This window comes from Meriones unguiculatus, chromosome 11 (assembly GCF_030254825.1).
Source record: "Meriones unguiculatus strain TT.TT164.6M chromosome 11, Bangor_MerUng_6.1, whole genome shotgun sequence".
Lineage (NCBI taxonomy): Eukaryota > Metazoa > Chordata > Mammalia > Rodentia > Muridae > Meriones > Meriones unguiculatus.
Window position 1 is genome coordinate 4816566 of NC_083359.1, and position 70667 is coordinate 4887232.

A 70667-nucleotide genomic window follows, 5' to 3' on the forward strand; every position below is an offset into this window, starting at 1 on the left:
ACGTTTTAATGATCCTATGGTTTTCCACTTTTGAATGCACCACTGTTCATCAGCTGTAGTTAGGAACCGAGGTAGTGTGGCACTTCATACTAATTTTCATTATTTAATAAAAAAATGTGGAAGTGAGTAAATGTTTCTACTCACTCCAGTCGTTTCTATAGACGAAGAACAGCAGATTCTGTACTGTGAAATCACCATCCAGAATTTCCATGGTTTCTTTACGAGTTCTAGGAAAGAGTCATCATTAATAAATAACATTCTTTTTAGTCTTATGAACCTGTGGAAAAATCCCACTGCTTTAACTTTCATTATTGATCACTAGTAACGTTATGCTTTTCATCTATCATTTACCTGTTATTCTTCTTTGGGGAACAATGTATTTATGTTCTTTGCCTGGCTTTTTCTAAGTTATCCATATGTAATTTCTTTAGGGACCCACAAACATTTCTTATCCTTTAGTGTTATTAATTATTTATGTTTTTGATCAAGCCTAGAGATAACTTACTTTATGCTTTTTGCCTTTGCTGTCATGCTGCAAGTGCATTTTGGGGTTTTATGGTTGTAAAAAAAAAAAAAAAAGGCTCACCCAGCTCTGGAGAAAGACCAAGAAGGGAAGAACTGAGAGCACTGTGTAGCCTGGACCTAAAGCTGGGTGCTTGAGAACTTCAGAGCATTCACCCCCAAAGTCAGGATGATAGCACAGAAGAAAAATATTAGGCTGTCTATGCATTTCCATTTTTATAGACAGAAAGAGTAAACACATATAAGACCATGCAAAAGTATGTACATCCCATTGACAAAATAATAACCTGATACCACGTTATAGTTCGCATTTGGAATGTCCACCAAAGTTTTCTTAGCTTTTCTACAGACCCTGAGGGATCCACATGGCCCTTCCTCTACACTACAGTGATGCACCGACCCTGCAATGGCAGGACAGCCTCAAGACCACCACAGGAGCCAGCAGCGAGCAGAAGCAGAGGGCAAGGCTGCCTCTCTCTCTCCACCTAGGCTCTTCGCATCATCCTTGCATGGAAAATGGATAATGGGCTGCCAACTGGAGGCCCAGCCAGGAATACTTCAGATGGCTGGGCTATAAGAGTAATGTCTCCAGCTCACTCCGTAAAAAGGGACTTGATGGGGCCCAAGGATCGTTGGAGTGGTATCACTGCTGACACTGAGCAGCTGCTCTCTTCAGCAGCCAGCAAGGAACATGTCTGCTGTTTCTTTTCCCATGTTCTTCCCTGAACTCCCACAGGCCGCTGAGCAAATTCACTGCCTCTTAGCGCCACGCCAGCTCTACTTGCTGTCCTGCTGCATAAGGCAGATCGGAACAGTCTCTGGAGCCACTGATTTTTCTGTGCCACGAAATAGGAATGGTCAGATCCTGTCTGACCCTTCTCTGCCTTCTGCATACTCTTTGTCCCTCTCACCCAGGGCAGCTTGCTCTTGCATTAGTTAATGCCATTCTGCTATGCTGGAGGAAGCTGCTGATGGAGTTGAAGCCTTACTCGTGTCCCAGACATGCTTTCTTTCAAGGCCATTGACAGGAACTCTTCTTCTGGTGTTTTGAAGGTGTAGATTGTAGACAGTAGCAGCATAAAACCTTAACCTTTCAGGCAGGTAAACCAGCACATAGCTCAAACCACACAATACTTCCATCACTCCTGAGGAGGCGTTGTCTGCTTCAAGCACTACCAACCACCCGAAGCCCTGCTGGAGCTGAGCACTACCCTGGTCGTGCTCCCAGATGACTGTCCTAATGCAATCCCAGTTTGACAAATGAAAACCCTGACAAGTAGGTTGTTGCTTTTGCTCGAGGCCATCCTGGACACTACTGTACTTGGATCTTCCTCGACTTCAGTGCAATGTACACAGTTCTTCCATATCCTATGGAGTGTCATGGCTCCTGGGAATCTAAGGATAGTTCATGACATTGAATGGCTATTGGATCTTAAATGTCTCTAAAGGTCCATGTAATAAAAATGTTCTGTCACCGGCCAGTGTCACTGGGAGATGGTGCCCTTTGAAGGATGTATTAGTTTGCTTCTTCACTGTTGTGACCAAAAACAACTTGGGGAGGAAAGTGTTTGTTTGTTTGTTTGTCTTACAGGTTTCAGTCATCATGGGGGAAACCAAGGCAAGAACCGGAGGCAGGAACTGAAGCAAAGACCATGGAGGAATGCCGCTTACTGGTTTGCTCAGCTGGTTCTTTTAATACAGCCCAGGGACGTCACCACAGTGGGCCAGGCCCTTCTACATCCATCAGCAATCAGATACATGCATAGGCAAAGCTGATGGCGACAACTCTTCAAATGAGGCTGCCTTTCTGCCCAGGTGTGTCAAGCTGATAAGGGAACTAAGACAAAGGGGACACTGAAACCTTGCCCTCTGCCTCTCAGCTGCCCGGTCATGAAGTGAACCATGCACAACCTGTCACGATGTTCAGACTCTCCATACTCCCAAGCAATGGAGTCAATGGACTTTAAACCCCTAAAGTCTTACATCACCAGACCAAATTTTCTTTTTCTAAGTTCCCCCACCCCTAGGTTATTCTGTCATGCCAGGAAACTAACATAAGCGATTCCCCTACGGCCCCCAAACCTCAAGAAGTGTTTCTGGCATGGCAATATGGGCATGTTGTTTGGTCTCTTTTAGAGATACACACTGGGACCCTGCTATGGTTGAGCAGGTGAAGTGTATGCATAGAGTCCCGCTGCTGCTAAGAACGTAAGGTTGTTGATGGAAGCTCGAAGTTCACTATTCTACTCTTTGACTATGTCATAAAATTTCCACAACATAAAGAGGGAAACGTGCAAGCTGTCAATTTAACGGCGACATGCGTGTTCTAATGATAACAGCGCACAGGGAAGATTGCGTCATTTTTATGTACCTTTTGAGGGTGTTATTCATGTCCTCAGACTTCCAAGTCACCAGAGCAGTGGTTTCAGAGGATCCCTTGAGATTTATCAGGTCAGGCTCTTGGTGACCCTTCTAGTGCCCCAACCCCTCACCAACCCCTTTCCAGCACTTACAGCAGAACCGAAGTCCCTTACTTAAACCCAGGCCCTACAGTCTGTGGCAACCTGCTGGTCCCTGGTGTCATTCCTGTAGGTCTGCATAGCTCACTGCTCTGTCACAGTGGTTTCCACACGGTAAGCAAGCCCTGGTGCTGGTGCCAGAGGCTTGCTATGGCTTCTTCCAAGAAGGTTCTCCTAGATACAACGCTCACTCCATTTACCCAGTAGTTACTACATGAAGGAGACCTGTCTTAAATGTATTTGTGATAGAAAATAAAAACATCACACATTAGGTTATTAACAATAGTTTTTTCAGATCTCAAACCATCGCTCCTGTCACACACCTCCATCTTACCCACCCCTCTTCACTCTCACCTTCTTCAAGTTTCTTCACAGCACTAATCACGGTGACAGTACTCAGGATGTTGACCTATCTCTAAAAATTACTTCCCTGAGACTTTGTTCACTCCTATGTAAGTGTACAGGTAGGAATGCCAGCTTCTGAGCAAAACTTGTCTCCAGGTTAAGTACCCTGGAGATGGAGGAGGAAACCTGCTCATTAGGACCTCTGCTCTGAGTCCTAACTTCCTACAGGTTTAAGGACACCAGTATTACTGCTTTAGGGAGGGCCCAACCTGATAGCTTCATTTAAACTTAATGACCTCCAGCCAGGCGTTTCTCTACAATACGGTCTCATTGTGAAGGGACTGATTCTGGGACATATACATTGTGAACCAGATTTGGCCTATAGCAGGTATAGGGTTTTCTTTCACAGTCACGTAAGTACCTGTATTAGGTTTAATGTATGTGTGAAGAAGTTAAAAACCAGAAATAAGCCTGCATCATACGCATATAAAGCTACTGGTATTTGGAAAGAATGCTTTCCAGCAAGGCTTATGTGTAGCGTCTCTGGATTTACTGGAAAGGTTCAAGTTGAAAAATGATAGCCAAACCCAGGTATCACGGAGCTTAATTCAGACGCCAAGCCTTTACTCAACAGGCAGTCCCTTTCTTCTTCACTTGTTTTGCAAACAAGGTTTCATCAGGTAGCTTGGCTGGCCCCAAACTCAGACAACGACCTGCCTCTGCATTCTCGGTGCTGGGACTAATGGCGTGTGCCACCATGCTCAGCCAAACTGCATTTCTTGGAATAGCTGCTGACAACTCCTCTAAAGGCTGGTCGTGCTTGTTGTCTCTCCATCAAACAGCTGATCCATGTGTGGACTCAGATCTCAGCCACCTGGCCTGGAAACCCAGGTCTCTGCATCCCACCCAGACTCCAGAGAGGCCAGCTCCCAGCCTGGGAGTTTTCACTTTAACAAAAACTTATTTACCCATTCATTTCCTCTGCCCCACATGGTGTGCTAAGCACCCACTCTTCACAGAAGCAAAGCCATGCTCGTCCAAGTTGCTAAACTGATTGCATCTTTATTTTATATACTGTGTAATCTGGTACATAAAAAACCAACCAAAACAAAAAAACCACATCACAGTCCTGATTAATATCCTTATTTCCATTTGGTCAATCACTGAAAACCAGCCAAATCATTTAGCTATTAAAAAAAAAAAAAAAGCTGGAACTGAACCAATAGTTATACGCAAACAGTAAGTTTTCTCTTTCAATTGTCAGTGCAGTACCCAATGAGGAAATGAAATGCAAACCTGCCAGTGACCTGACAGTAGAAGATGGGAAGGACCATCTTCTACTTTCAAATATAAAGATAACTTGAATGCCTATCCCGACTATGAGCAAACAAACACACAAGTGGAAAAGGCAAGAGCATTATGAAGATGACACTCTTTTCTGTAGAGTCTGGCCCACAATGAGCAAGGTCCTAGACACTAGTGAGGCAGCAAGGCGAGTGCCGTCCCTAAGGATGTGTGCTCCTGTGCCTCTCTCTGAGGGTTCTGGAGACCTGTTCTCCACTGGCTCTGCGTACCCCGGCCCTTTGGACTCATGGCAGCTTTGAGGCAGACTGGGTGGCTGAGCCCCAGGCAAACATCTCATGTAGAATCTTGTTCTCAGGGTTTGAAGGCCATGCTGTACGCGGCATTACACAGAGGTTCCTCTTGGAGACAAAGCCCAGCAAAACAATCCCACAGCTGGTGATGACACTCCGGCTACCTCTTTTTCATGTGTGACCTCATGTGTGCAGCAATGGCACCGGCTATTTCTGCCTTCTTCTTGTTTTGGCCAAAATAATCGAGAAATTCTCCATCTGGTCCAACCAAGTACATTATTATTGTATGATCCACCTGTAAAGTGGAAGGAGGGGAAGAGGCATGTGAGAATGAAGATCCAATCTTATTTTACTGAGTAGAAAAATACTGCAGAAGAGCAGTTAACACCAGGACTTAAATAAGCACCATAGCATTGCTCACAGAAGCACTATCTACAGAACCAGCCTGTGCCAGCTGCAGCACACACAGCCATGCTCTAGAATGGCTGCTGCTGAGGGTCAGCTTGGGATTCCTTCAGTACCATTCTTCATATACTCACCCGTACAGGCTCTGAGAAGAGCTCACCTTCTACTGGTCTTCATAAGTATCCTGTGCTGTGGAAGAGCCATGCTATTTTGAAATAGCTTCCACTTCCACTGGGAGTCTCTCATCTGACCCTTTCTCCACTCATATGGAGCTGTCACATGGGAGTTGAAGCAATGGTTAGAACTACTTCCCTCAGTGAGTGCCCGGGTGTCTCTCCTCATGTCTGAGGAAGAACTGGCTCTCACTCATTACTACTTAACCTCGGGAGAAGCCAGAAAACCAACCACTAGTTGAAGCATGTAATGCACACCCTAATAGTGATTTAATCCAAATACTTAATGATTCAAACAAAAACTAGAAGATGTTTTTCTTCCCTGGAAAATATGCATTTGCTGTTCTGCACTGGCTCTCTGAAGTAAACTGCTAACTCCCCACCAGGCACAAATGCTACTCTCTAGGAGCTTCTTCAATCCATCAACTCCCCGACTATGCTCTTAAAATGTCTTAGTTCTAACCTAAGTTCAGACTAGTCATCACTCTTTTTGGATATTAATTTCTGTAATATTTTAGTAGCAGATCTGGCATCCTAAGTCCTTGGAATTTGCTGCAGGCTTGTTTGGCAAGACAGGAAGAAACATAGGAATGCCCTCACACATACCAAACTGGAAACGCCCCTCAATATACCCCAACCCACATTATAAGGCTGTGAGGCTATTACCTTTTTATACACACACATTCGTAAGGAGCTAGCAAATGGAAAGAGCCACTCGCCTGCCATCAGGAAAGAATGCTATCGAGAGCCCAGACAGCTGGGACTTCATGTGGAGAATTTACTGTAGGAGCCAGGCAGGGCTTGGAATTTCTCCTCACACTTGACAGGAGATTCAGAATTATAACTGGCTTTCCTCTCAAGCCTTTCTCTGTATCTTGTATTCCTCATTCCTTCACGGCTTCCTTTTTTAAGAGAATTTTCTGACAATTTCACATATGCACATAATAATTTCATATACACACATAATATAGGACCCCCTTTCCTTTTCCTCTATTTTTTCCTCCTTAAGAATAGAACTGAAGTATGTTGGACTTACTTCAGAGGGTTCTTAATATAAATTACCGACTAAGATACAGTGAAAGAAAATCTCTACACTTGTCAAACTTGTTCATGTTTACGCTTCAATATTCACATGGTATTGTTAGGACAAATCAACACCTGTTCTAAGCGAGAATTCTTCAAATTCTAGTGGTTTGTAGTATAGAAAAACACACTAGCAATTCCACATCCTTTCTTCCTTAGTGTGTGTGGTGTTTGTGCATACATAGGTGTGAGTTTGCATACCCAGGCATGCACAGAGGGCAGAAGACAATGCTGGGTGTCCTCCTTTGTCATTCTGTCTGAGTTCCTTGAGACAAGGTCTCTCATAAACCTGGAGCTAGGCTAGAAGCCCCAGGAAACCTCCTGTTAGCACCCCCAATAGTGCAGTTTCAGGAAGGATCTGAACTCAGAGATTGTGCAACAGGCACTGTTACCCACTGAGCCACACCAAACCGCTCACTTGTCATTTCAACCTGAGGCCAGAATCGTCTATAAACCACAAACGGGCTGGATAAGGGAAATGATATACGCTACTCAATGCCTGACCGAACATTACCACTTAGCATGTGTCCAGTTTCAAAGAACACATCCTTTTCTTATCACATTGCCACTCTTTCCAATTCAGCTGCAGAGGTGGCAACTCATGTTCCTTAAATACACATCTTTACTGCCTACAAAGACACCACATGCACACTAATCTTCCATTCGGGATGCCTAGAGGCTCTTGGTTCTTCTCACAGGGAACCACTGTCAATAGTCCCAACTGTATTCTCAGAGAAATTCTCTGTACCCAGCACCACCTACCACTGTCACAACTGATACTTCATGACAGTCCCTTGTCAGGCAGCACAGAAGCCACTGTTCTAGTCAAGACACATGAAGTAACTCTCCAAAATGTCTGCTTGGGTTTCAGTCCTTGGTCTTTACCAATAATGCCGTAAGAGTCCTGTAAGCTAATTTCTAAGTAGCACCAGTGCTGGTAAAAGCGGTTACTTTATATTCCTCCACTGTCCTTCAGAGACTTCTCAGCTTCATTACCATTAACAATGCATGGGCACACCTGTTGTTTCAAGTTCACATTCCTATTTTTCCTATTCTGACAACAATATTTTCAAACTCTCCAATCACAGCTAAGCTAACAGGTTAAAATAAAAGGCATTGTTAGTAAATGACCCACATTTCTTTTATTATGAATTTGACAGTCTTTGTTTAGATTTAAAAGCCGTTTGTGTTCTCCCCAAACTATTTTCTAGCTAACTTTTCTATATAACAATGTGGTATTATGTGTATAATAACATGCATGATTAGCTTTGTGCTAAATCCTGTTTGGATGTTCAATTTATATCTGTTGTCTACAGAGCCTACTTTTACTCGTTATCACTACTGTCTAAGATTATGAAAATATCATTCACCTCAAGATGAATCTTTAACACTGCCCTCTTGTTAGTCCTTAAATCTTAACCAACATTTCCATCTACTAACAGCCTCAAGACATAAGGAGTCGCTAACAGACAACGCTAAGAAGCTGGAGAGTGTCTCCCCCTGCTGCCTGACTTAGCAATTGCACAGCAGTGAAGTCTCAGACCAGTACATGGGAAAGCGGAGCCTACCACACCTCCTAGAAGCCTCCACGAGATGTATACAGCTGCACTTAATCTTTAAGACAAAAATTTCAACTACCTTTTGCATTACCTGCATCACAAGTACAGAGTTCAAGGCCTAAAATGTGCTTGGTCTGCTGATGTCCCACTGGCTCCAGGTTGTGCACCGCTGGAGACCCACACATAAAAAGGAAAGGGCAATTCTTACTACACCGAGGGCAACCAATTGAAGTAGACTATGCAATTAAGGCTGAAATTAGAAAATTGTCAAAGGGGAGTTGACAGTATTGTGAGACCACATGCCCTAACAACTTGCCCCCATTCCTGCAGGAAATGACAGGAAAATATTTGTCACTTGAATAGATTTTTTAACTTATTTTTATTTTCGAGACAAGGGTCTCACTATGTGCCCCTAGCTGGCCTGAAACTTGTTATGTATACCAGACTGACCCTGAACTCAGTGTGTACTACCTATGCTTGGCTTAACTAAAATGTTTCAAATAAAACGGGCCATTTGGTTTATTTGCAAAATTTCTTTTTGACTTCAGAACAGGACTATTCTAAAATTTAACAAAACGTGTTTATGGCTGGACAATTGGCCCCTCCTACCCCCTTTGGCACTCTCAGGTAAACCCCAAACCAGACACCATAACTGTGTTAAAGGGGAAAGTCTGAAAGCTATGCTCCTGTGGGGCCTCCTCTTTTGGTACTTGTACACGTTTCCGTTTCTTCTCATACGGCAGGTGCAGCAAAACAAACCCACAGCGGAGCCTGACTACTTTCTTCAACCTTACAGCTTCAGGAAAAATAGTCCTTTTTCTCTTGTCCCTTTCTTCCATGAATCCCAAATTTCCCCAATGCTGAGGCATCAGGTCTGGAAAATATGGTACCAAGTTGGGCGTAATTGAAGCTTTGTGATCAAAGGCCTGTTTTTATTTTGATGATAAATAGGCTACAAGGCCACACAGAGGCTATAAGCTGAAAAGGGTTAGAGAAGGACAAGGGATGGCCTAGTGTCCCAGTGTCTGCTGTAAAAGCACAGGTGTTGTAATCACCAGCATCCAGGTAAAAGCCAAGAATGGCTGCACGTGCCTGTATGTGCACTAAAGGGGAGCAGAGACATGCAGCTCCTGGGAGCTCACTTACCAGTCATTCTAGCCAACACATACACAAACATGCAGGAGAAAGAAAAAGATAGGAACCACAGCAGGAAGTGGAGACAAACACTTTGCATATTGCTTTAGAGACAGGCCACAGGGACAGAGTAAATCAGTGACTCAAAGTCCTAGTCACCCCCAACCTGACCAACCAGTTTTGTAGCCAAAAGGAAATCTTTTGATTAATCATTTCACTTAACATTATAGAAAACTGAGTATGACAACTAAAAAAAATATATCTATATTACTACTGCACAGTGGTTCTCAGCCTTCCTAATGCTGCAATCCTCTTAAACAGTTCCTCATGTGTGGTGACCCCCAAACATAAAATTGTTTTCCTTGCTACTTCATAACTGGAATTCTGCTAGTTATGAATCATAATGTAAATATCTGTCTTTTCCAGTGGTCTTAAGTGACCCCGGTGAAAGGTCAGTTGACCCCGCCAAGGGGTAGCAACCACAGGCTGAGAACTGCTGCTGTATCACCATGTCCACTCCGAATGTGCTAAGGGAAAAGCACCTGGTTTAAGAAGAAACGTCAGCCCCGTACACACCATAAAACCACCAATCAGAAATGGGCCCAGCTGCCCAGCTCCCCAGACAATGCTGACTAACCAGTAAATAGATCCTTAATGGAAGAACCACAGGGTAAACTGGGCAGACTGCACATCTCTCATTAATGAACCCTGCAATGAACTGAACTACAAAAGTACGCAGCCAGTAAATCTCGCAGACAGTGCTATTTGAAGATTCTTGTTTTTTTCTCTTGCTTTTCAATGAAATAAATGATTCCCAGAGGCTTACAACTGCTTCTAAAAAGGAGCACTTTTCTTCCCTTCATCAATACAAGGAGAACCAACATGATGCTGATGAACTAAAACTGAAGTAGCATGGACTCCATGTGGCGCCTAAGCATTGCCTTTGCAATTGTATGTAACTAGGGAAGGAAGTCAGATGGAGTATGAGAAGATAGAATATAAAGTAGCAAGAAGTAGTCACCTTTCAAATATATGTGCCTACCACATTTTTAAACTATCCGAAATTCTCGAGGAATTTACAATCACCTTAGTTTCCTTCTTATTAAGAGACTTTAAAACAAAAATGTGTTTGAGTGCTTAACTACATGTATGTATATGTACCAGGTGTGTGCAAGTCCCTGTAGAGTCCAGAAGAGGATATCAGATCCCCTGGAACCAGAGTTACAGTTGACTGTGAGGTACAATGTGCGTGCTGGGAATTGAACATAGGTTCTCCGGAAGGGCAGCCTGTGCTCTTAACCACTGAGCCATCTCTCCAGCCTTTCAGGTTTTCCTTTATCTCAGAATTCATTCAGGCATGTAAAGTGTGTGAGAGCCTGAGACCCGGGGCCAGGCCAGGCATTAAAAGCTGAGCATTTACTTACTATGTAGTCTTCATCTTCATCCTTAGGGCCAGGGCTGTAATACACCCTGTACGCTCTGGCCACTCCATCAATCTCTTCTTTTGTGCCAGTCAGACCAACCAATTTTGGAGAAAATTCTAAATATAAAAAAAGAAAGACAAAATGAAAGACAGAGAGACACAATAGTCTTTACTTAAAATTAAACCAAAACAACAGAAAAATATATACAAAGAAAACCCTAATGTCACCATAAAGCAGCTTTGGTGCCATTTTGTTCCTGAGTCTCCAAACACTTCTGTACAATTTAAAGAAAAAAAATAAATAAATAAACTCAGAGAACAAATCAAAGTACTCCCATGACATTTGTTAGATCTTTTGGTGACTATTATAAGGATCTGGAGGAAATATATTCCAGTTATTTTAGATGATTTAGTTACAAACAGATGCAGGGTTTTCACTGCATTCTATGGAAAGAAAGTTAGCTGAAGGGGCTGGTACAGTGGCCCAGCAGAGTGAGAGGCTTGAGAGGACTCAGTGTAATATGGGTCTCCACCCTCCCCTTTCCTCCAGGTGCAGGATCTGCAGGGAACAGGAGGTGGAAAGACTGCAGAGGGAACTGATGATTCCAAGCAACAGTGTCTCCAAAGACAACAGGAGTGACGCACAGATTAACTCAGAGACCACCACAGCATGCCCAGGAGCCGTTCAAACCAGACAAAATCTGAGCAACGAGAAGGGAAAGTGCATGCAAAGCACCACATGTAGCCAAGAAGCTATCAGCAGTTGACAGAAAAGGCAAAGTCCGTTTTCTCTAGTGAAGTGCTAATGGGAGCACCAACCACGCTCCAGAGCAGGCCCCATGCCCAGGAGCAGTTGCAGCCAACACAAAATGTACTCCATTTTCCTTGTGAGCTTTTATTTCATTGTTTTAACTTTTTTTTTTTTAATTTTGGTCTTCTTAGTATTTTGATTTTTGTTTTTTTTTTTTTTTTTTTAAATAATTTTGCTTAGCTCTTGAGGTGGGAGGAAGAACATGTTGGATGGGTAGGGAAGACTTCTGAGGAGTTAGTGGCAGGTACATGATTAAAACACATCGTATGGAATTTTTTGTTTTCTGAGATTTTTGAGATAGGGTCTCTCTATGTAGCCCTGGCTGTCCCAGAATTGTGTAGATCAGCTTGCACTCAAAATAATAGCTCCCCAGTGTTGAATTAAAGGTGTGCACCACCACACCTGGTAGAAAAAAAAAATTTAACAACAGCAACAACAACAAAGTTGGCTCAAAGGATACTTGTAAGAAAGCTCACAGTATGGTAAAACAAAACTCATGGCTATAGGTAAATCAGTCATAGAATGTATGTACTATTATGTTTATTAGAACTTATATAATCTTGGAAGTCTCTTAAAATGGTTGAATGAAGCAGGGAATAGTGGCAACATTTAATCCCAGAACTCTGGAGGCAGAGGCAGGTGGGTGTCTGTGAGTTCAAGGTAGCCTAGTCTACAGTGAGTTCAAGGCCAGCCAAGGATACAGTTAAACCCAGCCTCAATAAATAAGTAAATAAACAAACAAAAAAACCTATGAAGACTGAGGTTGAAATTTGCTCCAAAACTCATCTTCAATCTACCATTGTACACACTCCTGAAATATGTTTCTCCATTCTAACGAAAAGAACAATGAGATACAGAATGAGAAGCAATGCACCCTTGCTCCCCACTTAACTTAGGTATAATACATGAAGCTCAAGTTCTAATCCTTTCTGTTTTAAAAGGAAAGAGCAGAGCACCAAGAATGGGACGCCTGCTTCTCCTGTGTCAACAAAAGTGAACCTATAACTCTGAGTTTCATCGTTGTATTTGCCTGCAAAACCACTGCTCATACCACCCATCTATTTTAGAAAGCACTGTTAAGTCTCAGATGGTTTGATACTGAAAACTGTTAAGAAGTTTGTGCAAATTATCAGTAAAACACACCTTTTACATAAGTCGCGATGGCTTCTTTTGTGTCCCTTTCTGGGTCAATGGTGATGAAAAGTGGAGTTATATTTGGCAGGGATGGAATACTATCTGAAAGAAAATTTCCAATTAGTCAATAACCACCATAAGAGAAAAAAACAGAGACCCAGCAATACTTGGAGAAGATGGGTTCTATAGCAAAGAGTCAGGACAACACAGAGGACAGATTAAATTATCTGGAGGAGATACTATCTGTTGGAGCCAGACAGATATCCCATGAAACACCTCTGTTGGTATACAAATGCTGTTACTCCAGATGATTTCTCATAGTCAGCTTATTTCCTAACACAATCCAGTCTCTGTAGTCTCCTTACTATACCGAAAGAATAAGGTATGCTATCAATAAAGACTGAATACACTAAACCAACTTAAAGAGGTATGCTTCCTAACAATAATCTACCACTCCAGATTCCTTATCTAACCATCAATGTCACTGGGCAAACCCAAAGAGAATGCTTCAGTAAAAGGAGACAGAAGCATGATGACATTTTTAAGTGACCTAACACTTGGCACCCTGGAATCAAAGCAGTAAGATGAACATGGAAACTCTTTTAGACCAAATAGTTAAAGCACCCTGTCTAACAAATTACAGGAATGTAAAAAACAGTACTGTTAAATAAGTAGTATAGTTAGTGATTGCCTTCTTACCTATTTCATCCACGACTTCAATCATTTTTTCTAGTTCTTCTGGACAGATATCAGGGCAATGAGTGAAGCCAAAATATATCAATACCCATTGACCCAGGTAGTCCTTGTCAGTTTTGGGCTCTCCATCATGAGTTATGAGGGAAAATGGTCCCCCTAGTAAAGGCTTTCCAATGCTGCGATGCCGTTGCTTCTCCAGCTCTTAAAGAGATTCCCCAAACAAAACAAGTCATGGAAACCAGAGTCACTGAAATATCTGATATAGCATCAGCATAGTTAATAGCAACAGTACATGGTGGGTGAGGGTGGGGTATAAACTAACAGGCCAGCCTGACCTAGAGGACTCCTCACTTGGACCCTTCTCAGGTAACAGAAGGCTGTGTCAAAGAGACAATTAAAACAAACAAAACAACCATCACAAGCTCCCATGAGATACTCTGAGTATTAAAAGAAAGAAACTAGATCAAACTCACTGAATATATAGCAAATGCTATATCTACAGTGAAGAAAGTGAATAAATTCAGAGTGATGAGAAGGCCACACACAATGTATACGAGAGAAGGCTGGTGATGTCTTAGAACAGCCAACATCATCAATAATGGGACAAAGAGAAATCTTGATGCACAGAGCCAAATGCGATGGCTGTGTGGTATCATTTCTGTGACAAGCCTGTCAAAGGCTACAGGGCCTGCACAAAATCATGAGGAAACATCAGGATAGTACAGACTGAGCAACAATTTACAAAAAACTGCCCTGTGATTTCCAAAGTTGTCAACGTCATCAAAGCCAGGTGAAGCCTGAGAAACTTATAATCTGCAGAAACTAAAGATAACCAGGAACAAGGAATGGTTCTGAACTGGATAACTTTTATTGCAAAAGCAATACAGATCAAACCTCAAGGCTGAATCTGAGACTGTCTTAGAATAATGGTTCCACAAAGTGTTAATTTTCTGAATTTTGATGACTCTGATTATGTTAAAGGAACTACACAATGCATGGGGCACCATGTCAGCAAATAACCAAATAATTTTGGAACACTTTAGGTTTACCTCATAAATCTAAAACAAATTTAGCTAAAACAAATTTTTTATTATTACAGGTAAAATTTCACACTAAAGTCAAAAGCAGCTTACATTTAGAGTCATTTGTCAATTGCCTTCCTAACTTTTCAACATTCAAAAACTCATTTCCATGGGTACCTGAACAAACCGAATGCCTGTTAAAATATGAAAAAAGAAGCTGGAAAGATGACTCAGCAGTTAAGAGCATTTGTTCTTGCATAATACCTAGGTTCAATTCCCAATGATGGCAGCTCACAACCACCTACAATTCCATTTTCAGGGGCTCTAATGCGCTTTTCTGACTTCCACATGCACAAGGCACTCACATGGCTCACATGCAAGCCACAGGCAACCCAAACACATAAAATAAATACCTCTAAATAAACATGAAAATTGTATCAATTAAAATATTCTGTCCTGGCAAAAGGTGATCTCTATCATATGAATATAGAATTTATATTGCTAAAATTCTAATGCCTGTGCATTCTCATTCCCATATTTTAATATTTCTCTTTATATAATGGCATCAAGAGACTCTAAATAACTGATTTAAACAACAGTTATCTTAATCTTCTGAAATAAATCTTAAAGTCCTTAGAACAGTCACTAAAATATTTTTTTTAAGTGCCTTCAACTTTTAAGATGGTTTTTACAGCAATTCCTGGCTTTCCCTCATCACAGCCAGCCTGTTCTTACCCACTGCTGCCACCCCAACTGGTCTGCAGTACCAACTCACATTGCTCTCCACGCCTGATCCCTAGGAAGTCTTCTCAGATTCCATGGTTAAGTCTTCCTTAGGCCCTCACAAACCCCCTGCACTGACCTCTGGCCTGGAAAAACATCACCTGTGAAATCCTTGGATTCTATGTCTGTCTCCTGTCAACTGCACTTCAACAGTTAGACACCTTGGTTACCTTTGTACCCACCCTCTGGACTTCAAACTGTCTACATTCAAGCTATTTACAGTTATTAAACAGTGGCATTTTGGATTCCATCCCTAAAAAGTCGGACAGTGATGGAAAATGTACAAAACCCAAGTAAATGCCATAGTTCTCATTAATTATACCAATTTTAACTTCTTAGTTGTGCCATGACCACAAAAGATGTCAGCACTAGGAGAGGAGCTCGATGAATGGTACATGCAGAGTTTCCTTTACTATCTTCACATCTATTCTGTAAATCTAAAATTATTTTGGAATGAAACATCTAAAAACAGGGTGGGCCAAATGCCCAGCAGACAAAGTGCTTGCTATAAAAGCCTGATTACTTAAGCTCAATCCTAGGAACCTACCATGTAAGGAAAAATACAGTAGAACCAACCCCGAAAAGTTGTCCTCTGGCCTCCACCAGGGCATGCACACACCTACACACACATACACACAATAAAAGGAAACTTAAAAACAAAAAAGATGGCCCAAAAGGATAACCACTTACTTTCCATCTTTTCTTTCTTGTAGTACTTCATTCCAGCCCACAAAGATCCTCCAATAGCAAAAGTCAGAGCTAAAGACTTCCAAGAAACAGGCTACTGGGACAGAGATTAAAACAACAAAACAAGTAAGGTGCAAATGTTTAACCGCGCTGTATTTATTGCCTAAGTTTTCATAGCAAGTATTCACACAAACTACTGTTTCATATATCAAATGTTTCAGGTTACTTTGAGATAAATCCTGAAATTTTCTGTGAACACAGTTCTATCTATTACAAAAGCACTGGTTTCCAAGGGAAAGTTACCTGTTAAAGTTATTTTACAAACCAATTAAGGGCTGGGGATGGAGCTCCATTAATTGGGAGAGTGCTTGTTTGCCATGTACCAAGCCTCTGGGTTCCATGCCAACTACTGTATAAAATCGCCTGTGGTGATGGACACCTGTGATCTTAGCACGCTGGGAAGGCAGGAGGATCAAGCTCAAAGTCATTCTTGGCTATATATTAAGTTCTAGGCCAACCTGAGATATAAAAGACCTGGTCTCAACAAACACAATGTTTATGTTAATACTGAGGATAAAAATAAATAAATCTGGGGAGGTTACCCAACTGGCTTCCAAAATAACAGCAAGGCACAAAAGAAGCCTAAAAGTGGGGCTTCCTGAAAACTACCACTGAGTTCTTTCTTTGTATTCTTTAAGACGTAAAAGGTTTGCTACCTATGCCTAGTATTTCGCCTGCTCGCCAAATCCATATTCCTTACTAACACTAGCAAGGTGGAGGCTCTCATTTTGAGACAGAACTAGACCGAGAGGAAATTAAAAAAAAAAAAAAAAAAAGGAAGAAGCATGGGAAGAAAGGAAGAGGGGGAAATATCCAAACCCAACAGAGGTCCATATTTTTGTTTCAATTTTAACTTGTACACTGAATCATTGAAGGATTCAGCGAGACTGTAACAGTGCTCTGAATTCTGAAATTGTGATAAAGTTGAGAACTTATTTTTTTTTTTTTCCTGGAACAAAATTTCGGGTTGTGACCGCGCGAAGTGTGTGTGTGGCGGGGTAGATTATCAAGTTCCGTCAAGGCTGGTCCTACGGGCCAACCAGGAAACAGTCCTCTCAAGGTTGGGACTATGGCTCATCAGGAAGCAAGAAAGTAATTCCATGGCCTTTCAGCGTACGCCAGGGAGTTGCTGAGGCTGTGACCCAGCGGGATGCGGAGATGAGCGCCGAGTCCCGAAGGCTCCGTGCGGACACTCACCCCGGGCTTGGTGCGGTGCGAGCCGGTTTGGCCACCCTTGGGCTCCGGCCCGGTGGCCCCCGGCGGTGGCGGCGCGGCGCTGAAGGCTCGGCACCCCAGGCGACAGCGCGTCTCCCTCGGCCTCTCCGCCGGACTCCAGAGCCCATGGCCGCGAGGGAACACACGCCAGAGCTGGCGACCCTGCGACCGCAAGAACGCACAGCGCATCCGCACCAGCGCCGCCATGAGTTTAGGGGACCGCGCCTCCTTCGGCCCTCCCCTCCACTTCCGCCAGAGCTTCCGCTTCCGCCGGAGGCCGGGCGAGGCCGCTCTTTCCCCTGGGCTCGGTGGTGATGCGCTTTCCACTCAGGTTGTCAAGGAATCCCGGGTCGGGCAGCGGCTAGCGGTAGGAGATGGGTGGCGAGGGCCGTGGGCAGCGGGCGCTGGGAGAGGGTGCCTCGGGATCCCGGGCTGGACACCGCAGGGCAGGACGATGGGGCTGGGTGGCCCTGGGTCTTCTTGCGGGGTTCGCTTCTCCCAGCTGCAGGAGACTGGGGATCCCCTCCTCCTGCCCAGTCCAAAAACCTGCCAGGTAGTGCAGCGAGGTCTCGGACCCCAAAGTAGAAGTCGTCCATGACTTTTGAAATAATCCATGACTTAGAAAAAAAAATAGTAATAAGACTGAGTATCTAGGGTGGCAAGAAGACTTAAGACGAACGTGCCCGCGCTTCCAACTATGGTACAAGCTTCCTGATAGCAAGGAACTGCAAAAGTGTGTGCTGCGTCATACCCATCCTTCCTTTAGTCTCCAGTGGGTCATTTCTTTAAAAGCTCTCTCTCTCTCTGCCCCGCCCCGTCTCTTTATCTCTCTCTCCTCTCTCTCACACACAACTGATTTTAGAGTTTGTTCAACATCTGCTTAATTGACTGCAGCCACATACTTCGTTTTTCTTTCTTCGAGAAATTTTAACTTGTTTTGTGGTCATTTGCTTTATTATTATTTGCTGTTAACGTGCTAGGCAAATGGTCCCCAGCTTGTTACCGGCTCTTGTTTATGTCTGGGTGTCAGCAACCTTTGTCCCTCTCTCCCAACCCCAACTCTGTGGTGGTTTGTAAAACAACATCCTCCGTCCTTTAACTAAAGCACTTTTTTTTTTTTTCAACCCCAAGGGGATCCCAGCGTTGCTTCAGTGATTGTTACATTGGAGCATGATACTGTTTTTCTCCGTGTTTGGCTCATCTGACCTATTGTGTGGCTCCCTACCACAGTAAGTAATCTTGTAATTTAATTGTTGCTTCTCAGGTTGATCTGGAATGTTAAGAAATTTGTTTTCAAAGCTAGCAGAAGTCTTTAAAAAAAAAAAAAAACATTAAATACAGCATTGTTGAAGTTTATCAAAAGATTTTAACACAAATTTAAGAACATGGATTAATAGAAAGAGAGGTGCTTAGGAAGAGGGTATACACGGAAAAGTATATGTGTGTGTATATATAATTTGGGTGGCTTCTGGAGGTACATCTCAAAAACTGTCAAACAACTTTTCCTTTTAATCTCTTCTTTTTCTGGGAAATGAGATTACTGTCTGGCTCCTGTTAGGGAAAGGGGCACTGGGTAGGATTACACAAGGGCCTTAGGACATGTTTAGTTCAAATGAGGTTTATAGCAAGTAAGATTTTTGTTTGTAAAATCTCCAGAAAACTGTAGCTTTACATGTAGGAAAGGATCAGGACCACGCTCCATGGTGTTATGTGCTTAGACCTTAAAGACAGTTCATTGCTATTTTAACATTCTTATTTGAAATATCTATATAGTGGGAATACCTTTTCTTTGTGGGCAACCTTCACAGTAAACATTATTTTTTTTTTTTGGGGGGGGGGCGGTTTCAAGACAGAGTTTCTTTGTGTAGCTTTGGCTGTCCTGAAACTCACCCTATAGGTCAGGCTAGCCTCAAACTCAGAGATCCACCTGCCTCTGCCTCCAAGTGCTGGGATCCAAGGCATGTACCACCACCACCACCAGCCAGCTGCAAACATTAACAGTGGGGAAATCTTGATTCTCAGATGGTGAGAGACTCCAGCCCGTCTTCTGCCTCACTTCCCCTCTGAGACTTTGGTCCCTTCCTCAATCATCAGAGATGATGATGGTTGAAGATCTGTTTCCTGTAACTATTTGCTGAACAAGGATGTGTACCCTGCCCATCCAGCCATCAGCCGTCTCAAGCTGTCTCATCTCTGTAGGACGTGAGAGATTCTGAGCTTGGAGACTGCAGGATCATCATTCTGTGGGAATGTAGGTGAGAGGATGCCATTACTCACCACTTCAAGCCACATAAATAATAAAGCATACAGCAGATTGTTACGTCTGATCCTAAGATTAGCCACAAAGCAACCAGGCCTTTTTATCACGCGGTACCTGAGGCCTGTGATGTTAGTGAATCATTAAAACTTACCGCAGAATCCTAAGGTAACTTAATTGTGGTGTGTACTTCTTGGAGATTGAGGATACCTATCCCAGTTGTCATGAGTGTATTCCTGGCACTTTCATGGTGGCATGTGTTCTCTTTGTGCTGTTGACCAGACTATCAGGCCCATCGGCTTTTGTATGTGCGACTGTTGTCATCTTAGCTTTTGAGTTTAGGATTTAAAGAAGCATACACCTGATTATGTACTGAGAGAGTGGGAAAATACAATGAAAAACTCCAAGAAGAATTATTTGTTTTTTGTTTTGTTTTGTGTTAAGTAAGGTTTTTAATTGTGTGTACGTACATGAGTGCAGGTGCTTAAGGAGGCCAGAGGTGGCAGATTCCCCAGAATTGGAGCCACAGGTGGTTGTGAGAAACACCTGAAGTGGGTGCTGGGAACTGAACTTAGATCCTTTGCAAGAACACTCTTAACTTTTGAGCTATTGGTCCAGCCTATGGATTGTGTTTTGTTTTTTTTTTTTCTAAGATTTATTTTATATGGGTGTATATGGGTGTGTGTATGTGCGTGTGGAGCCCTCAGATGCCAAAAGAGGGCTTTGGGTCCCTTAGAGATGGAGTTACAGGTAGCTTTGAGCCACCCACTGCAGGTGCTGGGATCTGAATGCAGTGTTTCGGGAGTGAGCAGTAAACACACATAACTGCTGAGCCAACCATCCAGCTCCCAAGAAGGATTTTAATGCTTGAGTAGATTTAAAAAATCAAAAAGGCAGTAGTGTAAAGTTGTAACCATTAAGTATGAGTTACACCAACAGCACCTAAAAGAAACAATGAAGGAAAGCAATGCACAAAGTAAATTCCAGCCTCTGACAGGTCTGTAAGTGAGGCTTAGCTTTGCTTTTAAGAAGGTAAGGCTATTTCTCTCTTCTCCTCTCATGCTTTGCAGGTACGTGAGATCTTACCGTGGGGTGCTCTTGAAGCAACGCTCCGTCAGGGACTGTCTCCTCATGGCTGTCGGGAGAGGTGGCAGCCCCAGGGGGCGGGAGTGGGAAGCACAGACCTACTGCTGCCTGTAACAGTCTCGGGCACTCTTTTCAGAGTCGTCTGCCCTTGTGAAGCTAGGATTCTCGGGTGCTGTAGAGAGTTTCAGGATGAGTCAGTATGACACATATTTGGAGGTTTGAAAGAGATTTTTTAGATGTGAGTGTGAGAGTCAGTCAGAAAGAGGTGCGTAGGTGTGGCTTCTCGAGAGGGTAGCCAGAGGAGTTCTTACATTTCTACTCAGCATTTCGGATCACTGCCAGTCAGCACTCGGTTCCCTCCTGAGGAAGGCTCAGCAAAAGGTTTGTTCCCCTTCTGTCTTCACATGTTCTTGCCTAAGGCAAAGTCTCTGTTCTTTATCAAACTCATGCGAAGAAAAGTTGGCTTTCACGTGGTATTCAACCCATCTATCAAATTATGTTAGTCAGGAATTTTCCTACTAGCTCTGCTCTCATTTTCTGTGCTGCTAAAGTGTCTCACAGCTTTTTCACACTTTTATCTATTGGATAAAAATACTAAATTTTAATTGTAACCAAACATTGAGTGAATTGTTAATAATACCTCTAAGCCCGCTTTCATAGAGTAGCTTTCAAAGGTAGCATGTTGTGTAGCGTGAATCTGGAACTAATTGAACAGAGGCCACCAAGGTATCAGATACCTTACAATGTAGGTACTTCTCCTAGGAGAGACAGGGCACATAAAGTATCACCAGTTGATGAGGTCAGAGACTTTAGGACAAACCAAGCTGGAAGTTTTGTGAACCTCCTGGCATGTGCCTTCTTCATCATAGGACCAGGCGCCTGTGCCTAATCACAAGCATGCCCTGCCTCACACTTCCTCTTACTGACACTGACATTGTGAAATACTTTCCTGTGTGTGTGTGTGTGTGTGTGTGTGTGTGTGTGTGTTGCGGTGGGGGGTGGGGGTGTCGAATTTTGTGGAGATGGCTATTTTGAAATAGTCCCTGTCAGTTGGTTGCTTATTCATTTCCCCACTGGAGATGAATTAGAGTTTCTGGCCTCTGTCCACCAGTGCGGGCTACTTGAAGCCCACTTGCGTCTATTTCCTTGAATCATAAGGTGCAGCCTGGAACTAGCCCAGAGTGATTTCTCTGCCTACATGTTCTCTTTGCCCAGTCTTACTCATTGTGATCCTAATCGTCTGTCTTGAATGTGGCCTAGTCCTTCCTTCTGGACTCTTGTCATTCTCCTAACAGGTCAGAGTGAGGTGGAGCAGAGGCCCTCATGAGGGTAAGAGAGAGATTCTCAGGCCTTCATTCATTACTTGTTACCTAGTAAAAACGGTCTTGATCTTGTCAGTGTTATGTGGACTACCTATCCCTTACTCCTCTTATTCCCTTATTGCCACTCTGTCACAAGGAAGTGACACCAGCAGGTGCAGTGTGATGCTATGATACTCCAGAGATCAACTGCCTGTTGATCTGTGTCTGATACAAGAAGACATCTCTGAAGACATAAGAGATTTTTGCAAATGCCATCATCATTGTCACTGGAATCTGAGGTTTCTGTTGGTTTCAGATCTACTAGTGAAACCAGGTGGCAGAAATTCTACAAGGAAATAGATACCTATGAGAGGTTAGGGGATTGACAGTTAGGTGTTGGGGGTAGAGGATGTTTAATTACCCCTTATGCTGGGCAGTCTTTTCTCTGTAAGTCACAGTCAACCCAAGACTTGCTGGGAATTGGCACCTATATTTCTGTGGAGAGGCCCTGCTGTTCGGCCAGTCAGCCCACAGTAGCTGAGGAGTGGCTGCTGTTAGAAATGCCTACAGAACTCAGTAGCTGGTGAGAGAAGGCGGGTCTACAGAAGAGGAGCCCAGGGACCCGGGAGGTAAGACCCAGCAGAGTCTGCTTACACTACACAGCAGGGCAGATCAGAGGGGAAGATGAGCCTGAGCGTTCTCTGTTGCTGTTTCCTGAAAAGAAGACTAAGTTTAGGCCTAGTACCTCTCATGACTAGGGGGAATTACTTGTCCCACTGCCTCTCAAGGAATCCGATAAAATGCCTGTTCTGTCTGTTGCCTTGGCTCAGCTGCAGTCCCTTAACCAGCTTGGTCCCCACCCTCATCTTCTTTCCTTTCAAGTAAGTCTTTTGCTTGGACCCCAGCCCTGCCCCCACTCCAATTTAACTTTCTCATAGTGAGATGGAGGACCCTTCGTGTCCAATGTTAACAATCTGGTTTTCTGTTTATTCAAGATAACTTAATTAATAACACCATATATTGTCTCCCTTTCATTGTCCTTAATTTTTTTTTTCTTTTTTAATGAGCTCAGGTATATTTTCCAAGGCTAGACTTGAAATCATGACCCTCCTGCCTCGGACTCCAGTTTCCAGGCATTGCAGGCATACACCGTGACACCCAGCTCTGGACTTTAATTTTAAAAGCCGTATGTATGCAGTTTCGATTCTTATTCAGGACAGACTGGAAGTGTGCACCCCTTGTGTCCTTCTCTCCGCTTCTCTTTAGAAAGTTGTCAAACCTTAACCTAGCCCCTTGCTTCCCCACCGAAGGCGTAAAGTAGAAATTGCCCTTGATGGAGCTGGCTGTGAAGTGAGAGAAAGTAATTCCACTCGCCTCTTGGCTTAAGGGAAACCTGCTGAATGACGGATAGAGTGAGTGACTGAGGTGGCTGTAGCCGGGACCAGTGGGTGCAGTTATTCAGTAGTTCCCAGGACGCTTTCTTTCACCGTTCATGTTTGCTTCCTTCTGTGTTACATTTCATCTCTGCTAGTTTCCCCCAGAACTGTGTTACGGGATAGATGAGAAAGTTACAGACCACCACACATATCAGGCCAAATTATAGTCCTTTTCTTTTGGCTGAGACCAAGAGTGGGTTAGCGCCTCAGGAAGACTCACGGTACAGAAGCCCCAGAATATGGCATTTTTTCAAGATAAAAGACCACACAGACCACAATTACATCATAGATGAGGGTCAGGTTAACATTGTAACATCTATTTCAGCAAAACATAGTCACAGCATGATAATTAATTTTGATTTCTTCACTTTCAGTTATTTATCTTTAGTCTGTACAGACATTAATTGTTTGGGTAATGCACTAGGACCATGATCAGGGGCATGGAAAGTCCCATATGTGTTGCCAAGATAGATGTGCCTGTGGAAGGGGTTGGGCTGAGAAGTGCATAAACAGACAGAAGATGGAGTCAGAACAAGACAGCGTTCTTTAGTCACTGCCCTTGTAGTTTCCAGCTCAGCAAAAGTAGCTGCCACAGCTGTGCTCAAGCTCAGCGTTGCTATGCTGGTTTATTGACCCAGCCTGGGCTGTGTCCTGACCCCTGTGTGGTCAACCAGAAAAGGGAGGTCACAAGCCATGAACTCAGAATGGAAACTGGGAAGAAACTGGGATGTGGTTACACAAACAACAGGAAATGACTGTTGGGAGAGCAAAAATAACAAGTGCTTTTTGGAGAGAAGATAAGATCACTGGGACTAGAGTTTCTCTAAGAGATCCACAGAACTCACTGTCCCTCAAATGCTCTCAGTTTAAATATCTAAACAAACAGGTTCACCTGGGAGGGCATGCTCAGGACAGTTTGATCTCGAGCTTTTGGGAGGGGGAGGGTGCAGGCTAGAGACTTGTTGCTGCGTGGTCTTCAGTTTAATCCCATTCAGCTGTACTTGGAAGCGCAAAGAGCTGAAGCTAATTAGACCAGAGATTTTCAGTGGACTTTGATGAAGTTGGTGTTTCTTGAGGTTTTATCTGAGTTCTCCACCTTTCCAGTGAGTGTCCTTCGCTTTCAGGGAGGTTAGGAAACTACTGCCCCATCACACATATGTAAACGCTGTCTAGGAGGGTTTTCAAGTGGAGACTGTGGAGAACGTTCAAGAAGAAAGACAATATTTGTGTGAGTGCTCACATGTATGTGGGTGCACTTTGAAGGTCAGAGAACAACTTGGGGACGGCTGGGGCTCATTGTCGCCACTATGTGGGTCTTAGGAACTGGGCTCAGGTCATCAGGCTTGGCAGGCAGCAAGTACCTTTACCCACTGAACCATCCAGTGACAACGTTTTAGAGTGAGGCGAGCCCCTCGCTCTCATGTGGAGCTGAAGTCTGACCCCCGTGTTGAGTGGGCTTGGAGCCTCTCTGCTGGGAGTATACTTAAAGTGGGATTTCACATGTCTTTGGAGGATTAATAGGAACTCTGGTGGCTAGACAGAGCTGGTGGCTGGTGACCAGGAGTCAGAAGGATGTTAGAAAATGAGAGAGAGGAATTTTAGAAACAGCTAGGGTTTGACCAATTCAGATAGAACTACAGTGGTTCATTTCTCATAATAAGAACAACTGATAATTTGGCACCTTGGCCTTTTATGTTTGTCACAGTCCTTGGGAAGTTATAAGGGTCAATTTCTGATTGGCTTGTGTCCAAGTGGTCAGTGGACTGCATTCCCTTGCTATGAACGTTTAACTGCAGGATGAGATAAGGCTGCCGGGCACAGACTCCCATCTTGAGATATTTTCCCGTTCTTGTGGTTATCTCTCGGCTGTTTGTTGGGTAGGGCATTTTATGGTCTGTTTCTGGAACTGGTAACCTATGGCTTAGTCTCTGGCACTGGTCACTTATGGCCTGGTCCTAAAATGGAGACAAATTGGAATTTATGTCATCCTCTCACTTAGTATTCTTAGTTCTTTTAGCATTGCAAATTCTGTGTCTAAATAACCTAATGAGAGATTTCGTGGAGATTAGTGTGGGATGAAAGATTTTGTTTTCTGGTTTAGAATCATTGGGGTGGTTCTAAGATTAGGAATACTGGTTCAAATTAGAATTCAGCTGTTCATGGAAAAGACAGTGCTTGCATTAATATCATAGCATTTGTATAGTATTTATGTATTTCCACGTGATTGTGCACACATGGATTTGAGAGCCCTGGCAGGCCAGGTCCCTTGTAGATGGAGTTTAACAGGTGGATGTGAGCATAATGACATTGGTGCTGGGAATTCAGGTACCCTAAAGGAAGTGCTCTCAACCCTTGGGCATCTTTTCCGCCTCTGCAATGTTTTTTTTTTTTAATTATTATTATTTAAAATTATTCTTTGTATTAGTTACTTTTCTGTTTTGTGATTAAAAAAAACAACAACAACAACAAATAACTTAAGGAAGAAGGAGTTTATTGTGGCTTATAGTTCAGAGGAATAAGGATCTTTTGTATCCAGGCGAGGTAGCTCTTACCTTTGGGAGACAGAGACGGGTGGATCTCTGTGAGCTCTAGGCCAGCCTGATTTGTAGCAGGCAGTCATGGTGTCACAACAGGAAGCTGAGAAAGCATATGTTCAACAGCAGCATGAAGCAGAGAGTGAGCTGTCTGTGGGGCAGGGCTTCAAACTAACAGCCTCAGCAGCTTGTTATTCCAGAAAGCCTGCATCCCCCTATAAAGTCTCCAAAATATGCCACCAATGGGAGCGAGACACCCAAATTCCTGAGCCTCTGGAGACATTTCTCATTAAACCACTGTTTTCTCTTTTCATATAATCCCTGTCTTCCCTTAGCACTTCAGATACCAAACAGGAGAGACTTATTTCCACAGGCTGTTCATCAACAAAGAGAAAAGACTGCCTCCTTGAGTATCGCAGTGGGGTCTGCTGTGGAGGGTAGAGTGGATGAGCCAGGTGTTGGTACAGTGCGATGGCTGAGGCTTGGAATCCTTTGATTTCGGGAGAGGATGTATATCAGTCATGGTTAAAATGGGTGGAAAATGAGAAATGATTCCAAATTTGAATTTGGTTGTTGTAGTTGGAATTCCTGATGGTCAGTGTGAGAGTGCTTTTGTGACAGAGGTTATCATCTTTCTTATGGGTGAGAACCAAAGCCCATACACTTGTCCCTCCTTCTTGCTGTCTAGTTGACTAACCTATTTTCTCATTTTCTTCTGTCCATTGGAAAGGTGCAGCATTTTAACTTGGGGATCTTTTCCCTCTCCTTAGGTTATTTTGAAGCCTGCTTGGAGGTTATGTCTGACAAGCTGGACCCCAATTCCCCGGCTGATGGATCAGAGCCACTTTTTTCCTTTGGAGTTATAGCGGATATTCAATATGCCGATTTAGAAGATGGATACAATTATCAGAGAAGCAGGCGGAGGTACTACCGACACAGTCTTGTTCACTTACAGGGTGCCATTGAAGACTGGAATAGCGAAAGCAGCATGCCCTGCTGTGTGCTGCAGCTCGGAGACATCATTGACGGCTACAATGCACAGTATAAAGTGTCAGAAAAGTCTCTAGAGCTTGTCATGAACACGTTCCAAATGCTTAAGGTCCCAGTTCACCACACCTGGGGAAACCATGAATTCTATAACTTCAGTAGAGACTACCTAGCGAACTCTAAACTGAACAGCAAGTTTCTAGAAGACCGGATCATGCAGCACCCTGAGACCTCACCATCAGAGGACTATTACGCTTATCACTTTGTGCCGTTCCCCAAATTCCGGTTCATTTTACTTGATGCTTATGATCTGAGTGTCTTGGGCATAGATCAGTCTTCTCCAAAGTATGAGCAGTGTCTGAAGATGCTGAGGGAGCACAACCCAAATGTGGAGTTGAATAGTCCCCAAGGTGAATTATTGCTTTGAGATGAGAATCTAACACATTGTCTTTAAATGCTTCAGCTACCTTTTATTCAGCAGGAAGATGGATGACTAAGGTAAAAGTTTATTGTCACTGTTGTTCAGGGTCAGGTTTCTTACAAGCTTGATGTCACATAAGTTGGTTACAGGTCACTCAAATGTCAGACATTTAACACCTATTTGAGTGCCCATTCTGGAATGAGCACTTTGTAATTTTTTGATTTTTATTTTTAACGGAGAGAACCATAGCAGTAGGTAGGTAGGGCAGATACTAATACATAGATTTGTCAGCTTTCCATCACTGATCAATACCTAAGGTAATCAACTTACACTGAGGAAAGGTCTGCTTAGCTTACGGTTTAGCGAGTTGTAGTCCATAATCCCTTGGCCTGGTTGCATTTGGACCTGTGGTAAAGCAGCACATTATGACGGGGAGTACATACCAGAGCAAACTGCTTACTACAGCCAGGAAGCAAAGTGGGAGAAAGGGGCCTGAGCTTGTAGTCACCCCATCGAGGGCATACATCCGAGTCTTGACTTCCCTCACTAGTTCCCACCTCTAAAAGATGCTGCCCCCTTCCAGCAGCACCACAGCTGGTGCAGTGGTCTTCAACACATGAGCCTTCGTGAACGTTTCAGATCCATACGAGAGCAGTGAGTGAAACCAAAGCAAGATTCTGCCCTCAGTGATAACTACTGAGAAAATGGGTCACAGCAAAGAACGAGGGATGCTGAGGGTCAGGTGAGCAGCCAGAGGTGCTCCAAGGACACAAGTATGTGAGCTGCTGTCTAGATGACAGGAGTTGCACTCAGAAAGAATGGAACAGGACACTGGCAGGCACAGGAAACACAAATGCAAAGGCTTCAAGTGTCATAAGACTGGCAGTGTTAAACAGCACAGGGTCCACTGGAGTGAAGGTAACAGGAACAAGAACATGAAGTAGGGCTCAGGACAGAGAAAGGGTCTGGATTTTCCTCAGAATGGAAAGAGAGTTTAATAAGCAGAGAAAACGAAGTCTAGAATTCACATCACTGTATTTATGCTGCACATTCTTAAAATGGCGATCAAATGTCCCTAAAGAACATGTGTCCTTGCATTAGCCAAACTTAAATGTCCAAATGAGAAAATGACGCGTGACAGGTCTAACTTGCTGAATTCATTCAGGACTTTCTGAGCCCCAGTATGTCCAGTTTAATGGAGGATTCAGTCAAGAACAGCTGAACTGGTTGAATGAAGTTCTTAAATTCTCTGACATGAACCAGGAAAAGGTGGTGATTGTGAGTAAGTATGTAAATTGCTTCTTTGGTTATACTGGCATTTTAGAATCGGGATGTTAATCCATGAAAGAATAGTAATATTTAGCCCAGGCAGTGGTGGTGCCTTTAATCCCAGCCCTCGGGCAGCAGAGGCAGAGGCAGAGGCAGAGGCAGATGGATCTCTGTGAGTTCATGGCCAGCCTGGTCTACAAAACGAGTTCCAGGACAGCCAGGGCTATGCAAAGAAACCCTGTCTTGAAAAAATGAAAAAACAAACAGAATAGTAATATTTATGTTTTGATACCCTCTTTCTGTAAAACAGATACTTAATTTTGTTTTTTAGATTGTAAAATAACTTTATTAGTGTATGAATGTTTGTGTGAATGTATCTTTGTATACCATGTGTTTACAGTCCCTGAAGAGGCCAGAAGAGGGTGTCAGATTCCCTCTTCTCAAATTACAGTTGTGAGCTAACATGTTGGTGCTGAGAATTGAATCCAGGTCCTCTGATAGGGCAGCCAGTACTCTTAACTGCTGAGCCATCTCTCCAACCGTACTTACTGTTTTTCTTTGAAACAATCTAAATCTTAGCATTTAAGAATGAGTCAGGAAAGAACTGTAAAATAACAAAAACATCTTGCTGTCTTTTACTGTCTCTGAGTTTCCCTTTTAGGTTCAAAGTGGACTTGTCCCAACTGAGATCAAATTATGTACAAATTATGGCCCCAGCCAGTCTTAAACCTAAGAGCCCTGGCTGACCAGTGAAATTGCCAATGTTGGGTCACTGCTGCCCAGCTTAAGCTGCTATGAGATGTGACAGTCGAGCACTTGCCGTTCTCTGCCAATCACCCAGTCCCGTGGGAATTAGCTTTCTGTTATTTTAATTTAGGATCAGTGTTAAGACACACAGCCATTAGAGATAATAGGCAGCTTGGAAAGTATGGCTGCTCTCACACGAAGGGATACCATCTGCCTCTTGGTTGTAGGAACATTGTAACTGTTGACAAGCAAAACCCATGAACTGCAATTTTCTCTCACATGAAACTGTTAATGAAAAACTTTGAAAATGATAGGCTGTTCAGATGGTTGGTGATATGAAATTGTGTTTCTGTCTAAAGTGGATTGAAGAGGGGTGTGTCTGCTGCCATCTGACAGTCTGTGTAGCGTCTCTTAGCCTTATTGTAACAGCTCGTGTCAGAGAAGAGGAAGGAGGGAAGGACACACACAAGGGCTTGGGCACATGTATTCCCTCCTGCTTTAGGGGCCTTTGAGCTATTTCTTACTTGCTTATAAACAAGTAGGTATTAAGTGTAACTTGTTTAAATGAAAGGATTACAGATGGACAGTAGCAGAATGGAGGGAAGTGATTGGGAAGAAGCCAAGGTTGGAGCTGTAATACTTCCCTTCAGAATGAAGCTCTGGGTTAGTGTGTGGCTGACAAATGGGCCGTCACTGCGGATTCAAGTTCTACCTCTGTGCCCACATACTTCCTTGGGCTCAAGGTCAGCCTTCCCTACTTTGTTCTGTTTTCTCAGCTATAGGTTGGATGTGACAGCTGTGATCTCCACAGGTTATCTAAAGTCTCCTTAACTGTTTGTGTTGAGTGACATTTTTATATAACACAACCCTTGGGCAGCCCCAAAGCTGTTTTCAATATGTAACATTCCTATTGTGCAAATCAGTGAAACTGGATTCCAGCAGAGTCTGGCTAATTCCAGGCTGCCTTTACAGACACCCTATAGAGGTTGTCCTTGGGATTCTGTAGGCCTCAGAGATCATTTTCCCATACAAATATATCTTCCAGTTTATATTTGAACCATCTATCCATCTGTCTGTTAGCTATGTCAAAGATGTGGCTGTAGATTGCCTGCTCCGTCGCTCAGGCTGGCTTTGAACTCATGCACATGCTCCTGCAGCTTCCCAAGTGCTGAGATTACAACCACACATCACCACGGTCTTCATGTGGATAAAAAAGCATTACGCTTAGGTTTGGTTTTCCTGAATATTAGCTGTTGATCTTTCTTCTTGATGGAAAGAGATTTAATTGGCTCCAAATTTTTCTTTAACAGGCCACCTTCCCATTTACCCGGAGGCCTCGGACAGTGTGTGCCTGGCTTGGAACTACATGGATGCCCTGTCGATCATATGGTCTCACAAGTGTGTGGTGTGCTTCCTTGCTGGCCACACACATGACGGCGGCTACTCTGAGGATTTGTTTGGTGTACACCACGTCAACCTTGAAGGAGTTATTGAAACAGCTCCCGACAGCCAGGCCTTTGGCACAGTTCATGTCTACCCTGACAAAATGCTGCTGAAAGGGAGAGGCAGAGTTCCAGACAGAATTATGAACTACAAAAAGGAATAAGCTTTGTGTTTTTAGTCTCATTATCTTGTCTGCCTTTGTAGAAAGAGAATGATGTTTTGTGTTTTACCCTGTTGCATAAAAAGTTAAATTCTCGGTCCCATTGTGAAGTATTCTGTTTATATACAAAACGGATTTGTGGCTTCATTATGTGTGAGTGAAGATAAAATTCAGAAATGTTATTTTTGGATAATAGATCCAAAATTTTTAGTACTGAAAGCTATACGAAAAGTATCAACGTTACCCAGGAAGGAGACGCATGCAGGCGTTAACTCCAGCTCAGCACATGGACGGCCAGGCAGCCCTGCTGACCCTGCTGCATGAGTAGGCTTTGAACCGTTTGCTTCAGAGCGCCTGTGCCTACAGATGACGTTCCCATTCTCTGACAGAAAGCTGAGGAGGAGTTACTTCAGGTGTAAGTGTGGTGCTTGCATCTCAGAAGGGCACTGTGCAGGGAAGTGGCAGGTGACACCAGAACAAGTGCTGGCTGGCCTGGTCTGTTTAAAATACCCAATGCTGTGTGGACCACAGTGTACAAAATGATTTATCTCTGATTTCCTCTCTAGACAAATGGAGCCCATTTAACTCATTGTTGCTGTGTCAAGGCTCGTCTGCAAGTCTTCACAGCAGACAGACTGTTGAAGAGTAGGTGTTGATTCAGGGCTGAGAAACAGCAATACTAGTTCCATAAGTGTGCCTGTCTGTGAAGTGCCTCCCAGAAAACTGGCTAGTCCTTTTCTCTGACTGCTCCAGTGAATTCTTGCATATGTGTTGGCTCGCCACACATATTTGCTCACTAGTCATTCTCAAGATCTGGATTCTTGAATTATTTCACCAGGCTGAAAACAAGGTATTGGCATGGCTGGGTTCCTGTGGGAAGCTGTGGGCAGAATAATCTTCCTCGCCTGTTACAGCCTCTCAAGGTGCACTTTGGCATTGCTTGGCCCTCTGGATAATCTAAACGTCTGTCAGTGTCAGGATTCTTGATCTCATGTGCAAAGTTTCATCTCACGGTGTAAGAGAACAGATCATAACTCTACCCAGCTGGCCACAGCACAGCTGTCCTGTGTTCCTGTGTACACTGATGTCGGTCACCAGGATGTACAGCAGCTTGCAAACACAAGTACTAATGTGAGGATTTGCCCGCTGCCGGCAAAGGGATGAAGAATGTGGAAGAGAAACTCAAGTTTCATTGAAGAGATTAGGGACAACATGGAAAAACAAAAGGAAGAAAAATGTGCTAGATGAGTGGGGACGATCAGTGAGTGAGGAATGGACAGTGAAAACGTAAGAGGACACTTTGCTTCCGAGCTGTGGATGTGTCTAGAGAACAAACAGTGACGGGCAGGAATAGGAAAAGGGAGAAGATTGTAGGGTTTTGGGGAGACATTCTGAGAACTGGAATGTTAAAATCTAACAATTTCTCTTTTTCATTTTTTGGTTTTTCAAGATAGGGTTTCTCTGTGTAGCGTTGGCTGTCCTGGAACTCACTTTGTAGACCAGGCTGGCCTCAAACTCAGAGATCCACCTGCCTCTGCCTCCAAAGTGCTGGTGTTAAAGGCATATACTACCATAGCCCAGCCAACAATTCTTTTTTGTTGTTGTTTTTTGTTTGTTTGTTTTTCGAGTCAGGGTTTCTCTGGCTGTCTTGGAATTCCCTCTGTAGGCCAGGCTGGCCTCAAACTCAGAGATCCACCTGCCTCTGTCTCGTAAGTGTTGAGGTAGGTTAAAGGTATTTGCCACAATGCCCTTCCGACCAACAATTCTTTTTGTTTTGTGCCTTGTTTTGATTTGGTTTTTCGAGACAGGGTTTCTCTGTGTAGCCTTGGCTGAGCTGGACTCACTTTGTAGACCAGGCTGTCCTCAAACTCATAGCGATCTGCCTGCCTCTGCCTCAGAGTGCTAGGATTACCGGCATGTGCCACCATGCCAACAATTCTTAAATCCAATAGAAAACAGTATAGTTCTCACCTCTCCAAAGCACTGTAAGTGCCAGTGGCTGTCGTTTCCTCAGTATTATGACTACCTTTGTGCTTCTAGTGAAGGCCAAGAACTTCATCCTGTACGGTTAAGACCTGCAGGTCAAAATTAAGTATGACAGGTAGAAATGCAGAAGTATCAAGGTGTGGAAAAGATTCCAGGCTCAAAGCCTGATGCCCAATACTGGTTTATGGGAAGGGCAAGAAAACAGCACTACCTAGTGGCTTCTGGAAGCCACTGGTCCACAATACCAAGAAGCCGGAATTGCCCCTGATAAACAGCACATCTCTCTGTGCTGGGATCATTTGGTCTTGCCTCCAAGAATCTCAAGACTCATGGAAAGAACAGCATAGCTGGCCAGTGAAGTCACCAAGCCCAACACCTGGCTGCCAGCAAAGAAAGCGAATTGACAGTCCACGCACACACTTCATTTGTACTGAAATAAAGCCATAAACACTGAAGGAAGAGGGAGTTTAGCCTGCGAGATTGGCCCGCACTATATAGGCCACACCTTAAAAAAATTATATTCCATTGGTAAGGACACAGACAAGTACACACTGAAAGTGTCTTCCATGCTTCTGTGAGGGAACAAAAGTGCCTGTGAGTATTTACAGCACACTAGTCTGATACAGGGAATGAAAATGTATTTACTTTGAACATAGAACTCAAAAATCTAGCAAACCTGTGACAATCAGTAAGTCCCATGTTTAATTTTCAAATGGATCAGATCATTGTAACTTAGTAGTAAAGAAGGCCCAAAAGCTAATGGCCATCTCGGCTAAAGGACGCTGGAAAACCCAAATCCTTGACATGCTTTTTATTGACGGAACCTGCACTGTAATTGCTTTAATATCTATTTTATTTTTCTTTATAATCTGATTTCAGTGTTTTCAAAAATAAATATACCATTAATATCTACAGAGTACTGTAGAATTGTAGGATATAAAATAGAGTATCAAACTTATTCTCACCTTCGCATGGTAGGTACCAATTTTATTAAAAAGAAGCATTTCTTAAATCTCCTGAAATGTCTTAGTTTTCTTTTACTGTAACAAAACACCATGACCAGGGCAGCTTATTAAAAAAGCATTTAAATTGGGACTTATGGCTCCAGAGCAGTGTTTTTCAACCTTCCTAATGTTGAACCTTTCATGCAGTTCCTCATTTTGTGGTGACCCCCAACCATAGGATTATATTTGTTACTACTTCATAACTATAATTTTGCTACTGTTATAAATGTTAAGGTAAATATCTGATATGCAGATGGCCTTAGGTGACCTCCGTGAAGGGTCCTTCCTAAAGGGTCATGGCCCAGAGGTTGAGAACCTCTGTTCCAGAGGGTTAAGAGTCCGTCATGGCAGAGCAAATGCATGGCGGCAGGGACAGTGGAGAGCTTACACCCTGCTCTGAAAGTAGGAGGCAGCGAGGACGCTGGGCATGGCCTGAATCTTTGAAGCCTCAAACCTCACCCTCCAGCAAAGCCACACATTCTAACCTGCCTAAACAGTGCTGCCAACTGCGAACCAAATATTCAGACATGAGCCTATGGGGCCCATGGGTTCTCAGCTAGACCACCACTCCTCTGGTTACAATTTGATTGTAGCCTACACAAGCTTTCATGCAGATATCTGACATGCAACGTGGACTGCTTACATCATCTAACACACTCAAGCAGTCACACTGTAAGTAAATTCAATATATTTTATTTAGCCCAATTTATCTCAAAATAGTTTTTCAGCATACAATCAGCATAACATGCATTCTGTGTTTATGTCGGTAATGTCTATTTTGTTTTGCACTGGAGCACATTCATCTGAACACTAAACTATTGCAAATACGTCATCTGTAATTATTAAAGTCGGGTGTCAGTTATTAAAGTTGTGCCTTAGCCTAGCCTTCTTCCCCCATCTAGCTCTTAAATTAACCTCTTTATATTAATCTATGTTCTGCTGCATGGCTTGTGACCTTTCCTCTGTCTCTGGCTGGTGAACCTCCCTCCTTTGATTTTTTTTCTCAGAGTTCCTATTTCTGCCCAGAAGTCCTGCCTTCCTCTCCTGCCTTTGCTATAAGGCTGTTCAGCTCTTTATTAAACCATTCAGAAGGTGATGAAGGGAGTGTTTACAAGATATGATGCAACCACAGAATAGTAATACCAAAGTCCGGCCTGTAATCAGGTCTCTGCTGGTACAGAAATCAGCATTTGAATAATACAAAGACAACCTTTACACAGTGCACAGAAAGATCACCCCAACAGTAGATACCAAAATTTACAGTTGAAGAACACGCGCGCGCGCGCACACACACACACACACACACACACACAGAGACAGACAGACAGACATTCCATGCACACCTAACTTCTTTCTGGCAGTTAAGTATCTGCTTCAAAAGTTAGAAAAGTTCAAATTTTACTTCTTTAGTCACCCTGCCTGCAAGTCACGTGCTCAGTAACAACACGTGACTGTTCCTTGTGTCGCCCTGCAGTGCTCTCCTCCCTACGGTGGCTTCAATGTTCATTAAAAGAATGGATAGGTTTCATATGAGTTTCCACTGGCATTATGATTAATAGTCCCTATTCTTACTTAGCTCCAAACTTACCTTTTCTATATTTCCTTTAATTTCTCCTTTTTGCTTTTTTTCTACTTCCATCGCAAGGCAAGCCTATCATTTGGCTCACCTGTCCTAGCGTTTGTTCCAGTGACTGAACCACTGTATATTGGTTATATTGGAGATTCGTGTGGGGTTGCAGTGATCTTGGACCTAACTCATTGTCAGCATGCTACCCAGCCGCACCCCTCGCTGTCATCACACACAGCCCTTTGTAGTCCTCACACAGGGGATCTTCTCACGGTGGCCCCACCTTAGCTTGACTGTAGTAACTAAGAAGATCTGACATCCTACTTTACACATGAGGAAGTATCCAGCAGGAGATTCATGATGTTTGCCCCCATCCCACAGTGCTAAAGCTGGATTCAGACTCAGATTTCTGCCTAGGGCCTGCTTCACTGCTGTCCCAGAAGAGACCTCCAGAGAATCAGACCCCACTTCCTACCTGTTCTAGTCAACCTTCCATCACCTCTGTGGGCAGCCATGTTACATTCTCAAGACTTTAAATCATCTCTAGTATTCACTCAGATTTCTTCAAATAAATTGGGAAACTATCCTGTTACACCAATGTGTATGGAATGTCAAAAATGGTAATTTAACCTTATTGGAGTCACTTAAATGACTGTCTTGCAATGAGCTGGCCAGGAGGACCGCATCTCCTTGTTTACGTATACGTAGACCCATGATATGAGTGGAAAAAGAGTGATTACAACGGCAATAGCCAAGTGCATTCTTCCACCAATTGGAGTCCTGTAAAAATTAAAAAAAAATTATTATAAAGTCTAAGAAAATAAATTGGTTTGGAAATACCTATAGAGTTTGAATCGGTAAAACATTACATCTTAATAGTTTCTCTTTATTGAAATTAATATTGACTTGTATAAAATCTTTACATACTTAATCTTGATTTTATGATGCAAATGCCTTTTCCCAGTCTGTTTTTTTTTTGGGGGGGGAGGGGAGGAATGGTGATCAATTAGATTATGCTAAAATTGATTTTTCCCTAATTATTTTTTGTTCCCTTGTAAGAAATAGTTCTCTTCCTGACACAGAGCCTTGCTGTGTAGCTCTTACTGGCCTTATATTTGTTATGTAGCTCAGATGGCTTTGAACTTGCAGTAATCCTCCTGCCTCAGTCCCCTGAGTGCTGGGATAAGAAGATGTAACACAATGACCAACTTTTCCCAGGACCTTGAAGACATTACTGCTGTCTTTAGAAATTTTGTGGTTTTGTAATTTTAAAGTAGATCAGTAATCTACCTGGAAGTGACTTTTATGGAAGTTCTTTTTTCATACCAGTACAGTTTTCAAAACTAAAGATTTTGCCATCTGTGCTTATGAGTGAAATCATAAAGTAATTGTTAATTTTGTTTTTAACCGGTAATGTTTACTATATCTATTTAGAGGCAATGCTTTTGGGCACATACACATTCAGAATGGCTGTATCTTCTTGATAAACTGAAGGTTTGGTCATTAAAAGTGTCTTTCTCACCAGGTAGAGTGACAATGCCTATATTCCCAGCACTTAAGTGATAAAACAGAAAGATCAAATGTTGAAGATCTTCCTCTATTGTGAGTTTGAGGCTGGCAGGAGCTACATGAGGCCCTGTCACAAACAAAAATGTGCACACACTCTCTTAACACACACACACACACACACACACACGCACACACACACACACACCTGGCAGAATCCACAGGCACACCATTTCAAAAATACCATAGGTTCAGCCATAAAATACTCCCTTCAGAGTTTCCAAAGAATTTAATGTCCTATAATGTATATTCTCTGAACATACTATAATTAACAGAGATCATTAACAAAAATATACATTTAGAAATTATGACATTTGCTTTCAAATATATTTGGGCCAAAAATTGTTTACTTTATGTGTATGAGTGCTTTGCCTACATGGGTCTTTGTGTACCCATGGAAGCTAAAAGAGGGTACTGGGTCCCTTGGGACTGTAGCTAACCAAGAGCCATGAGTCTCTCTGTGGATGCTGGGAATTGAACTCAGGTCCCCTGGAAAAGCAGCTGGTGCTCTTAACCCCTAAGCTGTCTCTCTAACCCATTGATTTTTTACTAATGAGTTTAACTTACTTTGATGAGCTGTGGCACAGTGCCATCCAAGCTGTGACAATCACCAGGCCAGACAGCTCCCTGGAAAACACCGCATTTCACATTACCAAGTGGTTGCTGCTCCCCCCAGGAGTGGTACAGCCCCCAAACAGCCCGGGGTGTCATTTGTCCTTTGTTTCTTTTTTTTTTAAAAGGAAGTCAGTGTTTTGCAGGGGCTCAGATGAACAGGAAATCTAAACACACACTGTGAGGGCTAGGGGGGATTGCAAGGAGAATAGTGCCTTGTAATATTAATCAGACTGACAGCATTGAGGGAAACGTGTTTGTGGAGTTGCGTGTCAGGTGTGTGGGCCTCTTATACTGGCTGAGGAGTGTCACTGCCACTGGAGGCTCCACTTCAAGCCCACCCTGATTCTTGGGCTGGAAGCTGGAGGTGACTCAACCCATCCAGTCTACATCCCCATCCACAGGGGCCTGGCTTGGTCTGCAGTTTACAGAGGCGAGGGTCCAGAGCAAACCGCACCTTGTCAATGATACCCTAACACAAAGTCCCTGGAGAATGGTGCCAGCAGACACCAGCAGCAGGGTAGACAAGAAAGCAAAGGTTAGGGCTGGGATCCAAACAAAGGAAAGGTAATAGAACAGCAATAAACGGTTCTGATCAAGAGAAGAGATGACATTTGACACATCAAGCAAGGTTGGCAGAGATCAACTCAAAGTACTTCTGAGGTGGATGGCTGCACTTACCTATAAGACTGACCCAAGACTGACTCAGGGTGCTGTCTCCAGCTTATCAGACGGGAGCATTACTGTACTATGGCCTTGCTAAGTTACAGGAAGGTCAAGGTCCACCTCCTGGGCAGTAATGTGGAAGTGGTATGGCTTCGAGAGCTGTGCCCAGGGATCAATGACAGGTTTGAATCCTGGCTCCGCCATTTCCACGCTTTCCTCATACTAATGGCTATGTCACCGTCTGCACTTCTCGAGGTACATTTGGGGGAGTTAAATCATCATTTTGCAGCTAGGAAAGAATGACTCAGGTTTGCCCCACCCCTCCAAAGAGCAAAAGCCGACGCTCACCTGCCTTCTTCCTCATTTAGGATGTCCTGCTGTGCATGAAGCAGGAAGTGGTACGCCAAGCCAGCAGCCCACAGCATGCAAAACAGCATGTGTATCGCAGACACACTCTTCCAGACGAAGTTGCCTGCAGGTGGAGAGCCTGCAGCTGTAACTCACAGCGAACCCAGGAGCAAGCGCACTCTTTCGCTTGCTTTATGATCCTTGTTCATGTTCCTGGGAGGGCTACCTTCCCACACCTCCTGTCCCTGTCAACCAGCACCCGCCTCTCCGCTTTCTGTTGCTTACCTCCGTGGGCTAGTGCACACAAGCTTATGCAAGGAGGCATGAAGCATGCTCTTGCCTGTAAGAAGCTTGGACCCAATAGGAGGCCACATAAAAGTAAGGCACACACTGCCGTAAGAACTGTGCCCCGGGAGAGTGGAAGGAGGTGTGTTCCAGACATGAAGTACTTTCTACACACAAGCGGCAGTCTGTATACCTAGGTTTTTTAATAAAGTCCAAATAAGAGAGTCCTTAACAAGAGTGGCACTGCTCTAAGAATGTGTAAAGGAAACGAGCTGATCTGGATTAGAAAGAAAAGAAAAGAAAAAAAAAAGGAACAGGCAATGATTGCCCCTGAGTCTGGGAAGACAAGATTACCACTGCCGATTGTTGACCATTTGACACTAGCTGGAGGGTTAAGAAGTCAGTGCGATGATCAAACTCTTCCCCATTATGAGCTAAATTTCATCAAAAGCAATCAGCCCAGGAGGTCTCGAGTTGCAGGTGATAGTGGCTAGTAAGCCATGACCTTGAGAAGTCTCCCTAGGATGGTGTAGGACCTGGACGCTAGGTGGAAAGGAGCTCCTCATCATCAGAATCGAGAGGGAAGGCCTGGAACCCTGTTTCAGATTCTCAGCATTCTAAGAACACTGGTTTGCTGACCCCGCATGTAGAATCCACTGTTCCTACCTGTGACAAGAGGATTAAACCCCACCAGCAGGGTAAGTACGGCAGGGATCGTGTACACCACCTGTTAGCAAAGGAAATGTGAGGTTAAGAAGTGTGCCCGAACCTGGGAGTGTAGCCCGGTACAGTGTCCCCATCCCCACTGAAAACAGGAGTATGCTCAGCACGTGGTACGTTCCAGAGGATCTAGCAAAGAAAAGTGTGACCAGCGGTCACCAGGCTTCGGGATATTCCTCTGCTTTGGTAGTCACCAAGGATGTGATAACTTCTGCAGGAATGACCTCGTCACTCCATCAGGCTCTAGTTTTACCTCCCTCGGCTGGCTCTTCCAGGAATCACTCTTTATCCCTGAGCTGTAGCTCTGTGCATTGTTTAGTCAATGCTGGCCTCCCAGGCTCTCCCAAGCAACTGCCATACCCAGGGTGTCCTTCCCTGCTTGATAAAAGATCATTCTCTGCAGAAGAGTCATGAATGACCAGATGGCCTGCTCGGCTGAACCCCATAGACCACGTGACTCAGTATTCCAGTTCTACAAGTGAGGTCACCGAAAGCACCCAAATGATGTGTGGGTCTGATGTGCTCATTACTGAGACCAGGATGTTCATTTGGGAAAAGGACTTGGAAGACTGTCCCTGAAAAAGCCCCATTCCTAAGCCTCACGGTAACACACACACTCTCTCTCTCACCTGCATGTTTGTCTGTGCACACACCATCAATATCCAATTATGTTCTGTGAGAAGTGTTCCGCATAGGGTTTTTAAATGTGCATTCAAATGCCTGGATATCTGTCTTAACGGCTCACACAGTCTTATTACAGTGCATTACACACATATGAACAGATCTATCCCGTCTCTCATAGCAATCGTGATGTAATAATCCTTATTAAAATGCTTCTTCCTATCAGGAGAAGATGAAAAAAGCTGGGGGCAGAGAGACTGAAAAGACTTGCTTCTCATGCGCAAGTTAAAACAATGGTGGTACAAGCCTTTAATCCCAGCACATGGGAGGCAGAGGCAGGTGGATCTTTGTGAGTTTGAGGCCAGCCTGGTTTACAGAGTGAGTTCTAGAACAGCCAGGGATGCACAGAGAAAAACCAAACCAAAATGAAACAAAACAAAAGCCAATTCTCAGCAAAAATATTAACCTAGTACAATCCACTTATGTTTGTTTCTGTTACTGTTGGGATTTAAGAAATTTTAAGTTTACTGTTTTATGAGTGAATGTGTGTCTGTCTGTCTGCCTGTCTGTCTGTATGTATAAATGTATGTATGTATGATCTATGTGTTGGTGTTCAGATGACAACTTTGTGGAGCTGGTTCTCTCTTTCTACTTTTATGTGGGTCACCATGACCAAATTCAGGTCATCAGTATTTGGGGCAAGCACCTTCACCCACTGAGCCATCTTGCCAGTCCTTTGTTGATTTTTATTTACAATGGAAAAACTAAAAGTATCATAGTATTCACTTAAAAAATTTAATCCAATAGAGTCACAAAGTACCCTGGGCTCATTTCTAACTCGTGTCCACTGCAAGACTGTTTTATCAACCACTTTGGCAGCTAGAAATGATCATGAATAGGAATATAAGGTAAGGCGATGTCTTTCCAGGTCCAAGTCGATGACATACAAAGCAGTTAACAAGGTATGGTTGCTTATGAATCAGAACGCCAGCAACATGGCATTCTGATTCGTGCAAACCAAATGCTACCTGTCCAAGGGGTTTCCTGGGAAATGTTTTCTCATAACTGAAAGGATGAAAGCACAGATGAAAACCTGCTATGCTCCTGTTTTGATTCTTCTTACTTTGGATAGACTTCTCTGGGAATCAGAGGTCTGGAGCTGCAGCAGCTACTCGATAAAAATAAGGATGCCTGAAAAGAAAAATCCCAAGCCCATGCCACTGTTGACTATCAAGCAACCACTTGAGTTTATTTCTTTCTTTTTGTTTTTCGAGACAAGGTTTCTCTGTGTAGCCTTGGCTGTCCTCGATTTGTAGACCAGGCTGGCCTCAAATTCACAAAGATCCACCTACCTCTGCCCCTCCCCCAACCCCAAGCACTGGGATTACAGGCGTGCATCACTGAGCCTAGCTCACCTGAGTTTCTTCAGCGATATATGTTCTATATTTTTGTAACCTGTTCCTATCACCCACATTCCAGTCTTTGTCTTTGTGATGCAAACAGCCTCCACGTACAGGGTGCAGCAAGGACTGTGGAAAGGGGCTGGGTGAAGTCCTGTCTCCAAAATGCTGAAAGTACTGTGGCATTGCTCATCTGTGCACTTTGGTGCATTTTTACGAGAAAGCTTTTTCCATAAAGGCGCCTAAGAAGAGGGAGAATGTGTCCTTGTTCTCCTGGAACCCGACTTCACGGAACACAGGCCAAACTAGTTATTGCCACAGTCAGGAGTCAAAGGAAGGATGTTCAGATCCTCCTGGGAAGAGTGGCAGTGAGTGAGACAGAGCCTGGGCACACCGCAGCACACTAGGGGCAAGGCACAGTAGCCATCATTTCTGAACTAGACTTCAAAGACAATGCTGGAAACATGGGCTGGGCCATGCCATGGTGGGCCTAAAGACCAAATGGGGGAGCTCCAACTTAGCTTGAGAAATAGCACAAGGTTTGGAAGCAGATAGTGACGTACAGGTGCCTAGGAGCGGAGGGGACAGGAGACAGAGGAGTTGCAAGACTGTCCTTAGGGGAAGTAACAGAGGGCCAAATGGGAATGAGGGAGAGCACCCATCAGACTGTGTGACCTGTTTTCACTCTCCCTGCATGACGGAAGGTGGGATGCTCAGGCACTGTGCACATAGCCATCCTGAGAATTCCTCTTCACTTTTACTTCTGAGACAGTTACTTCTCAAGACAGTGATGGGAAAGGTGACAGCCTGTGAGCGAAGATGTGTGGGAGGTTCTGCTGAGAACAGAGATGGCTGGGTTAGGAGGAGCAATAGGCCTGTGGGGAGGAAAGGTGTTGGGTGGGCCTCTGGGCACGTTTTGAGGAGCAGCACTGCGGGGTACAGGTGGCTATTTGCTGCATCCTTTCAGAGAATCAACATCAAGCTTCCTGCAGGAATACACGATCTGGAGCTCAGGCTATGGACCAAAGTGCTGAGGAGGAAGAGGTCATTTGATTTGGGGGCAGGAGAGTCTGGACAGCAAGCAGTATCAGGCTACGGCTCTACTGCACAAACACCCAAACCTAACTAGGACTTGGCTCTGTAGTTCCCGGTGTTTTCACTCGTTGCTCATCTATACCCAGTGAACACTGTCCCCAAACCCAAGAATGAGCTCCTCAGTGATACTGTACAGTCTCCCTTCAGAACTTTTGTTTGCCGTCTGAGGACAAAAATCACAGACCAATACAAACAATACACACATCCTTGCGATGGCTGTCAGAAAAGTTAGCATAATGCATGCCAAGAGGCTAGCATGTTGTAGGTCCTTAGTAGATGAGAGGAACTCCTATTATCATGACTGGTGTAATCAAAGAGATCATCACAGCGACTTCCCACTCCAAGGAGAAAAATTAGGAAAATAATCTCACAAAGGTGCTCATTTCCAGGTTTTAGGCATAGCTGTGTCAAACGGAGGAACATTTTGAAAGTAGCTCATACTCACCACCCACCACTCTGCATCTGGATCGTTCACCTAGAATGTCAAAACATCACGGTGTTAGCTGATGCTGGACCCGATGTGTTTGCTGTCCTATGTCTCGTCTTACCTCGTATCTACTATTCATTTCGAAGAGTTCGGCGCTGCAATGGGCTCTGGGTACAGAACGGTCTAGCTGTCTGCACAACAGGATGGCTGAATGGACTCCAGGGTGAACGCGGCAGGTAGCTCTAACACACAGCCATGCGTCTTTTGACAAGAATGGCTTGGGATTTTCTAGGAACTACAGTGGTGTGTTTTAAGACCCTGGGTCCCCCAAAACGAGGGGAGTCATCCTGAGGATGATCAGGAAGCGGTGTAGGAAGGGTAAGGGTGCTGTCTGTCCTGTTTCTTCCTTCATCCCAGGCGCTGAAACTCAGGTCTCACGCGAGCTGAAGGCTCGAAAAGATGCCAGAGCTGCGGTCCTGGGTCGCTTTCTAAGTGGCCAGCTGTGCTCACGTGCACAGGTTGCTTAGTCACACCAACTCATGGGTGTTCAACTAGCACTCTGCGGGTTCGGGAAACATAAACCCCAACGCTGCTCCACCCTGAGAACTCGCCGCCCGGGCCGGCTTCTCCGCGGTCCCTCTGCCAGCCCTCCTCAGCCCGCCTGACCTGCACCACGGCGGCCAGGGAGAAGAAGGCTGCCATGAGGGCGTTGCAGGCCCGCCACAGGCCGGGAGCCCAAGGAGCAGCTGCAGCCGCCATAGCCTGGAAGCCCGAGGAACGGGCGTGGCCCAGAGGGGCGTGGTCAAAGGCCGGGCTAGCAGGGCCAGACCCGGGCGGGGCGGGGCTAAGAGGGGCGGGGCTCAGATGGCGGGGGCGGGGCTAAGAGGGAGGGGCCAGCTCTTCTTCCCCGCCCTCCCTCAGTCCTAGGACGGTCTCGCGGCGCCCACTAGTGGAGAAGTGTGGCACTGGCCGTGCTGTGACGTCTTTTTCCCTTACTCTTTCTCACATCAAAAGAGCAAAAGAGGGAAACAAAACAAAAGCACAAGCCAGAAATCGAAATGAAGAAGAGAAAAGAAAAGAAAAAAGAGGCTTGTGGGCGCGGGGGTGTGTGTTCTGGCTAGTTTTTGTTTTGTTTTGTTTTGTTTTTTGTTTTTCTGAGACAGGGTCTGTCTACATAACCCTGGTTGTCCTGGAACTCACTGTCTGAAACAGACTGGCCTGGCTGGGCAGTGGTGGCACACACCTTTAAACCTAGCACTTGGGAGGAAGAGGAAGGAGAATCTCTGAGTTCCAGGCCAGCCTAGTCTACAGAGCAAGCTCCAGGACAGCCAGGGCTACATAGAGCAATGCTTTCTCGAAAAAACCGAACACAGACTGGCCTAGAACTCACGGAATCTGGGCTCATCCACAGGCCTCATCATTGTTATTCTAAATAGCGCTAGGATTAAAGGCACGTGCCACCATGCCTGGCCTTTTTAGGTTAGTATTTATTTACTTCTTTTCCAAAGCTTCTTGCTTTCAAAGCAAGGAAAGCATTGTGACAGTTTCTAAAGTGAGTGACACACACATAGCTTTTCAGCAGCCTGCTTTATCTTCATGCGCATGGACTCTATTCCGATAGGCTAGTGTACCTGTGTGAAGAGGAGCCCCAGGCACAGATGGGGAGGAAGGACTCTGTGTGGACACAGGAGAAGGCCCCATCTATAAGCAGAGGAGAGGGGAGCAGAGGAAACTCTTTGCTGGGGGAAGAGCAGGGTATGGAGAGAATGGTTGGGGGAGTCTACACTGAGTCACATAGGCTTTTAAAATCATGATCATGGAATACCAGTGACAATGGAGAGAAGGAAGCTTGAATGATTAAATTCGACGAGGCTGAACTCGGGAACTAAAACCATGCATCTGTTGGCAAGGCTAAAACTATGCATCCATCTGATGGCGAAGTTAAGCTCTTGCGGCGCTTGGCTGGTCGTGGGAACAGTGGACCTCTGGGCTGGCAGCCTGTGCTGCTACTGACCCGCCTCTGAGGAATCCCCAGCGCCATCTGCTGAGAGCAAGGAGACTGTTCTCCTCATGCTTCCTTTTTGCTGCTTTCATACCATTTCTTATATTTGTGCAGGTACATAGACTGTTCATGCTGCTGGACCTGCCACAGAGTGCAGGAAAGGAGGCCATGACTTCCCATCCTTCCTGGCATGCGGTGCCTACCATGTCCAGAGCCTTCATACAGTGTAAGAATTGGGGCTTCAAGGTGAGTAACACAGTCACTCTGTCAAGTTTATCGAGTGAGGCAATATGTTAAGCCACTTTAAATGCACGGATTTATTTCATGCTTGCAACAGGTCTTAGTAGGTTATAGTGTCCTTTAGCGTCTTTCACTTTACAGATGAAGAAATGGAGACATTTCCCCAGTGTGTAAAATCTATATCTTCCTTCCTTCCTTCCTTCCTTCCTTCCTTCCTTCCTTCCTTTTGATATAAAAATCTACCTATCTATCTATCTATCTATCTATCTATCATCTATTTTTCTAAATGTCTATTTATCTGAGGCTGGTCTCAAAAATCACAAAGATCTGACTTGGAGTCCCTGAATTAAAGGCACTGAGCCACCACACCTAGCCCTAAATTTACCTTTACCTGAAAGTTAAAATAAAAAAAAAAGCATTCATGTAAAGGAGGGCCTGCTTTGGATCACCGTAGACACTGCATGGTTGTGTTAGATGTATCCATTTCCTCAAACTTGTCACGTCTCCATGGTGAAAGCACTTGTGGTTCTTGCTCTAGCTTATTTCCCCTTTAGACAGGGTTCCCCCATGTAACTATGGCTGGCCTTGAACTCACAGTGCTCCACCTGCCCTTGCTTGTGGGGTGTTGGGAGTTAAAGATGTGTGCCAAACATGCCCAGCCTTTCTAGCGTTTTGAGTTACACCATGAACCATAGGTATTCATTCTACTTTTGACAGCACACTAGAATGTATTATAGCCTAGCTACGACTTACTACTTATTAATAAACTGCTTTATTCCTCCTCCCTTGTTCTCTTAGATTGATTGGGTCTGAAGTTGAGTTTTTCCAAGGCCACGGAAAAGCCTCCTACAGGGTTTTGAGACACAGAAACCTGGGAGGCTTAAGGGGTCATCTGTAGGTGTGGTGTCATGTCTCCAAGGGCCGAAGAGCGGCTCCCTCGGGACCTGTTTGTGTCACTTTGCTCAGCTCTTAGCTATCTTGAAGACCGGGGGATTTTTCACCTATGGCTTGTCCTTTCACATCAATAAGATAAAGGATTTTGTGGTTTAAAGGTTAGGTGTTGGAACTGTGAGTGTCCACAAGGTGGCGGACTTCCTCTGTAACCCGAGTCCTGGGAGTCGGGGTAGGGGGAGGAAGAATGGACGAAAGCTTGTGCCATCGCTAGGATCTCCCTGGAAAGGTCTGGGGTAGACTTTCAGGGTGGATATGAACTTGGCATCAGCCCGAGGTGAAGAAATACAAATAGAATTTTGTACCCAGGAACCTTTACGTTCGAGCTGAGGTGCCACGAGAAACGAGCTGAGCTTTGCTGTGCTATTGGCAGAGCTTGAACTCATTTGCTGCCTCGAGATATCAGGAAAACCAGATGAGTTTGCAAGACAATGATCCCCCAGCGAGCAACAATGGTAATAGCTGTCGGTTGCTGCGTCTTTATGCGACTCCAAGGTAGCTTTTGGCCTCTTACCACCACCTCAAAGTCTACATTCGTACGTCTAAACTACTCTTCCTGAGAGAGACGAGCTTCTCTGGCGTCACGGCTGCTCTTTGCGTTAGTTGTGTAAGGGTGTCTTAGCAACTTATTCTGAAAGCAGAGAAATCATTCTCTCACAAACCTAGAGTCTGGAAGTCCAAACTGAAGGTGTCAACAGGACCACGCTCCCCTCAAAAAGGCAGAAACCTCTGCCTTGTTCTTTCCAGCTTCCGGAGGCCCCTTCTGGCCAAATCTTTCCTGTAGACTCGTTCTTGACCTACCTTCTCTGTGTAGATCCCCCAAGAAAGTTCTTTTCCCAAGGTCAGGAGTTTAGACAAAAGCCCCCATTCCTTCAGAGGCTTGAAGAACATCCCGAGCTTTGCAACAGGTGACCTCTTCAAGGCACACATCTCAAACTTCTACCTAAAGCCACCCCTCCCTCCTTCCCCGCCTCCCCACCCTCCCACACCCCACCACGCACTCCCCACCGCTCCTTCTCCAGATGGGTGCTCTGGGCACCAGAGACTTGGAGTGAACTGAACAGACAGCCTCACCTAATCTTTCTGCGGGGAAACTCCAAGGTCAAAGACCAAGAGTTTTGAACAGATAGTAAAACCCTGCAACTCTGGAGCCAGCATTCTGAGCTTGCCCAGTCGGGCTTCCTTCTCCAAGCAAGGCTCCTGGCCCTTTGGTTACACAGCTCTCTTTCATTCCTTCCCCTTTGCCTATTTAACTCTCCTGTTTGCACTCAGTCTCCTGGAGCAACCCAGCCCCGCCCTCAGCCCTCAGCAGCTGCCTTTTGCTCTGGTAGTATGAGCACACTGACAACTAAACAATGAGCTGCTCTTGGTGTTCCTGTAGCTCACCAGACTGCAAGCCCAATGAAGACAATATCTGCATCTATTTTTTGTCTTTTCCGTCCTGTTGCTTTCCCAGGCTTAGCACCCTTAGCACCTAGCTGTTGCTCATCAGCTGTTATGGCAGGAATTAGCTGCCGAATTAAGGAACCATTCTGATACATACTTAACCATCCTTTTGGATCTTCTTCTTACTGTGTATGTGAATTCTTTGCTCTCACCAAAACAGTTACCTAGAAAAATGTACTTTTTTGTGACAAAGAACAGAAGGCTTGGTTACATGATATCACCAGGACTAGAGCAGAACGCTGGAGCAAACTAACAGACATCACTTTAACAGACAGCAGCAGTCCAGGCCTTCCCTCACATGCAGGCGTCACACTGCAGTTGCCTCACAGCTGCCGTTAGATGCTTTCTTCCCAGTTGGCAGATGTGCCAGCTTTATTTTTTAAATATTTTGTATTTGTACTTGTGCGTGCATACAAGGAGGTCAGAGGATAACTTGTGTCAGTTCTCTGATTCCACCATGTGGGTTCTGGGATTGAACTCAGGTCTTCAGACTTGGAGGCAAGTGATTTTTATCTGCTGAGCGCTCTTGCCAGCCTCCTGCTAGTTTTAGGTGATGAGAAGATCCCTACCAGGATTATTTTTCAATTCAAATATCATTTATTATTACGTGTGTCAGAGGTCAGTTCTCAGGAATTGGTTCTCTCCTTCCACAGTGATTTCTGGGGAGCAAACTCAGGTGCCAGGTTTGTGCAGCAAGTGCTTTTTTATTTTTTTTAATCCCGCTGAACTGCCTCTCCAACTTTTAACAGAACCCTTAAGATGAAATTTGCTAGTGAATAATACTTTTCTTTATTAAGGAAAGAAACTCCCTTGCATCCTTGATGGGGAGCCATGCTGAGAAAGAACAGAGAAACGTGGAAGGGAGGCTGCTTATGAGAGAGTCTTCGCCAGAGAAGGCCTGTTCTTGTGAGGCGCCTTGCATCAGTAGTTCCTCCTGGCTGGGTGAGGACGGACTGGGAGAGGTTATGAGAGAGCTTGCTGCCAGGGACCACAGGCTCTTCTGTGTCTGGAAGGAGGGGCATTATCTGTGTGCGTGTGTTTGTCGACACTGTGGTGTCTGTACACGTAGTGTCAGAGTTGCTAATGTCTCTGTTTGCAAACCGTGTCACCACAAATAAACCCGTGAGCAAATACAGTGAGGGCGTTAATGAGACACGTGCTGAAGTGGTTAGGGGTGAGCTGTACAGTGACGTATTTCCTGCCCAAGTACCTCTCGCCCATACATGATCAAGCATTTCTGGTTGTGTCAAACAAACCTGTGTATGGGAGTGAACCCATGTGGCTTTTATCTCCCATAACAACAGCTTCCAGCATTTCAGGAAGTATCTGTCCATGGCCAAGGGGCTTACAGGTTAAGGACATTTTTGTTTCATAGATCTCTTATACACAGTAATTAAAACTTCAAACATAACATTGGCTCGCACACTTCGGGCTGAGATTTCCTAGTTGGTAGTAGCTATAGGCTTACACCCTGAGTCTTGGTGGAGCATGTTCCTCCAGTGGCCAGGGTGTGGTGGTTTGATGGGAGATGGTGCCTCAAACACCTACAATATAATCTTTCCCCCAACACTCACAGGTTTGTGGCCCTGGCAAACCTCCAAACTACTTCTTATCAGTTAAAATGGAGACAGTTGCTATTTGGCTGGCAGGGTTATATGCCATGACTGGTTCAAGTTCAGTTGTGCTTTCTCAGACCCAAGGTTTGCCTCTGGCTTCTGGTGCTCTAATTATCAGTGGCTCTGGACACAGCTGAACAGGGTCCGGCCTTGTAAAACACTCAGCTTCTGCAGTGGCTGACTGAACCAAGTGTGTATAAAACTATGTGGAAAAAATTTCATCTATATTGATCATGTGCAGACTTGTTTATGCCCTGAATAGCACAGTGTACTTCATGTTGTTTCAGGCCAGTCATCAGGAAGATTCGAAAGCACACAGGACGTGTGTGCACTCATGCAAACACTAGGCCTTTTGCTTACTTATTAGTTGTATGTGTGCACACACATGCATGCCTAGGGGTGTGCTCACTCATGTTTATGCACGTGGAAGCTCACAGGGTTATGCATGATGGACCCTGTCTTCCTCTATCTATCCCTACTCTATTTCTGGAGACAGGGTCTTTCACTGGGAACTCACCAGCCAGCTACTATAGCCAAAAAAGCGCACGCCACTGACTCTTCTGCCTTTTCTCTCAGCACAGGGCTGCAGGCCTGTGCCAGTATGCCAGCCTTTTACATAGGTGCTGGGCTCTGCTTAAACTTCAAACAATTTGCCCATTGAATCATCTCTCCAATACCTAAAAAAATTTTAATTAAAATTGTTATTATTTTTCTATGACATTTTATGTAAGGAACTTACACATCCCAAGACCTAGTGTCCATGGTGGGACCCAGAGGTATTCCTCAGGGATAATAAGGGATAAGGATACTGTTAGGATATATTTAATGTCACACACTCAACAGATCTGGATATGAAGGAGATTTATTTGGAGGAGGTAAAGGGGAGAGGAGAAAGAGGAGCACGGTGGGGAGCCCCCGAGAGAGATAAGTCAGAGAGGAAGGAAAGGGAAAGAAATGAAAGCACAGAGAGAGATCTAATGGGAGCGGCAGGCAGGTTTATCTGAAGCACCTGGCTCAGGTAATGACATAGGACGCAGGTGGTGACACAGGACGTTGTCAGGATTCTAAAGGCAGAGGGCAGGCCAGCGGAATTGCCTGCACAACATAACAGCTACCGCGTGCGCTTTTCTCAATCACAGACACCGGCCCTGAGTCTTCCCTAGCCTGTTTTGCTGAACCCTTCGTTTGCTCCCACCTCCTACCAGTTCCAGCCTTCCACTGGTTCCGACCTCTCACTGGTTCCTACCTCCAATTGTTTCTAAATTCCTTATTGGTTTCTACCTCTCACTGGTTTCCACCTCTGGGTCCCACCTCTCATTGGTTCCAATCTCCCACTGGGTCTCATCTCTCATTGGTTCCCATCTCCCGCTGGTTCTTATCTCCCACTGGTTCTTACCTCCCACCTAGTGCACCTTCTGCCTTCTCCCACGGTCCTCTTAACCTGTCATGGGACTCTATTTTAAAGTATCCAAAGTCAGATTCTTAAACCTTTTCTCTACCAAGTGCTGGCCTCCCCTCCGAGTCCTCCTTAGACTGAAACTGGCACCACCAGCCTCACCAGATACTTCAAATCCGTGATGTCATTCTTGACTTATTTTTCTCTTCTAAATCTAATACACTTTATTGCTTCAAAAACCTGTTCAAACTTGGGTATCTTCTCTCCACCCTCAGGACTGGTAGCCTAATTAGAATTGCCAGCCCTTCTCACCTGGGCTACCACTGCTTCTCAAACTCTTACCAGATTCTAATTTTTCCCCACAGTAACCACAATTGTTCAAAACAAACAAACAAACAAACAAACAAACAAACAAACAAACATCTCGTGGAGCCAACCAAAAAGTTCAGTGGGTAAACGCATGTGCTGCCAACCCCAACAACCTGAGTCTGATCCCCGGGACAGATGGGGCAGAGGGAGAAACCCGGCTCCTGCAAATTGTCCTTTGATCTCCTGTGCACACCATGCCACGCCCTCGCTAAAAAACAAACAAACAAATAAATAAATAGATGTAAGGCAAAACCAAAAAAGCTCGTGACTCTCTTCATCTCAAAGCTCTTAGTTTCGTAATGAAACTCTAACAATAGCCAGGCCTGATGATGCAAGGCAGTGAGTGATCCCAGTCCCTGGGGAGACAGAGGCAGGCAGGTCTCAAGTTCAAGACAGGCCTGGGTTTGAGGCCAGCATGAGTAATTTAGTGAGACCCTGTGTCAAAAGATTTTTAAAGTGCCCTTCTACAAAAGAAGGCCTGGTTCCCAGCATGCACAAAACTTAGGTTCAGTCCACAGTGTTTATTAGGGAAAAAAAAAACAAACCCCATGTCCTGAGGTTTCTGTAGGCCCCAAGACTTCTAATGTTCTGGGTTTTTGTCTCTTTGTTTGCGGGGTTTTTTCTGTTGTATTTGAGATGGTGTAATCCTGAAACTGTGGCTGGCTTGAAACTCAATACATAGACCAGGCTGGCCTCAAACTCACAGACATCCACCTGCCTCTGCCCCCTGAGTGCTGGGATTAAAGCTTAAAGTTATGTGTCCTCACACCCAGCAAGGCCTTTTCCTACCCCATGTCCTCTGCTGAAAATATCATTTGTTTGCTTGTTTGTTCGTTTTGGTGGAGATGAGGAGCAAGCTCAGGGCCTGAAATATGCTAAGGATGCACTTTACCAAGGAGTCATTCCCCTAGCTCTGACCTTCTTTAGATGTGGGCATGGCTAAGTCTCACTTTGTTGGGTTTCTGATCAAATTGTGCCTTAAAGGAGGACATTTCCTGACTGCTCCACTAGCAGCCACACTCTGTCATATTTTTCTTACACATATACACACCTTGATATATATTCGCTCATGTAAAGGTTTGGAGGGTAGATGACTGAGGAAGAAGACACTAGACTCTGCCCAGCGCTGTACAGGGGCCTTGGAAATGGCCCAGCAAACTGATGACAGGGACCATACTCATGGTCCTTTGTGAAGAAAATGGGCAGCATTGAGGGGCTACTAGAACCCTGAGTCAAGGTCAGATCATGAAGGAAAGAACAAGTCCTCAGCAGTTCACTCACAGGTTGCTTTTGGATCGAAAGCTGCAGAGTCCCATGTTCCAGGAATTACTGGCCCTGCTTTCTGACCAATAATTCTGTTCTCTTAACCAAATCCTCGTCATTTGGTGCCTGGCTCCCTGTTGCTGCCTGGGGAGTGTTTCTTCTTAAAGACCCTGAAGGCACCCCTAGTCAGGGGTAACATGTCTGGCTCAGCTTCGTGTTTCCAGAAAGCGCCGCACAGAGCTCAGCAAAGGCTGTTGAAAGACATTGTCAGATCTGTCCACTGGGCCTGCTCTGAAATCAGTTCTGCTGAGATCCTGGTTCCTCTTGTTGCTGCAGATAAACAGATGCAGCCCTGTGCACCACTGGCAGGAAGTGAGGCCTTTCATCTCCAGTGGACACTTGCTTTACACTCCTTTAAACAAAATCGAATTGCTTTCAGTGCAGGTGTATTTTTTTTAAGACACAGTCGTCGATAGAAGGAAGCAGGGCTCTCTTATCAGAGAGAGATTGTACTTCTCACAGCAATACAGCACCAGGTGTGCATTTGGCTGATAATAGAGTGACTGCATTTGGTAAAATTTAAATGCCTGATGGAAAGAAGGAAGACAGACAAGAGACTAAGAAATACTGGAGAAAGGGGAACATGGAAATGCATGTGGTGAGAGTCGGGGGAGGGGAAGAAAGAAGGAGAGGTGAAGGAGGGGGGTCAAAGAGATCTACAGAGGGAAAGGAAAAGAGGGAAGGAGAGGGGAGGAAGGGAAAGAAAACAGGAGAGGCACAGAAGGAGAGAGAGAGAAGAGGGAAGAGGGAAAGAAGAGAGAGAACGGGAGGGAAAGAAAGGGAGAGAGGGAAGTAAAGGAGGAAAGAGAAAGACACTGAGGAAGTGGAGCCTGATAAAAGGAGAAAGAAGAGATAAAGATAGGAAAGGGAAGGGATAGAGACGGGAATGTGGAAGGAAGCAAGAAGAAAAGGAGAGAAAAGGGAGAGGGACATAGAAAGGGAAAAAAAGCAGGGATTAAAAGGGAAGATAGGGAGAGACAGAAACACACACATAGAAACAGAGAGAGAGAGAGAGAGAGAGAGAGAGAGAGAGAGAGAGAGAGAAAGAAATCAGTGAACAAGGAGAACTCAAGCAAGACTTCACCCTTGAGTGAGAGTGACTCCAAGTGTTAAGATGTACTCTCTCTCTCTGAGGTTGGTGATCTGGGGGCAGGGCAGGGCTTGCTCCTTCCTTTCTTTCTCTTTCTTGTCTTTCTGTAGCTTTTAGCGTTTCCAAGCCAGAGATCATTTATCACTGTCTTGATCCAACCCACAAGGAGCAGACGGGGATGTGGAGAGAGAGTGTGGTCCCCTGAGGCTTACAGCTGAACTGTGACCGCTGAGGGGACAGCAGATCACAGTGAACCCCCTGGAAATCCACACTGCAGAAGCCCCACCTTCTAGCCTCCCGCTGTCCGAACCACCACATCCGAGTGTGGGTGGTTAGGTAGGAACACCACAGACAGAGAGATGGACACTAGTCTCAGAAGACCAGACTGGGTTCTTGAATGCAGCACCGCTATGGAGTGCTTCCTTAGACCAGGAGGGATCATGTTCTTGAAGGTTTCTGGCCACCCAGGCAAGGCCAGGTAGGCTTTTGCTGTGATGGTCCATTGTTAATGTCACTGCTTTATAGGTCATCTCCTGCTTGCTCTCCTATGCTTAACTTGTGTCTCTTTCTCTTCCTCCTTCCTTCTCTCCTTCCCTCCCTCCCTCCCTCCTACTCCAGCTTCTTCCTGCCTTTTGCACTTTCCTCAATACACAGCGTACACATTGCAAACAAATTCCAGGTGTAGAGCATAGACCTGGTTCAGGGCCTTGTATTGGTCTCCTTAGGGGCTGATTATTTCTTGCATCTGACTATGATCCATTCTTTCCAACATTTGTTTCTAGTGGGTGTGGATTTTCCTTCTCATTCTCTATTCTGTCCTTTGGGTTTGGTGGTGAGAGACCTGCCTGTGTGAGCCAGCTTTCCATTACTGTAATAAATAACAGACCATGAACTTTAAAGAGAGAAAGGTATTTGGGGCTCACAGTTTCTGAGTTTTCAGTTCATGGCTGATTGTCCCTGTAACAGGACACCATGGCATGAGTACATGGGATAGCAAAGCCATTCATCCTAGTGGCCAGGAACAATAAAAAGAGAGAGAGGAATCTGGGGTTCTGCTACCCCTTCCAAGGCCATATCCCTAGAGACAAGACCGCCCATTAGTTCCTACCACTCAAAGTTTCATCACCTCCCAGCACCACCCAGCTGGGGACTGGGCCTTTAACAGGACTTTAAAGAACATTCCAGATCCAAGCTGTCACCACCCCAAAGTCTATAGACATTCCAGCTTTGGTTGCAGGAATGGATTTAGTTTAGCTGGCTTCCCTTTTCTGACTATGTGCTGGGCTGGGCTGGGCTGTGTGAAAAAGAGATCTTGTCTCCCGAAAGGGTGTCATAGGGATGACTCTAATACTAAATGATACAGGAGAGAGACAGAGACAGAGAGAAACAGAGAGAGAAGCAGGGAGTTTGGGTCAATTTTCACTGCAGAAAGAACTATTTTTGATCCCCTTAGATTTTCAGTGATTACTTTTTGCTAGCCAGTTTTAAATGGGAGCAAGTTTTAGTTGGGTACCTCAATTAGGTCATTCACAACTCAAGGAATTCTGAGACAGCAGCCAGCCAGCTAACACCTAAAGGGGGAGTGCTCTGTGCCAGGTACCCTGCCCCAGATCAGTAGTGAGCTTGGTTGTATGCCGCCATCTTGAGGCTACATCTCACTGGGAAAGGAGCTATAAATGTGATGACCATATATACCACAGCTGTCCTGCCACCATCGGGCTGTTGGAGTACTGCTTTATGTGTTTTTAATATTGGTATTTAATTATCTTCATGTTCTCCTGTATATGGACAGTGTCTGGGGGCTGTGAGCTGTGGGTGTAGAGATCACATGATGTGCCAACTCTACACCGTGCTCTGTTTTTGCAATGAACCTTCATTATTCTAATGATCAAGGGAGGAAATACTATTAAAATAAAAATGTGAGCACATGGAGGGATGCTGGAGCCTGGATGCCACTAGAAGCACTTAGCAGCCATTAGCTCTGGGCCCCCGTGTGACTGCAGGGAGCAGCTGTAGAGAAGGCTCCTGTGGTTTTCTGCGCCTAGAGACCGACCTGCCTCTGTTTACACACACTCAAAAGGCTGGAGGGTGTCAGCAGCTCAGGGAAGCCAGGTGCAGGGTCTGCCCACTGCTTAACCTTCCCTAGATCCAGCTGGGAAGAGCGTTTCTGAAATGCATTCCCCCACCCTGGTGGAGACCTGGTTACTGGAAACTCGAGGCCGTTAGCTCTGAGGCTCCAGAAGCCGAGCATTAAGAAACCGTTGCAAATACAGTAATTGCTCAGAATGAACGTTAATGTCCTATTAGGAAATGCCGCCGAGCAGGCTGCAACCTCTAATTCAGCAGCTGAGCACCGTGCTAATGTGATTTGAGCTCCTTCCCTCCCCACTGCTTGGGGCCCGGGCCAGAACTGTCTTAGTTCCGGCCCTCAAAAATTCCAGGTTTCTTCCCGGGCAGGTGGCCTGTAGGTTTAGGAAGGACAACTATTACACCACCATTGCACTAGACTAGGTGTGTGTGGGGTGTGTGTGTGTGTGTGTGTGTGTGTGGCTCCAAGAGGTTTGTGAACTCTGGAGTGTTTTGGGACTGTTGGTATATGTCTAAGAAGTCAAGATTAATTATGACCAAGAGGTAAGAGTTGGAGGACTAGCCAACAACTATTGGAGGACTATTATTACACCACTGTTTTAATTTGGTTTCTTTTGCTGTGGTGAAACACTGGCTAAAGCAACTTGGGGAGGACAGGGTATATTTGGTTTTCGAGTTCTGATGACATCGGTGAGGACAGCCAAGGCAAAAACTCAAGCCCGGGAGGAACCTGGAGGCAGGAACGGGAGCAGAGACCATGGAGGAGTGCTGCTTACTTGCTTGCTTCCGTAACTTTCCAAGGCTGCCTTTTTGTACAAGCCAGGACCACCAGCCCAGGGGTGACATCACCCACAGTGGACTGGACCCTCTCACGTCAATCATTCAGCAAGACTGTGGCCCATAGACTTGCCTAGGTGTTCCAGCGGGGGTGCTTTCTCCACTGAGGTTCCTTCCTCCAGATAATTCTCGCTCTGTCAGGTTGATAAACACTGACCAGGACAGCCGCACAGAATGTACTCTCCATTAGCTGTTTCCTTCTGGGGACACACTGGTGACTAAGACAACTCTGGTCCTGCTATCATGGAGCTCATAGTCTGATGAGACAGACACTGAACAAGCAGTTACACAATACAGATTTAATTATGATAGCCACATGTGCAGCAAGTAACACAAGGTTTCCTGACGTTACTGCAGTCAGGGCCCATTGAAAGCTAGGCCCTGGTAATTCTAATAAGCCAAGCTTGGCCACCAGTTCTCACTATACCAACTAAAGAGAAAAATAGTGTAAATGCAGAGAGAGGACATTTACCCAAGGTGGCCACACTGGGAAGAGGTCCAGTGACCCTCCAAATCCGTGTTGGGAGTTCTGACCTGAGGTCTGGGTTTCAATGCGGGAGCAAGAATGGGTCACTAGCAATCTTGATCAAGGTGTGGTCCCACCCACCACCAACTCATTTCTTGGCTCCAGTTTCTCTTGCAAATGGTCTGATAAGCTTCCAGGAATGTGTGGCTTCTTTTCTTAGAAGACAAGTCCCTCCTCTGGCTGGCACCAGGCCTCTGCTTTTCTTTTCTTTTTTCCCCTCCAGCATGAAATGCCTGAGGAAACTGCACCTTTAGGGGGCTCGTTGTCTCAATAGTCTGATGGCTACAGGGAGGATACAAGTATCTCTCTTTAGGGTATCATCCCTCTTCTCCGCACTAAGAGCATAAAGGGGATTGTGGGGTCGGACTTTTCTAGTCTGGGAGTCCAGAAAAGCTTTCTAAGGGAGATAAGTGAACACTGAGCAGGGATGAGGCTCCAAGGGGAGAAGGGACCTGGCAGACTGAAGGGGGGAGGGGCAGGCCTGGAAGTCAAGTTAAGTTAGTTAGATGAGCTAGCAGAGAAACTGCCCCAGCAAGAGACCCACAGCTTTAAACTATATAGAAGTCTCCGAGCTTTATTTATGCCTCAGGCAGGTCTTCAAAAGCCCTGCTATAGATCACACTAGCTTGTATAAACTTGACATGAAATTAGCCAGCCTACCATGTAAGTGCTGAGTGGCTTGCCTGTTAATCCAACCTTAGAAGGTAGAGGCATGGGATTACCTGGTTTGGTTTGGATTGAGTATCCTGCCTCATCGTATAAGGTAGAAGAATGATTAAAGACAATTCATTTCATCAGCCTCTGGCATCTATTTGCATGCACATCCACTATACATGTGTGACCACACAATGATAAAAATGTATACATGCACTTGCAACACCACACACACACACACACACACACACACACACTGGATAAAGAGGAAAGACTTCTCTGTGTGCTATATAATGTCTTCAGTGCTGCTGACATCAGAAGAGAGGAGAAGCTGGGCAGTGGTGGTGCGGGCCTTTAATCTCAGCACTCTAGAGGCAGAGACAGGAAGATCTCCTTGAGTTTGAGGCCAGCCTCCTTGAGAATGAATTCCAGGACAGCCAGGATTACAAAGAAAATCCCTATCTCAGAAGGAAAAAGAAGAAAGAGAAGGAGAAGGGGAAGGGGTAGAAGAAGGGGAAGAAGAACAAGGGGAGTTCAGTCACTGCACTGAGTGGCATCACCTCTCTGGTGTAATAGGGTTTGTGCTCAAGAATGAAAAAAGACTTTTCCAAACTCCCTGGATACCACATCCAAGTTCTGACTGGGATATAGAACCTCATGTTGAGGGAGAGTAGGGCTGGCTTCTTCCAGACTTATGGGTGCTCAGAAGTCTTATTTTGGGTGAGTACTTGCTCTTCCTTGTTTCTCAGCCCAGGTGGAGGAGGTGTCCATCAGTGCCTGTGGAGAGCAAGAGCAAAGGGGAACCCTTCATAGTTAAGACTTCATTCCCCGAAAGCTCGCTTCTGAGCCTGATTGGAGGATGTTGACTGGCAACTAGCCTGGCAGGGGTAGGGGGGAGTTAGATTTGTTGACAGATGTCCTGCCAGATAAACACCAGGGCTTCAGGCCACTCCCACATCCCCTAGCTCTACTATCTTCCCCCCTCCATGGATTCTTGTGTGAACACAACAGAAGCCTTCCTGCATGGCTGAGGCTGAATTTTTCTTATCTTAACCAATAGGAGTGACTTCCCAGACTCTTGAATTTCTGTACTTGAATGTCTCACCAGTTTGTACCTTCCTTTGATGAGAAAGTAAAAGGGGGAGTGTGGCAATCAGTTTTACATGTGTCCTTTAGTCGTGAAGGACTTCAGTGTACCTACTCCTGTGGGAGTCCTGGCATATAGTAGGTGCTCAGTAATTGTTCTCATTTCTTCATATCCCTGCCTCCGATCCACCATGGTGATATGTGTGTGTTATTTCTTCAAAGAGACTTAGAGATATAAAGTGATATATATAGGAGAGTACTTGGCTTTGATGGAGTTCTAAGATGTTGGGTATATGCATAAGCCTCAGTCACTCTCAGACCAGGTTTCTCAGCACTGGTGACTTTGTGGGCTTGGTAATTTGCTTTATTTGGTTCTTCTGTGTGTTGCAGATTGGTTAAACAGCAAATCTAGCCATCAAATGCCACTAAAGACCTCCAACGCATGCTAATCAAAAGTATCTTCAGATGAGGCCAAGTGTTCCCAAGGGATGGAGGAATCAAAGCCAGCTCCAGTTTGGAAATTCTGGTGTCAGTGGTTCAGAAGAGGGTGGAAAGCAACCCCTAGCTCCCTTGGGAGAACACAGCATGGGACCATGCCCCACCCCAACCCCCCAAAAAGCCCTCTCAATATGTCACCATTCTACTGTCATCCTGATCTGAGAAGGACTGAGAGCTACAGTTTCTTTCCTTGGAGAAGCTGTGCATCTGACTTCACCTGCTTGGCAGAGAGACGAAGGAGCCCCTGGTTAGTGTAAGAGACCACCCAGATGAGGTGTATCTGGTCCCCTCATAATCTTTTCAGGTGTTCTCAGCAGCAGGGGGAAGAAGTATATTCAGCCCGAAACTCCACTTTCTGGTAATGCTCAGGGAGGCAGTTGCCTAGCAACAGCACAGGTTCACAGCAGCCCCAGGGAGTACAAACTGTGGACAAAGAGCAAGGAAACAAAGAGTTGTGCCCTGCTCTTTGCGGGCTTTGTGTAAAGTGCTTGCACTCATGATCTCCTGGCCTCATTCTTGCCCCTAGTCACCCTGGTCTTTGAAGCCCTCACAGATCAGCCTGAGCTCTGGACTGCTACTTTGAGAAAGGACCCAGAGGAGGGTTTGTCCTGGGTCTCCTCTCTACACTGAATTAATTTATTTATCCACTTACCCAATAGCTCATTCAGCAGATAAATCCTGTGCCTTGGCTCAGTGTTTTTTAGGCCACTGTGTATATGTTTGTGTGTGTTTATAAAACTACAGAGATAGCTGAGACATAATCTAATATTCTGTGCAATAGTGAGGATTTACTTTATGTTTTAAAAAAGATTTATCTTATTTTTAATTATGTGTATGTATGTGAATTGTGGGTGGGAATGCTCTTGTGAGTGCAGGTGCTCACGAAGGCCAGAAACATTGGATTCCTCTGATGCTGGGGTTACAGGCACCTGTGAGCCACCTGGTATGGGAATAAGGACTATACTCTGAAAGTATGTGCTCTTGACCAATCTCTCTTTCTCTTTCGAGGTGAGGACTTTTAAAACACAGATCTTGACTCCAAAGACTCTTTTAGCTTGGCTATGAAAACCATACAAACAAAAGCTAGTGATACTTTCAGAAAGTGCATAGGAAATTACAAGGCCGCCTTCCTTGTAGGCTGGGACACAGACCACAGTGCCTTCATCAGGTGCCCATGTATGGGATCCATTTAGCATCTGCGTTGTCCCGTTTACACATGAGAAGTGCACATTTCCGCTGCTGAAGGCAACGAGGGCACAGATGAATTGAGGATCTGGTCTCCTCTGTGTCTTGTTCTCATTGGCTGGCTGCAAATGTTCTCTGGCCCAGACCTCACACTTGTTGATACCTCTCAGTATCAAGGTTTGGAGTCAGTACTACACTCAAGCTTGGGCCTTATAGGCTCACTCAGGCCAGTCTGGATGTCTCTCTAACACTTGCAGGCTGACCTCTCCGTGTGGGTGCTGCTGGCTGAAGCTGTGTGAGTCGTCTTAGGGGGGAAAGACCTAGAAAGGATCTGTTTCAGAATATGGACCAGCTCTCTATTTTCAGACCTTCTTCTTTGTCCCCAGCGAATGTACCATTTTTTTTTTTCCTGCTGTGATTTTCCCCCCTGTGTGGCTGGCCAGGTTAGGGCTGCCTGAACAACTGGCTGCACACACTTGTCGCTTAATTCTCCCATGCACAAAAGCCACCCATTAAGAAAACCAGCCCCTGCTGAGGCAATTTCCTTCCACCCAGAAAGGAAACATTATTCAGGCAACTTGCATCCGACATGGCCTTGCTTCTTGCTAATCCAATACAGCCTTAATTCTTGTTAATCCAATACAGCCTTACTTCTTGTTAAATGAGTCCTAAGGCAGGATGCTGCCGTCATTCAGTCAGGGGGGAGGGTGGCTTCTTTCTGGTAGTGGATATTGGTAGGGCAGAGCAACGGGAAAAGAAAGGGGATCCCCAGAAAAGGCTGTGACTGGTGGAGAAGCCCTCTTTATTAGTCACAACAAACAGGAGCTCTAGCAGAAAGCAGGATAGGGAGTTATGCTTGAGGTAGGAGTATTTTGTAGTCTGCAGAATCAATACGATGGGCAGGGATGAGTGGGGATAGGAAGGATTGTCTGGAATCTTCTGCTACAGCCTTGCAAAAACAAAGACTTGTAAAGGAACCCCAATCTCCAGGGTGTGGGGGTGGTCTCTGCGACCTAGAGCAATGGTTTATCCCAGTCTGATGATCTCAAAGAGAAAAGATAAGAATGGAGAAAGGAGACAGGCAGAGAGACCAGAGAATGGCAGGGCTGCCGGAGACACTGTGGTCACTGCTGCAAATGGCTTCCCGGCTGCTTCTCTCCTGCAGGTCAAAGGCATCTCAGAGGTCTCTCCTGATTTCTAAATGCTTCCATGTTTCACCAAAAGGCATGGGTTCCTGTTGCTGAGGAGTCTGGATCTAAACTTTGCTGTGTGCCCATGTGGAAGTTACCTAATCATTCCAAGTTTCGCTTTCCTCATTAAATGGAGGCGACAGACAACCCAGCCTTTCAGGATCACTGTGAACTGAGACCAGGCAGGCTGTGTCCTATGCCTCCTTCCTTCTCTTCATCTGGAGACTCTTCTGTTTTCATTGTCAGCTTTCTGATACCGTGTGTGCATGTGGTGGCCTCACTTCTGATCTATTTGAGCCCCTCTTCCGATGTGGTTGCCCAGGGGCCCTAAGTGTCAACTCTACATCCTGTGTCTTTTGTGTGGAAGGATTGAAAAGCATGTCGTCCTGTTCTGAGCACAGCCACATTCCCAGAAACCTCCTAAAATGCCCAACAGAAATGATTTGAAAACTCTTAAACTCTTCCAGCCATCATCACCCAGGGCCGCACATGTCACAGCAAAAGTCTCTCCTAGGAGTGTGCTGTGCCCAAGTCCAGGCTGCAGAGAGAGAGCGGACAAGGCAGGAGAGGGGGTGGATGCATGGTCTGGTTATGTCTCACTTGGGAGAAGGCTCATCCTTGTGAGGGCTCAGGCCTGGATGGATGACAGCCAAGATCTTCTGTCCCTTCCTCTATCGGCTTCTAAAGCTCAAGGCTGAAATGTCGCTAGACTCCCATGGCAGCTACCCGAAGCTCTGTGGGGTTTTCAAGCCCACTTCCAAGTCTCTCTCCCCTGAGAATGCAGTATGCAGGCGCGTGTCTTCCTTGAACCTGGATATTCTCCTGTATAAACCCTTACAGTTCCTCTGAACAACCACCCAGACATATGCCTCCGAGCCATACACAAGAGAGGAACATTTCGGCCTTCCTTGTTAGCCCCCCCATGTCCCTCTCTAGCACTTGGTCCCTCCCCCCACCAACCCCTGATACTGCCATTTCTATGTATCTTCGCTCTCTCACTGTGGTCAGAGTTCCTGAAGCTCAGAGCTGGCAAAGGGTCTGTTCCAGTCTGCCCTCCTGCCCTTCCTCATGGCCCCGTCCTCTCACCCCTCTGAACCTGCTTTTAGGGATGGTTGTCTCGCTAGAGTGAACATCACAATCAACCAGAAGGAAGGCTTGTTGAAATGCAGGCTTCTGGGCAGCTCAGAGCTCTGACGCAGCAGGAGGAGTGGTGGGTGATAAGCTATTCTGATAACTGCCCCGTGAGCTGGTGCTGTCATATGCAGCCAAGCTGCTCGAGTCAGACTATTGACACTCAGGGCAGGGTACATGCCTGAGGACAATCCTGTTTCATAGCATCCCCGGCATTTCAAGAGGAGAGAAGGTAGTCTAGAGAGAGACACCACCGTGCCTCACTCTAAAAAGCGACTTCACAGTTCTGACACGTTACCAGATTACCTTGTGGGATAGGCAGGAATCCAGGAAATGATGGGTTGGTGATGGCCGGAGACATACCTTGACTAGAAAGGTGTGGCTATACACACCTCCACTTCACTGTAAGCCTCATGGCAGCCCTGGGTCACTATTGACTCTTCTTCCTAATGCAACCGATCAAATCAATCTTTTACTCTTCTTCCTAATGTAACCGATCAAATCAATCTTTTTTTTTTTTTACTTCCTATTTACTGGAACTTTGCTTTTTAACTGGTCTATTGAGGAGAGTGAAGGAACCCATCTTGTTAAGACTGCTGTAGACCAGACTTGTACCCTAAAACCTTAAGTAACAGGTTCTACCCACTAGATGCCAGTAATAACCTTCCATGGCATGTGAGAACCAGAAAAGTCTCCGGACACTGTCAAATGTCTCCTACAGTGGCAGCAAAATCACCCTGGTTGAGACCCATTGCTGTAGGTCTTAGGAGGGGGTAGGGCTTACAGTGGGCAGTGCCCAGAGGCTTTGGCAGGTCTGTTAAATACATCCTGAAGCACACACACTGGAGCCCAATGGAGTCACGGCTCATGCACTGATGTGCCTCATCCACTGCGTTTCTGCTAAAAGGGACAGAGCTAAGTGTCTGTGACAGAGGTCAATCTTCTCTCTGAGGTCTGAAGTGGTTGCTCTGTGCTGCTTTACAGGGGAAGTTCAGGGTTCTCTCCTTAGTTTTCAAAAGGGTCAGGAGGGATGGGCTAAGTGAGAAGATCCAGACCCATTAAAAGGAAAACATGGATTTTCTTTACGCTCACTCTCATTGCTTCCCGCATGTGGCAGCTGGCTGCTTCAGCCCAGCAGGCTTGGTGCCAGGATGGAATTTTCCACTGCTGCCTGGCTCCTAGCCAAGTTGTGCCCAGCTCACTTTGACCAGCCCCAGGTTCTACTTATCTCTAGGGTAAACAAATGTCCTACACAGATCCCAGGGAGGAACCCAGCTCGGAAGTGTGGCAGAGGCTGTGGAGCATCTGAGTCTGACCTGCCAGTGGGGAGAGAGGATGGGAAGATGGACTGAAAGGAGGACAGCTCATTCATTCATTTGCCATTTACAGAGCACCCACTGACCTCTATATGAAGAACAAAGGCAGCGAGATGCTTGCCTCCTCCTTTTGGATTTGACAGGGTTTGGAGAGACAAGCAGGGAAAGAATGAGTTGAGTACCCTGGGGAAGCACAAGGGGCTAGGAGCATGCAAGACTGACCTACCCCTCAGTCTTGACAGGGGTCAGAGGGGCTTTGAGATAGGATTCTTGATGCCCATGTCTGACCTCCAAGTCTGTCCTCTTCCCCTTGCTCTAGCTGGACAGCCTGGAATCCCGACAGACCCATACCTGTCAGCTCTCCATCATTCAACTCCATGCCTTGATTTTCATATCCCCTTGTAGTTCAGACCTTAGTCCCCAAGAAAGGCCTCAGCCATCCCTATTTCTTTTCTTCAAACCATGAAACATGCCAGGATGCTTGCAGTGACCATATAGCTCAGCAGAGCAGCTGCTTCTGGGACATGGCTCGCGTCAGGCCCTCAGCTCAGTCAGCATCCTGCTGTCTTCTGGGGGAGCCCCATATGAACCCCACCACCATCAGCCTTTGTGCATGCTCTCTCTCATGTTGGGGGTGATCTTCAGATATAACGCAGCGTGGGCATGTGGGCAGGGTTCTGCAGGCAGCTTCCTTCAGTGCCAGGTCCTGTAATTCATAAAGAGAACATGGATTAATGGTATCTGAAGGGCCTGGGGGTGAGGGTGGTGCTGGTGTTGCCAAGATCCCATTATTCACACCTGTCCAGTGCTTAATAGTTTGCAAAGCAGTTTGAAACTACCTCATGAATCACACCACATGAGCTTTACGAGGCCAGCAGGGTGGCTGCTGTTTATCAGTCAGATGTTCCTGGACGCTGAGAAAATGCCTTTTGCTTTGTGGGAGTAAGGAAATGGAAATTAATCATAAGGACTCGAGAGGAAAGGCAGAGGAAGGCTCACAGGTTCAGTAGGGACCCAAGAACCAGTTCTTGGGTTCCAGACAAGGGAAGCCACTTGCCAGGGACACTTGACAAGCCAGATTGGTCCTGTGTCTCTCGTTCAAGGCTCCATCCTAGGGGACAGTACTGGATGAGCTTGGTTTAGGCCAGCTGCACTGTGTCCGATAGACAGAGCCCTGGAGATGCTCCTGTGTACTATGTCTGACCAGCTCCTTTTCCTCCACAGGACCCAGCTCAGGTCAGGCACCTTCACTCTCCTGGTTGCACTGGGAACACAGTCTTTTCCTCTTCATCTTCAGTGAAATTATACCCCTTTTAAACTTTTGGCTTTTAGAGCCTCACTCCTCTCAATATGAAGTCAGTGGAGTTCAGCCCCTCCATTAATTCCCAGTCTTCTGCTGAAAGGTATCCCTTGGGCTTTTCCTCCAGAGCTGTCTAAACAGCCAGCAGCAGAGTGAGAGCTGCATCTTACAAATCCCATCATACTCTTGTCCAAATGCTTCTTGACAAGCTTCAAACAGCTCTATGCCACTTGTGACCTGGCTCTCAACTTCCTGTGACCTTAACCCACTGTGAAACTCTTTTCAAAGATCACAGTTGAGTCTTCTAACACTCTTATTTATATAAAGGAAGTTAAATTTACACGAATCAATACTTAACCTACAGTTTTGGTCTATATCACTTTTGAGACCTGCCTGTCAGAATCCACTAAATTGATTTTCACAGTCTGCTAGTGAGTCACCTGTTTGAAGAATATTGGCTCAGGGAATCAAGCCAAATTCCTTTGGAATGGTGGAGATGATCCACCCCACTGCCTGTGTTCGTTTTTCCAGTTTGAGTTCTTGTCAATCTGTTTCTTTGTTTCCTCTGAATACTGCCCATACTAGGTCTCACAGTGAGTCTGATCACCTCATTCCCTTTCCCTCTACCTCACTTTCTTCAAGTCTTAGCTCACCTCCCTTGATGCCCTAAGGGCACCTTGTGTGTGGTGCTGGGGTCTTCTTAGGTTTCTATAGTTCAGGGATGTGGATGCATGGATATTCCTAGCCCTATCAGAGCCTAGTTCTGAAGTGGTGTGGTTTTACTTTGTGACCTCAATTGACTCTCGTGCACATAAACGTTAGCACTGAAGACTCACTGGTCATAAAAGTGGACAGGCCCTGCAGTGCTAGCTACTTCAAGGGACGGGCTTCTGCAAGGATATGTGCATTATCTCAGTCAGCATTAGTCCTTCCTTCTCCTTAGCTCATCTTCAGGTGAACCAGCTTTCCTGGGGTAGGGACCAGGGTGATTGACAGGCCAAGTTGGATTAACTCTTAAATAAAGAGTATTGATATAAAGGAGAAGATAATAGTAAATAATGTTTGGGTAGCTTAGAATGCCAAGTGTCCATCCAGGGCCAAGGGTAGAACTTAGATTCTAGATTTTTGACCAGGAAGGTGTTTCTTCTCCTTCTCTTCCTCCTTCTTTTCTTCCTCCTCCTCCTTTTCCTATTCCTCTCCCTCCTCCTCTTCCTTCTTTGGTTTTTAAAGACAAGGCTTTTCGAGTGAGAGGGTGGGATTGGGAGGGGAGAAATTAGGGAGCTACAGGGGGATAAAAAATGAATAAATTGTAATTAATAAAAATAAAAATAAAAAAAGAAATAAAAAATACAAGATTTTTCTATGTAGCCCTGGCTGTCCTGGGACTGGATCTGTAGACCAGGCTGACCTTGAATTCAAAGATCTGCCTGCCTCTGCTTCCCGAGTGCAGGGATTGAATGCATGTGCAACCACTGCTTGGAGGAAGTAGCTTCTCTTTAATGAGCTTCAACAAAGTGCAGACACATTTCAATCCCAATGAGCGGCAAAGCTGATATTCACCTGTCACTGGCCTGACAGTACCCACAAACTGGGGAGGTTCATTCTCAGTGTTGGTTCATTCTCTGGACTGTTTTCCTGTAATAAAATTTGTGTGAAAAGAACAGAATTCATTATGATGTTTTCTGTCATGTACACAATATACTCTGATCTTACATATTCTTCTCTTGTCCCCATCCATACCCTGCTGGACTCACCCCTCCTCATAAAAATAAGTCCTTGTTGTAGTTTCACATTTTTTTTTTAAATCTAGATTCCATATATGAGAAAAAATATATGATATTTGTCTTTCTAAGATATTTTACTCAGTGTGATAGTCTCAACTTTGCTGCAAATTACACAATTTTGTTCTTTAGAGCTAAACAAAGCTTGTGTGTGTGTGTGTGTGTGTGTGTGTGTGTGTGTGTGTGTGTACATGTATGGAGCCCAGAGAACAACTTGAGGGAGTCAGTTATCTTCTCCCACCAGGTGGGTCGTAGGGCTTGAACGCAGGTTGTCAGGCTTAGTGACAAATGCCTTTGCCAGCCCCTGCTGGTTAATGGGAAACATTGTCCATTTTCCATACATGCCTGAAAGTCCACTGGTCTAGATAATGCTTTTCCATTTCCCTGGCACAGGGGATGCGGTCCACAAGCATGTGGTGCTTTGTCCGCCAAGCTGATTCACATGCCTGTGCTTTTGACTCAGGAGCTGGTGACAAGAAGCAGAAGAGACCAGGACTCATTCACAGTGACCAGTGAGTGGAGTGATGTGGGACTAAAGGGTTTAGTGGCAAGATCATTGATGTAATTCGGCTTAGCTTCCCCATTTGCCTTCTGTGTTCAGAAAGTGGCTCTCCAGTGTTTGCGGTCATTAGGGACCAGCTAAATATACTCTGAATTAATTACTTTCTCCTTAAAGCTACCAAAGTTGAGTCCTTCAGCACTTGCAAGTATAAATCCTCATAAAAGCACTTTTCAGAGTAAATTTTTGATGACACAGAGGCTTAGTCACTCTATGCCCCAAATCTTTTCTTCTTCTGGCTTTCACTTAATTATCTTTAATTCCATCCACCCTTGCCTCCATCCCCAGCACCTAGCAACAAGCCTTTGATCTTGGCCATCTTTCCTACTGGGGAGACCTTATATTGGCAGAGACACAGCTGGTGCTCATGCCCTAGGGAGGTGTAGCCAATCCTGTCTGACTCCAGGGGTGGCAGGGATGGGTGGGAGAAGGGTCAGGGAGTGCTACACCTACTGGAGCAGGGGAGGTCGATTCAGGGTTTCAGTGTTGTGGTGCAAGGCTTAGCAATGAAATTCTCTACATAGGCTTGCTAGGAAAGTGAATGAGCTTGTGTCCAGAAGACAAGAATTCTTGACACACTTGTCCCCACTGCCAATCATCTTCCCACTTTGACAAGCCCTGAGCCAAACAGCTAGGGCCAGTGAATACGACTTGAGGCATCAAGAAGAGACAACCAGTGCAGCCAGCTGTTCTTGTTCGGGTACTGGCACAGATGCAGATGGTGTGATGCCAATGACATATCCCTGTGAGTGACTGGCCAGAAAGCACAGGAAAGGTGGAGCTGTGGAGGAGGTCCAGGAAAGGTACTGTCCAACACAGTGGAGCAGGATGACAAAACAAACAAACAAACAAACAAACAAACAAACCACACAGATGACACCATGCCCATAGCCAATCCTTGCCAGCTCTAGGCTGGGCAGCAAGAAGATGGAGCTTCAACTCAGAGGCAAAGGGAGAGGGAGAATATGACTGCCAGGCATAGAGAAGAGCAGAGAAATATCCTGGCTTCTTTCTCCTCCAGCCCTCCGTGTTCTGTCAGTGCCTCTCATGGGCTACACCCAACTGGAAACCTGAGAGACAGATGCGCTGACCTGGCTCACCAATGCCAATCTCCTGGAGCAGAGTGGGGCAGAGAAGAGAGCAAAATGAATGAAGAGGGAGAAGGGGCAAGCCCTACACAGCAGCAGAGACCTCCTCTGGTGACTGTGGCGGGCACAGTACTCACAGCAAGTCATGCAATCCTTTCAAGAAGCTCTGTGCCAAGAGTGTACCCATCCCACAGGTTTTGGAAAAGGAGGCATGGAGCTGTCAAATATCCAGAGCAGGTGGGAGGGTACCTGTGATTCAGACCTAGGCAACCTAGATACAGAGCCTGTGTCCTTAACCCCAATGCTAAGCTGCCCAATTAAGGCATCACAAGCTACACATGGCTATTTAGATGCAAATTAGTTAAAATTAAAGAAGATGAAATCCTCTGGTCCTATGAGCCCCCATTTCAATACTCTCTAGCCATGGCCACTGGCTACCATACTGTACAGTATAGGTACACAGCACATTAATGCTCCCAAAGGCTGCTATTGGATAGCTCTGTCCTGGATGCCTGATGCCAGCCCTGCGATCTCCTAAGTCCCTGCAGAACACATCTGCCAGCAGTTATGGTGTTGCTGGAGTGGGGAGGTCAGAGGTCAGATGGATTTAGAAATACTTCTCATTGCCTAGGGATGGTTGCCAGATAAAGTGGCCTCAAATGTAGCTCAAGAGAGAAACCTGAGATACTTTCATATGGTCTATACCCTTTCTAGCTGGGCACGGTGACGCACATCTGAAATTCTAAAACTTGAGAAGCTGACCCAGGTGGGTCTTGAACTTGAGGCTACCCTGTCTCAAAACAGCAACAGCCAGATTTGGTGGTCCTCTTTCATCATCCTAGCACTTGTTTTTGAGGCAGGGGGATGGATGTGACTTCAAGACTGGCCTGAACTGTATAGCAAGACTGTCTCAAAAATGAATGAATGAATGAATGAATGAATGAATGAATGAATAAATCTCTTACCGTTGTATTCTTTTCAATTATAGTGCAACAGACATCTCACAATAATCAGACACATTTATGCCGTGAGTCAGGATGTGAGTCAGGAGAGGTGGCTGGACAGCATGCCATCTCATCTCTGCCTATTTCATAGCTGTGTTTCTCAGCGTGTATAAAATCCTGGCACGCTGTGCTGCATCAGCTTCCAAAAGAACACTCTCAGCAGGACTTAAGTGACTTCCAGATACTTCTCATTGGCGCAAATACACTTCTTGTAAATGCCCATCACTAGTGCTGAATGATTATCAGTTCTACCCACAATCGGCCAGAGGGGAAGGCCGGTCCTGTGCAGCCTGTAGGAAGAGAAGTGGCTGGTCGGAGGTGAAGGCCTGCCCTGTGCAGCCTGTAGGAGGAGGCACCCAGAACAGAACGTGCATTGTGTCAGATGGACTTTGCAGGTGGAGAGACGCTGGTGAACCTGTCTAGAAAAGCATCTTCTGGGAGAGGCCAGGAGGTACCTCTGACCCACCTGTGATCTATCTCCTCCCAGAAGTGTGCCCTGGCTTGGACACCTTCCCCTTGCACATGGCCCGTGAATATGCTGTGCCACGTGCAGGGTTATGGAGTGCCTGAGTCTTGTTCAGTGTAGCTGTGAACATTCTGCATCTCACTGCAAACGATCAGGTTAGCTAGCCTTGGTCATTGTCTCGTACGTGCCCGGCTCTGTGCGCGACATGCGTTATCTCTTACAGGATAACCGTAAAGCAAGAACCACCATTAGTGTGTGGCCTGAAGTCATAGAGCTACTTTAGTGGACTTGGGATCACTAGACCCACATTTTTTTGTTCCTGCTGTGATGGTACCTCACAACAATCTTTTATAAACTGCTTTTAGCTCTGGGATGCATGAAGGGTAATTTTACAGAGGCCTAAGAGAGAAGGCAGAGCTGG

The 70667-nt window shown here is 45.3% G+C and overlaps 3 protein-coding genes across 11 annotated transcripts; 1 reads left to right on the plus strand and 2 right to left on the minus strand.

Moving 5' to 3' along the window:
* Positions 1-4422: 4422 nt before the first annotated feature.
* LOC110552778 (protein SCO1 homolog, mitochondrial) lies at positions 4423-17405 on the minus strand. Its single transcript, XM_021644333.2, has 6 exons — positions 17149-17405; positions 15895-15985; positions 13403-13600; positions 12713-12805; positions 10760-10875; positions 4423-5276 (listed from the first exon to the last, which is right to left on the minus strand). The coding sequence occupies exons 1-6, from the start codon at positions 17371-17373 to the stop codon at positions 5142-5144; spliced, it is 858 nt and encodes a 285-aa protein (XP_021500008.1). The 5' UTR covers positions 17374-17405; the 3' UTR covers positions 4423-5141.
* On the plus strand, positions 17400-30907 carry Adprm (ADP-ribose/CDP-alcohol diphosphatase, manganese dependent). Of its 9 annotated transcripts, none has more exons than XM_021644321.2 (6): positions 17400-17533; positions 18298-18395; positions 19189-19421; positions 26551-27177; positions 28354-28470; positions 30515-30907. In XM_021644321.2, exons 4-6 carry the CDS (start codon positions 26577-26579, stop codon positions 30808-30810), a joined length of 1014 nt encoding a protein of 337 aa, XP_021499996.1. In that variant the 5' UTR covers positions 17400-17533; positions 18298-18395; positions 19189-19421; positions 26551-26576; the 3' UTR covers positions 30811-30907. The 9 variants fall into 9 exon arrangements, with proteins under 9 accessions (XP_021499996.1, XP_021500000.1, XP_060219465.1 ...); XM_021644325.2 differs by having other exon boundaries at positions 19189-19417; XM_060363482.1 differs by having other exon boundaries at positions 17400-17497.
* A 3567-nt stretch (positions 30908-34474) lies between these two features.
* Positions 34475-43886, minus strand: Tmem220 (transmembrane protein 220). Its single transcript, XM_021644311.2, has 6 exons — positions 43771-43886; positions 43123-43152; positions 39508-39568; positions 38557-38680; positions 37498-37557; positions 34475-36144 (listed from the first exon to the last, which is right to left on the minus strand). The coding sequence occupies exons 1-6, from the start codon at positions 43861-43863 to the stop codon at positions 36009-36011; spliced, it is 504 nt and encodes a 167-aa protein (XP_021499986.1). The 5' UTR covers positions 43864-43886; the 3' UTR covers positions 34475-36008.
* Between the last annotated feature and the right edge of the window lie 26781 nt (positions 43887-70667).

Excerpts from the sequence above, each read along its gene's own strand:
- LOC110552778 (XM_021644333.2), bottom strand. The coding sequence starts at position 17,373 with ATGGCGGCGCTGGTGCGGATGCGCTGTGCGTTCTTGCGGTCGCAGGGT. Across the intron at positions 15,986-17,148 it reads CGCACCGCACCAAGCCCGGG|CCTGTTTCTTGGAAGTCTTT; the intron begins GTGAGTGTCCGC and ends CTGTCCCAGTAG. Across the intron at positions 10,876-12,712 it reads CATCGCGACTTATGTAAAAG|AATTTTCTCCAAAATTGGTT; the intron begins GTGTGTTTTACT and ends TTTTATATTTAG.
- Adprm (XM_021644321.2), top strand. The coding sequence starts at position 26,577 with ATGTCTGACAAGCTGGACCCCAATTCCCCGGCTGATGGATCAGAGCCA. Across the intron at positions 27,178-28,353 it reads GGAGTTGAATAGTCCCCAAG|GACTTTCTGAGCCCCAGTAT; the intron begins GTGAATTATTGC and ends GAATTCATTCAG. Across the intron at positions 28,471-30,514 it reads GGAAAAGGTGGTGATTGTGA|GCCACCTTCCCATTTACCCG; the intron begins GTAAGTATGTAA and ends TTTCTTTAACAG.
- Tmem220 (XM_021644311.2), bottom strand. The coding sequence starts at position 43,863 with ATGGCGGCTGCAGCTGCTCCTTGGGCTCCCGGCCTGTGGCGGGCCTGC. Across the intron at positions 37,558-38,556 it reads CTAAATGAGGAAGAAGGCAG|GGAGCTGTCTGGCCTGGTGA; the intron begins GTGAGCGTCGGC and ends GGTGTTTTCCAG. Across the intron at positions 36,145-37,497 it reads CTGTGCCACAGCTCATCAAA|GACTCCAATTGGTGGAAGAA; the intron begins GTAAGTTAAACT and ends TAATTTTTACAG.